General features: G+C 39.8%; 1 pseudogene and 2 gene segments (V, D, J or C); all 3 read right to left on the bottom strand.

Annotated features, from left to right (window-relative positions):
• Nucleotides 1-13,169: 13,169 nt before the first annotated feature.
• Nucleotides 13,170-13,801, bottom strand: LOC148120399 (immunoglobulin heavy variable 3-9-like). The segment is given in 2 exon segments: nucleotides 13,170-13,549; nucleotides 13,649-13,801. Coding segments are annotated over 2 exon segments (426 nt in total).
• A 13,869-nt stretch (nucleotides 13,802-27,670) lies between these two features.
• Nucleotides 27,671-28,307, bottom strand: LOC148120398 (immunoglobulin heavy variable 3-74-like). The segment is given in 2 exon segments: nucleotides 27,671-28,053; nucleotides 28,157-28,307. Coding segments are annotated over 2 exon segments (429 nt in total).
• Nucleotides 28,308-38,986: 10,679 nt separating this feature from the next.
• On the bottom strand, nucleotides 38,987-61,961 carry LOC148120397 (immunoglobulin heavy variable 3-74 pseudogene; annotated as a pseudogene). The gene is made up of 2 exons (XR_015739272.1): nucleotides 61,790-61,961; nucleotides 38,987-39,407 (listed from the first exon to the last, which is right to left on the bottom strand). The product of XR_015739272.1 is annotated as an immunoglobulin heavy variable 3-74 pseudogene (transcript).
• Between the last annotated feature and the right edge of the window lie 10,128 nt (nucleotides 61,962-72,089).

Here is a 72,089-nt window from a genome sequence, read left to right as displayed (position 1 = left end):
GAAGAGTTTTGAATCTTGTTTTTGCATCCAATCTCTTAGTCTGTGCCTTTTTATAAGTGAGTTGAGTCCATTAAAATTAAGTGATATTAATGATTAGTGGTTGTTGACTCCAGGTATTTTTTAATTTTTTTATTTTTGTGTAGTAGAGTTTGTGTGTTTCCCTTCTTTGAGTTGTGCTTGTGAAGGGTTGCTAGATGTCTGAGCAATTGTAGGCAGTGTTGGCAATGTTAGATTCCTTGGGTTGCGGTTTCCCTTCTATTACTATCTGTATGGCTGGATTTGTGACTACGAATTGTTTAAATTTGTTTTTATCCTGGAATATTTTGTTTTCTCCTTTGATAGTGAATGATAGCTTGGCTGGGTATAGTATTCTGGGCTTGCATCCATGGTCTCTTTTTTCTGCATTACCTCTATCCAGGACCTTTTGGCTTTCATGTTTTCCATAGAGAAGTCCGGTGTAAGTCTGATAATTTACGTTTATAATTTACTTGACCTTTTCCCTTTGCAGCTCTTAATATTCCTTCTTTAATCTATATGTTTTGTGTTTTGATTATTATATGGTGAGGGGATGTCTTTTTTTGATCCAGTCTATTCGGTGTTCTCTATGCTTCTTGAACCTTCATAGGAATATCGTTCTTTAGGTTGGGAAAATTTTCTTCTATAATTTTGTTGAATATATTTTCTGTGCCTTTGATCTGCAATTCTTCTCCTTCTTCTACCCCTATTATTCTTAGATTTTTTTTATTGTGTCACAGATTTCTTGAATGTTTTTTGTTGAGAATTTGTTGGATTTGCTGTTTTCTTTGATCAGAGCATTTATTTTCTCTATGGCATCTTCAGAATCTGAGATTAGTTCTTCTATCTCTTGTATTCTATTGGTTATGTTTGATTCTGTAGTCTCTGTTCATTTACCTAGATTTTCCAAATCCAGCCGGACATCGGTTTGTGTTTTCTTATTTGCTTCCATTTCAGTTTTCAATTCTTGAACTGTTTCCATTACCTGTTTGATTGTTCTTTCTTGGTTTCCCAGGGTATCATTTACAGATTTACTCATTTCTTCAAACTTTTTGTTATACTTCTCATCCATTTCTTTATTCATTTCTTCAAACTCTTAGTTATACTTCTCATCCAACTCTTTAAGGGAATTATTCATATCCTGTTTAAGGGACTCAATTGCTTTCATAATGGCACTTTTTTCCACTTCTTCTGGATTAGGGTGTTCAAGTACTTCTGGGACTGAACCGCTGGGATCTGGTGTTTTCATGCTGTTTTTCATATTGTTGGAGGAATTCTTGCCTTGGCGTCTGCCCATCTCTTCCTTCAAATGCTCTCTATGGGATCTTCTGATACCGGGTCAAGTTCCCTTGTTGGGCAGGGACCTCAGTGACAGAAGGCCTACCTTTCCACAGGCAGGCTATTGAAACACAGGAACTCTTCCTATCTTATTAAGCAACAACATACTGGTCTTGGGAGACCCTGTTGGTCCCCAATGCTCCCTGCTGGTAGTTTCTCCATATGGATGTTTTTGTGCAGGCTCACACTGGAGTTCTCTCACTGTGTGCCTAGCACAGCATACACGGCTGTGTCCTCAGTTTGCAGACTGTTCAGTTTTAAGAAAACGTGGGTCTTGGATGTATCCCTGATGATGCTGATTCGGGACTGGAGAGCTGAATTATAATTTGTGCTTCCATCATACCATATTATTCATATCCACTCCAGACCCTTTCCTGAAAGTTGGCGGACCCAGTTTATATGAGAATTGTTTAATGAGAATCCAGAGACAGTGCAGGTGAGTGACAGGGTCTGTGAAGGCTGTACTAGGCCAGGTCCTGACTCCTTCAACTGTACCTGCCCGTTTAATTTCCATATGTTTGTGAGCATTCTGCAGGTAGTGTTGCTGTTGAATTCTAATGTTAAATCATGGTGATCTGATAAGATATATGGCGTTACTCCAATTTCTGCATCTGGTGATGTTTGCATTGTTACCTAGCATGTGGCCAATTTTTGAGAAGGTTCCTTGAGGTACTGAGAAGAAGGTATATTCTTTTATGTGTGGATAGAATGTTCTATGTTGGTTAAGTCCATTTGATTCATAACATCTGTTAGTTACCTTATATCTCTATTAAGCTTTAGTCTGGTATACCTATTCAATTTTCCGAGAAGGGTGTTGAAGTCTCCCACTAAAAGTGTGTGGGGTTTAATGAGTAATTTCAGCTTTAGTGGTCTTTCTTTTACATATGAGGGTACCCTTGTATTTGTGGCATAGATGTTCAGTATTGAGCATTCCTCTTGATTGGATTTTCTTGTGAGTAATATGAAATGTTTTTCTTTGTCTTTTTTGATTGATCTTAGTTTGAAGTCTATTTTCTTAGATATTAAGATAGATACACCAGCTTGTTTCTAAGGTCCATTCTAATATTCAGCAGAAGGATGTTTTCATATCCAATCTGTTAACCTGTTTGTTTTCATAGGTGTCTTCATTACATTTATATTAAGCGATATTAATTACCAGTGATTGCTAGCTCCTGGCATTTTAGTTGTCATTGTTGATGATATTATTTTGTGTATGTTTCCCTTTGGGGTTTGCTCCTGTGAGATCATCTATTGTCTGTGTTTTTGTGGATGTAGCCTTGGGTAGGTGTTGTCCTTCTAGTACTTTGTGAAGGTCTGGGTTTATGGATAGGTTTTGGTTAAATCTGATTCAGTTGTGGAATATCTTGTTTTGTCCATCTATAGTGATTGAAAGCTTTGCTGGGCGTAGTAGTCTGGGCTGGCAACCATGGTCTCTTAATGTCTGCATAATGTTTGAATAGAACCTTCTGGCTTTCATTGTTTCCATTGATGATTCAGGTACAATTCTGATATGTCTGGTTTCATATGTTACTTGGTCTTTTTTCTTTGCAGATCTTAATATTGATTTTTCATTTAGAATGTTTAGTGTTTTCACTATTTTGTGGCAAGGGAACTTTTTTTTGATCCAGTCTATTTGGTGTTCTGAATGCTTCTTGTATCTTCATATTCATATCTTTGTTTAGGTTGGGAAAGTTTTCTTCTATGATTTTGTTGAATACACTTTCTGTGCCTTTGAGCTGAATTTCTTCTTCTTCTACACCTAATATTTTTAGGTTTGGTCTTTTCAAAGTGTCCCATATTTTCTAGATATCTTTTGTTAAGCTTTTGTTAAAAATAATGTTTCTTTGACCATGAGTCTCTTTCCTCTATTGTATCTTCTTGCTTGGGATACTCTCTTCCATCTCTTGTACCTTGCTGTTTATGCTTACATTTGTGGTCCTTATCATTTCCTTTTATCTTATGCTTCTATATTTGCCTCAGGTTGTATTTTATTTATTATCTTTACTTCAAGTTTTGAGTCTTTATTTACTTCTTTCACTTCCTTGGTTTCTTTTTCTTAAAGTGATATTTTGATTTCTTCCAATTTTTTGTTTTTCTTTTCTTCCATTTCTTTGAGAGAATTTTTCATCACCTCTTTAAGGGCCTCAAACATTCTTTAATAGTTATTTATAGGTCATTTTCTTCTGCTTCATCTATATTTGGTTGTTCAAGTTTTTCTATTGTAGGGCCACTAGTTTTTATTGTTTCTCTTTGTGGTGTTGAGTGTATTCTTACCTTGTCTACCCATCTTTTTCTCTAATTGATGTAGTTGAAGCTGTCTTGTCTCTGGTGAGCAGTCTTCCAGGTGCCATCGGATCCAAGGATCAGATAGTTGTTCCTTATAGTGCAGTCAGGGTCTCAGTTCCAGGCACCCGCGTGGTCACTCAGTATTCCTGGATTTTGCTCTGAACTCTCTGAGGTCACTCTGCAATACCAGGTATCTACCATGACTGCTCCCATGAAGATTACTTGCTTGTTGCTACTTACACTGAGGTCACTGGCATGGGCCTCCTCCTGTCGATCTCACTATCTGAGGCCTACCTGGTGAAGGTTGCTGGTTTGGGGCTTCCAGGGCAGAGGATGCTGGTTCAGGCCTGCTACCTCAGAGGTCCTGGATTCATCTTGGGTATTGCAAATGTCTTTGACATGGGCCCGTTCCCTCAGTGGTGGCTTCATTGTAACTGCTCCTGTGGAGTCTATTGCCTCAGGCCTACTTAAGCGGAAGTCACTGGCTCAAGCCTGATCCTCTGGTGGTCACTGCATTGGGCCTGCCCTGGCTGGGGTAACAGGTTCAGGCTTGCTCCCATGGAGGTCCTTGGCTCAGGCCAGTTGAAGCAGATGTTTTCAACTGGTTTGTGCCTGTTCCCTTGAAGTTGGCTGACTTGTGTCCAGTCTTGTAAATGTCTCTGGCTTGTGCTTGCTCTCTTGGCAGTTGCTCCCTTGGAAGGACTGAGGCCGCAAGCCTGCTACAGTTGAGATTGCTGGTTCAGGCCTGCCGAAGCGGTTATCACTGGCTTGTGCCTGCTATGACAGTGGTTGCTGGCTCAGGCTTGCTACATCAGAGGTTGCTGTTTCATGCCTGCTCCTACAGAGGTCTCTGGTTTGGGCCTGCTCCCTCAGTAATGGCTCCCTTGTAGCCATTTCTGCTCCTGTTGAGAATGCGACCTCAGGTCTCTTCTGGTTGTGGAGGTCACTGACTCAGGTCTGTATCTTTAGATGTCCCTAGCCTGGATCTCATTCCACAAAGTTCTCTGGCTCAGGCCCACTCACTCTGAGATCCCTGACTCACACCTGGATCCCCAGAGGCCTGCTTCCTCAGAGGGTGCTCCCTTGTACTTGCTTCTATGCTTCTATGCTTTTTTTTAAGGAGTGGTTTTATCCATTTTCTTCTCTCCCAAGCCAAGGTATATTTTTAAACACACTGGAGCCATTTAGAGGTTTATTTTTCTCTATCTGTTTTTATTATATATCTGTCTGTTTTGAAGCACATGAATATTTAATCTGCTTAGCAATAAGCCTAGGATTAAAGCTGTGACCTTGGTGGCTGTCTCCACCACAATTCTCATCTTGTGGAGAGTCTACCTTCATGGTAGGGGTACTGGCCAGGGTCACCTATATTTCCACAAATCTGCAGAGTTTCTAAGTCCATGCCACCACCAAAAAGCCTAAAATCAGTTGCTCATAGGCATCATTTAAATATTTTGTGGCAGAACCTCTTAAAAGAGCCGAGATGTTTGTGCTGCCAACACCGAGTCAGGAAGTTTCTCTTAAAGGAGCCACACCTCTGCTTGCCTCTAGCAAACATAGCCTACTGGAGTAAAAATGGTTACCCAGAAACTGCACTTGACTCTCATCTTATTTGTCTGGAATCCTTTACTTAATGCCTTCTCAGGCTTTATGTGGAATTCATGCTAAACATTTTTGGTGCCTTTTGTTGACAAAACTTTCTGTCCAACCTAGTTCTGTAGAAATTCAGTCCCAAATAAACACACAGAGGCTTATATTTATTATAAAATAGTCAGGTTATTGTTCAGACTTACAATTAACTAAGACTTATGGTGAAAGATCTCCTGTAATTCTTGTTTATATTTAGTCATATGACTTGGTACTTTTTCTCAGTTTGGCATTCTCATCTTACTTCTTCTTCATTTGGATGGTGACTGATTGACTGCCTAGTCTGATTGCCCTGCCTATACTTTCTGTTGAGCTATTTGCCAATATACATTTTATTAAACCAATATGAGGGTCAAGTCTTTTCAGTGTACAAGAGCATTATCTTACAGCAAAGCTACCTGTACCTGGGACAGGATGCCTGGAGACAGGAAGAATCAGACACCATCAGTCTCACACTGTCACAACCTCTGCGTTGGCACATATGTGGCATGGAGAGAGAACATCTAGGCCATCTTCCTTCCTCAGGGAACTCAGCCTTGTGTGAGAAAAAGCAGTGAAGTCCCACAGATCAGGAAGGGATTTAACTTAGAGCAGGATTTTGGATTAGGATGTGGGGAATCATCCCTGCCTTCATAAGGGAAGAAGTTAGATATTGACTCCTTTTTCTTGTTCCAGGGTGAAAATCAGTGATCCAGTGTTCTTGTTATCTGAGCGTGGAATAAAGAAGCATGTCGACTGGGGAGTCACTGGAAACACATCAGGGTTTGACCCTTCCTTCTCACTGCAGAGCTGCCTCGACAAGTGTGGACTTGTGCATGTAGTTACAGGTGCTGTGGGTTCATGAGTGTGGCTGCCGTGTCATGCCTGGAAAACACTGTTTCACTGACATCATCCCTTAGTTCTGCCCTCTAAAGCTCTTTTTATTTCTCTTTTATTATTGATGCCCAAATTTTGGAAAGTGAAGGAATGGTTGAAATGTCCCATTTAGACTGAGGACTTCAGTCCTATTCTCTAAATGTGTGCTAGTTAGGTCTCTGTATTAATAAACACTTTCATAAATCAGAGTTTTGAATTAGCTGAAGAAATGCAATGATATATGTTATAAATTTTAAATTCTTAAGGGGTTGTTTAATACAATGTCCATTTAACAGAACAATACTGTTAAATTATCTCCTAGGGCTTTTGATCTACCATGTCATGGGTTCTTGGACTGGTTCTTGGAACCAGATATAATTTCAAGTTTTTGGAGGTGGGCCTAAAATCCAATAAGAAGTATTTAGTCATTCCCATATCATTCACGGCACTATTGAACCAATGTGCATACATTGTCAGGCTCTTTTCTGTTGTAGGTTATGATTCTTACTTTTGACACCCAAGGCCAGTGTCAGATATTCTCTCATGTTTTCAAACTTGCTTTCTCATGTGTGACTCAAGCACATTTCCTGCTTCCTTCCCTGTTCTCAGAACTAGGATTTGTTCTTGTCTTTCTGAGCCTGTTACTGTATCACATTGTTATTCTATGTGGTCCTCACCTGCTTCTTGCCCCATCATCCCTGTGAATTGCATAAGAAACACAAGGTGAGAATCCCACCTGGACACTCAGCTCCCCTGCCATCTTACCCAAGGTCTCCACACACTATTCACGTACTGCCATGACTTACACTCTCTTAAGGGCATGCATTTGACAATGTCATGGGAGCAGATATTGACTGTGGCCAAAATATTATTGTTTTATATATTATTATTACTGTATCTAAAATATTATTTTGGGGTGAGGACAATGAATTTGTTCCTCCTCCTGAGGTCACTGCAAACCTGCGGTCCCTCTTGGATTTGCAGAGGTCTCTGTTTGTTTTTAAACATCCTTCCTTTATTCATTATTTTCTTATTATTATGACCTGGAGTAGCATATTAATAAATCCCTTTCACTAAATCGTAGTTTCCTTCTGCACCTGGGGAATCTAACTTGTACTAAAGTTCTGGAAGACAAACAAGACAAACACAGCACAGATGGATTTCATATTCACAGACCATGGTACAGTTACCGTGACTCAGAGAAGAGATGAGCACTGCCTTGGGAAGCTATTTGAAACATCAGATGTCTGACTCTGAGACCTTGGTTTGGCTGGACTGGGTGTTCCTGGGACATGGTGTGAGGGACGCAGAAGTTCACATATGAGAAGAATGGACCTAAAATGCTTCTGATGAGAGGGTGGATGTGGGGGAGGTAATAGACTGCACAACTTTAACCACAGCTACACAGTTATATTTACACATACAGTTCCACATTCTAACACACACTCATACTCACTCACAGACACACATCCAACAGAGTCACATTTACAGATGAGTTCTCATATCTTAATACACACATAAACACACATACCAAAATTCATACTTACGGGTACAGTCACAATCGCAACACGCATGTACTCACACAATCACAGGCATACATATAGTCCCACTCCCAGATAAGTAATGTCCTAGCACACACACACACACACACACACACACACACACACACACACACACACAAGGACACAAATAGTTCCAAGCACAGATGCAGTCCCACATCCCATCACAAACATACATCCATACCCCCCTTACAAATGCACACTCACAAACTGACACACAGCACCAAAGGCAGACTCAGAAACTTCCCCATTCACAACACCAGGGGTGGCTTTCTTTCAACAGGTCCAATCTGTCTGGCCTGGAATCACTGTTGACAAGGCTGCTCTTGAACTTCAAGGCATACTTTTGCCTCTGTCTTCCTAGTGTCCAGATTAAAGGTATGTGGCACTGTGCTTGGCCGTCAAACACAGATTTTTTTAAAATATAATGATTTAATATCACTAAAAGTAGTTTCTTTATCTACAGAGTGTATTCTGAACACTGTTTTCCTGCCCTCATCTCATCTGAGACTCTCCCCAGCACTCATCTTATCCAAATAATGACAGGCAGAGGTCTTACGACCATTTATAAAGTCATTTAAGTATTGAACTCATGGCATTCTATACACACACACACACACACACACACACACACACAGACACACACACACACACACAAATGGCTTAAAATCCATGATTTCCAATTCATTTTGCTCAGAAAATGAAAATAATATCAAAACTTCAATTGAATAAAAACAATATTTAAGTATGTGTAGTCACTTGAAAGTGGACTTGCTTCCAATGGGTCATCTGTTTAAACTATGTTCTCTGTCTGATGATGCCCTTTAAAAATGCTGTGGAAAGCTTGAGAGGTGGTGCCTCAGGAGGAACTATGTTACTGGGTGTGGATCTTAAATTCTTATATACCAGTTCCCTCTGTGATTTACTCTCCACTTGCAGAATGCAGGTGCAGTGGGAGAAATCCTGCATCCCATGTCTTTCTGTCATGATCGACTGTGCCCCTAACCCCTTCAGTCAACTAGACTCCTTGTTTCTGCAATTGCTTCCTGTTAGCTATATTTCTCAGAATAGGAAAACAGCCAGTGCAGCAATAAATGAAAATATTTTATCTATAAGTGGTAGTACAAGCCTACCTGGGAATGGGAGATGTGATATGTAACGGCACATGGTTTGAGCACTCAGCTACAAAAACAGGTAAGGTGTTTGGAGCACAAATCTAATAAACATAATCAATACATCAAAGACTTCAGAATTAGTCATGTTCCACCAAGTCTCAGAGAACACTGAGGAAAGGGAGGCTGGAAGAATGTAAGAGGTGGAAAACTGCCTCCGTCAGATTGGTATCAGGCAAGACTGTAGGGCATTTTCATGATTAAAAATTGGTTTTGGAAGGCTTAGGCAGATTAGAAAATGCCATTCCTGGACTGGGGTTTCTGGGTTGTATAAGAAAGCATGCTAAACAGCCATGGAGAGCAAGCTCGTAAGCATTGTTTTGTGTGATTTTTGATTCATTTCCCACTTTGTCTCATGCCTTATTATATGATTTGATTTTTCTCTATAATGATCTCTGAGAGCTATGATGCTATTATCTGTTCTCTTCCCATGATGCTTTTGGGCATGGTTTTTATCAAATAAAAATTATAGTTTAGAATAATTTAAAATTCTTTTGATGAGAAGACAGACATGACAAACCCAGTCAAACATACAATCACACTTATAAATACAGTCACATATCCCAACACAACACACAAACACATTATCGAACACACACAAACACGCACAAACACACACATGCAGACACCCATAAAATGTACATTAAAAAAACATATTCACTGGTAGAAGGGCTGACTTTCTTTCTCACATTCCTTTGACTGGCACGTTTTGGTTGGCCTGGACTCACTATGTAGACCAAGTTGATACTGAGCTATGAAAGATTTTCTAGCCACTGTCAACATATACCTGGATTAAATGGATGCATCACTATTCCTGACATTCACATGACGAGTCTTACAAAATTATTTATTTTTTGAAAATATTTACACACAATATGTTCTAATTGCTATTTCCCTCCTTCATTCCTTCCCAGGTCGTTCTTCTCTCCCACATTGCCCAGTTGCACAACTGGAAGAATTTTGGTGACATTGAAGAGAATTACTCCATGGTTTTCATTTTCATCTAGGCAATACATGTTTCAAAAATCCATAATTACCAAAATATTTATTTTTAAAAGTCATTATACATTTATTTCTTTTATAGATTACAATATTCTTATTAATGTATACAATGTATAGTGATAATATCCAGTTGTAAGGAGATGGCTAGGGAGTAAGGTGCCTGACTCCTAATATGAGTATCTCAGTTTGATTCTCAGTACTTAACTAGGAACCTGGGAATGATGGTTTTTCCTTATATTCCCATCAGTCAATAGATTGTGACAGGAGGCTCTTTGGGACATATATCTAACAATTCTATCTAAACATGTGAGCTCCAATTTCAGTGTGAGAAATTATCTCAAAAAATAATGGGCAATTGAGGAAGATTCTTCTAATCAACATGTGGCTTCCATAGTCATATGCAAACATACACATATGCAGACACTGTATCAACAATGAGCATTTTCATTCATTTAAACATTTCCTATTTCCTGGATTGAACTCATAGTTTGTAGATATTTAGAACTATCCCATGGATGCCATGTCATGGAACAATATGAAGAGCTAAAGTGTGTCAAGTGACTAAACCGCTATTGTGTGAATCTAGAACTGAACTCTTGTAATGCACTGTGAACTTGTTCCCTCTCCACCTTGTTCCATCAGCCCTTTCTACTCTAGTGACTGCCATTCCCTCTGCAGTCATGACATCACCTCTATTAATGTGGGAAATTATATCTTTCTGTCTACAATTCTGATATTTTTTTTACTTGGACTTGGCACTTGACCTTAATACTTTGCACGTTAGACAAATACCTTAAAAACAAAGGTGTATGCCTAGCTTTTTTTTAAAATTGATTTTTAAAGAATAATAAATTTTATCTACAGCAAATACATTTAGATGACAGCATTCACTCCTGCAATTCTAAAATAAACACCAGATACCCCCAAAGTCTTCTTCTCATTGCACATCACTTAAGGCAAAGGTCATCATACAATAGAAAAATAAAATGTAAAGGAACAATGTTCTGAGCATCAATATCAATAAGGCAGGAATATGGAGGTCAAATAAAACCATAACAAACCAGAAGAGAAGGAGAGAGAGAGAGAGAGAGAGAGAGAGAGAGAGAGAGAGAGAGAGAGAGAGAGAGAGAAAGGACATGGAAGGGGAAGACGGAGAGGACGGAGAGGAGGAGAAGGAAAAAAAGAGTCTGGACCACATCTGTGAAGATGGGAAATAAGACAGAGTCTGGACATGACCATTGTAGTGTCTGCCCCACACTGAAATGAGAAATGCAGAATCTACTGAGCTGTGTTTCAGTCTCTGGCATTCAGAGAGGAACTGGGAATCTGAGGCAGGAATTGGAACTGGTATGTCTGGAGAGACTTGTTCAGGGGAAGAAGGCCCAGAACCTGAATGAAAACACTCACTCCCAGTCCCACAGGACACATGACCTGGGCTCAGTTGTCCAAAGGTGCTGTGGTAACCTGTGTAATGTAATACTATGAGAAAATAAGCATCTCCTGAGTAAACACATAAGCACTCAGAAAGAAACACAGAAACAAGTCACAGATTAACCTACACAAGTATAGACATACAAGAAAAGACAGACAGATGTGTAATAACAACTTGTGTTGCTTGCAAATGTTCTGTTTCTGTCATTCATCCTATTTAAAAAGTCAATATCATGATTGTTTATAATGTTCTGTGATTATATCCATTCATCAGACTACTCTCTCTCTTTTTCCTCTCACTACTTTGACTGTTCTGTTTTCTCCCACTCTTATGTCTCTTCTCTCTTCCCTCCCCCTCTGCTCCTCTTCCTTCCTGTTTGCTTCTTTCTTCTGCTCACCAGAAGTGAGCTTCCTGGCTAACACGGTCTTACATGTGTAAATCTCTGAAGAACCACCATAGTATTTGTCAATGTCACTATAAAGCGATGTTCACATCAATATAGCACTTGAATCCCTTCCTCTATATCCCCCCCACACATTTCAATACTTTCCTTTGGCAAATGGCACTTGCACCATTGGTTACAGACAACCTATCCTTTAGGCTTTAATATCCTTGACTCTGATGATTAGAGATGTTGGCCTATGGAACGTCTTCCACCTACATGAATTTGTCAAGATGAAGGAGTGCAATCAGAGGATGGAGGACAGGACACTGTCTGCCCATGAGGACATCACCTTTCATAACTGTGTTCCCTGAGTTTGTTTTACCTTCTGGACCCATTTCTAAGACAAGCGAGAGAAATGAGTTTTTATGAGAAGAAAAATGAGACTGATATCTTGAATGAGATAAATGGTGTTCTAACCTTTAACAAGGAGGATTGATGCTACAAGAACAATATTTATTAGTCAAAAATGGCTATATTTTTGAAATATTATGATTTGAATCAAGGTTTCATACATACAACCCAAGAACTAAGCCATTGGTATAAGTTCCAGAACTGGATGAATAAAGAAATACTTTATTTTTAACTGTATATATACACTTCTGTGCGGGTAGTGTAGTTATCATGAAGACAAACAGAGGGCACATGATTCTCTGTACTCACAAATGTGCTGCCCTGCGACTTGGGTTAACACTTTCCAAGATATTTTGTTTCCTTAGAATCTGATACACTTCCCTAAACATAATCACTTCTGCCCTGCTTGATTATTTTCTTCTGGTCAGAGTGCATTCTGAATTTACAAGGTAACAGAACCATGAATATTTCTGTAGTTCAGTTTCTTGCCACAGAAGAACAACTGAATAGAATCTGTTAGCTTTGATCTCCATGACTGCAAAATGAATGGGTTTGCCAGCAAAGAAATTGTCCTATTTTATTTAAGGGATGTGTAGATAGCATTATCACTGGGACTCTTTGGGCAACCAGTCAAGCCAGTTGGCAAATTTCAGGCCCAGTTCTAGAATATATACTGTAGATTAATAGAGAAATACATCATATGTAATCATGTGCAGAGAGGGGAGAAGAGAGGAAGCGAGGGAAGGAGAGAGGGAAGGAGGGAGGGAGGGAGGGAGGGAGGGAGGGAGAGAGGGAGGGAGTGGGCAGAAAGGTGCCAGAAGGAGAAAGAGAGGGAGAGCAAAAGAAAGAAAGAGTAAAGAGGCAGAGGGCAAAAACAGTAAGATAAACAAACAGAAAAGAATGTCACAATGGAAAATAGATATTTGAATAAAACTGTGAACACTTCAAGGATTACTGTAGAGAGAATGTTAGAATGTGATATGGAGATGCAGCTCAGACACAGAGGAGTCCATCCCTTTATGCCTCTCTGAAACAGGCTCCTCTGGGGCACAGAGCTCTGTGTGCTCTCAGCGCCCCCTGCTGGTCCTGAGCACCTTGCATAGAGGTTTGTGTCTGAGTTCACAGTAGCTTTCATTCACTGTGTCACTTGCGCAGTAATACATGGCTGTGTCCTCAGACTTCAAACTGCCCATTTCCAGGTATAGGGTGTTCTTGGCATTATCTCTGGAGATGGTGAATCGGCCCTTCACAGCGTCGGCGTAGCGGATGTTATTACTATTATAAATAGATGCGACCCACTCCAGGCCCTTCCCTGGAGCCTGGCGGACCCAGCTCATCCAGTAGCCACTAAAGGTGAATCCAGAGGCCACACAGGAGAGTTTCAGGGACTTTCCAGGTTGCACCAATCCTCCTCCTGACTCCACAAGCTGAACCTCACACTGGACACCTGCAAACAGAGATTCCTCATTAGACAACTCTCACAGAATCCAATTTTCTTCTTCCTCATGTACACAAATGCACACAGCATATGGTCTCCAGAAATTACCTTTTAAAACAATGGCAAGGAAAATCCAACTGAGCCCCAAGTTCATGGTGAATGGTCTCTGACCAGTGGTGATCAGTGAATGAGAGGACCAGGGAACACAGGTCTGGGCTCCTCTGTCTGAGCTGCAGAGTCAGGGCAGTACTGGTTTTCATTGGCACAGAGACTCCGCATTTGCATGTCTTCCTGCTCTAGTGTCTCTAGAGTTGGAGCCTTGAGGGAAGGCAGTGCTCATAACAGATATAAGGCATCAAAATCAACAATGACAGTTATAGAAATTGAAATAAAATTGTAGTTTTGGATTCACAATTTCCTTATGAAGAATTCACAGCACTCCAGTTAGTTCCTTTATGTGTGTGTGCACAGAACAAGTGGATATTTCTTATCAGGTCATCTTAGTACATATATGAAATTAAATATATTATAAATTAAACAAACACAAATGTTTCTACATAGGAACTCAGTTTTTCCTACTTTTTGGCCTTTGACAATGTCACAACATTCAGATGCTGTTAGCATAACTCAGTCTCTGTTGCAAGAACACTTGGGGATTTTCTGAATTTTACTTATTTTTAAGATCATGCTGTCCCCATGCTATAGGAGAATAGAAGTGAGATATCCCTTGTCACTCTTTCTCTCCACTGCTTTGCACTTGCTAAGGAGACCTTTGTCCAGTAGCATCAAATGCACTTTTTTCCATTTTCTCTTCGATTCCTTTAAACTCCCCACTCCACTGTTATCTTCTGTCATCATTACTCCAGGCAACTCATGACTGTCTTTATTTTGTGTTAGAATAGTTTTCATTTACCTAATAATATAATTGTCAAAACAAGAATTTTGATTAAATTTTAGGAAATCCTTATTGTTATTTAAGCAGTTGTCTGGTTTCCCTCCTACTCTTCTTTCCATCATCAGTGCCAGTGTTTGCTTTAACAGCACCAACATTACCTTGTGCTTCATTCTCCTTACCCCTCACTTAAGATGTCTTCCAATCCTAGGGTTCCCATTATCCTAACTAGGTCTACAAAACAGATGCCAGAACACCTGACACAGAGAATCTAGGTGCTGAATATGACAGAAACAGGCAGTCTTCACCCTTCTCAATATTTGTTCTATTTTCTGGCATAACTGGTTCCAGTTCCAATTACATTCTTCCAAGGCTCAGAGAATACTGAGGAGAAGGAGGTGGAAAGAATGTATGAGGCTGAGCATAAAGAAGAGCACTGTGAGCTGCTGAATTCTGGATTTGACATGGCTCTCACATCATGAACTCATAATGGCAGTTGTTTTCTGTGTAAGCGTACCTAATACCAACTCAGTCAAAACCATTGTGTAGATTATTTCCAGGCCTTCCCTCTCACAGATGATCTGTTGGATATAAATCTTTCCTGAAATCTGAGAAACATTCTTTTTGAGAATGTAATCATTTGTAGGTTTTTTTTTATAGTATAGTGCCTGACTACACATGCAAGCACATGTGGGCAACATTAACTAGATTTAAAGAGGTCAATAAGTTGTGAAAAGTTTATGTTGGTAATGATTTAGGTTGGTGAAAGAAAAATAGAGTGCTACCAGAAGTTCCAATAGAGAGCATTTGAACGAAGAGATGGGTAGACGCCAAGGCAAGACCTCCTCAAACAATCTGAAAAACAACATGAAAACACCAGATCCCAATGACCCTACAACAGAAGGATTTGAACACTCTAACCCAGATGAAGTGGAAAAAAGTGCCATTATGAAAGCAATAGAGTCCCTTAAACAGGATATGAATAATGCCCTTAAGGAACTGGTTGAGAAGTATAACAAAAAGTTTGAAAAAATGAGTATAGAAATGGATGAGAAATAAAACAAAAAGTTTGAAGAAATAACTAAATCCGTGAATGAGACCCTGAGAAACCAAGAAAAAACAATCAAACAAGTAAAGGAAACAGTCCAAGAATTGAAAACTGAAATGGAGGCAATGAAGAAAACACAAAACGAGAATCGGCTGGATATGGAAAACCTAGGTAAACGAGCGGGGACTACAGAATCAAGCATAACCAATAGAATACAAGAGATAGGAGAACGAATCTCAGATTCTGAAGATACCATAGAGAAAATAAATGCTCTGGTCAAAGAAAACAGCAAATTCAACAAATTCTCTTCACAAAATATTCAGGAAATCTGGGACACAATAAAAAAACCAAATCTAAGAATAATAGGGATTGAAGAAGGAGAAGAACTGCAGATCAAAGGCCCAGAAAATATATTTAACAAAATTATAGAAGACAACTTTCCCAATCTAACGAACGATATTCCTATGAAGGTTCAAGAAGCATACAGAACGCCGAATAGACTGGATCAAAAAAAAAAACGTCCCCTCGCCATATAATAATCAAAACACAAAACATCCAGATTAAAGAAAGAATATTAAGAGCTGCAAAGGAAAAAGGTCAAGTGACTTATAAAGGTAAACCTATCAGGTTTACACCAAACTTCTCTATGGAAACCATGAAAGCCAGAAGATGCTGGATAGAGGTACTGCAGAAACTAAGAGACCATGGATGCAAACCCAGACTACTATACCCAGCCAAGCTATCGTTCACTGTCAACGGAGAAAACAAAATATTCCAGGATAAAAATAAATTTAAACAATTCATAGCCACAAATCCATCCCTACAGATAGTAACAGAAGGAAAATCGCAACCCAAGGAATCCAACATTGCCATCACTGCCTACAATAACCCAGACATCTAGCGACCCTTCACAACCACAACTCAAAGAAGAGAAACACACAAACTCTACTACACACACACACACACACACACACACAAATAATAAACGGAATCAACAACAACTGGTCATTAATCTCTCTTAATATTAATGGACTCAACTCACCTATAAAAAGGCACAGACTTAGAGACTGGATGAGAAAACAGGATCCAACATTCTGCTGTTTACAAGAAACACACCTCAACCACAGAGATAGACATCTACTCAGAGTAAAGGGTTGGGAAAAGGTTTTCCTAGCAAACGGATCTAAGAAACAAGCTGGTGCGGCCATTCTAATATCTAACAAAATTGACTTCAAACTAACATCAGTCAGAAGAGATGGTGATGGACATTCCATACTCATAACAGGAACAATTAATCAGGAGAAAGTCTCAATCCTGAATATCTACGCCCCTAATATAAAAGCACCCACTTATGTAAAAGAAAAGCTTTTAGAACACAAGGCAGTCATCAAACCACACACACTAATAGTAGGAGACTTCAACACACCTCTCTCACCAATGGACAGATCAATCAAACAGAAACTCAACAGAGAAATAAGAGAATTGCTAGAGGTAATGAATCAAATGGACTTAACAGATATCTATAGAACATTCTACTCAAAAAGGAAAGAATATACCTTTTTCTCTGCAGCTCATGGAACCTTCTCGAAAATTGACCACATACTTGGTAACAAAGCAAAACTTACACAGATACAAATGAATATTTGTAATCACCTGTGTCTTGTCGGATCACCACGGAATAAAGTTAGAACTTAATAACAATTCGAATTCCAGAAAGCCTACAAATGTGTGGAAGTTGAACAGTCAACTACTGAATCATCCTTGGGTCAAGGAAGAAATAAAGAAAGAAATTAAAGTCTTCCTTGAATTTAATGAAAATAAAGAAACAACATACTGAAACCTTTGGGACACAAAGAAAGCAGTTCTAAGAGGAAAGTTCATAGCACTAAGTGCCCAATTAAAGAAAACAGAGAAAGCACACATTAGAGACTTAACAGCACACCTAAAAGCTCTGGAAAAAAAAGAAGCAGACTCTCCCAGGAGGAGTAGAAGACTGGAAATAATCAACCTGAGGGCTGAAATCAACAAAATAGAAACACAGAAAACAATCCAAAAAATCAACAAAACAAAAAGTTGTTTCTTGGAGAAAATCAACAAGATTGACAAACCCCTAGCCAAACTAATCAAACGGCAGAGAGAGAACACTCAAATTAATAAGATCAGAAATGAAAAGGGGGACATAACAACAGACACAGGGGAAATTCAGAGAATCATTAGATCTTACTACGAGAGTTTATATGCCACAAAGTTGAAAAATGTACAAGAAATGGATTGGTTTTTAGATAAATATCATTTGCCAAAGTTAAATCAAGAGCAAGTGAACAATCTAAATAGACCTGTTAGTCGCGAAGAATTAGAAGCTGTTATCAAAAAACTCCCCACCAAAAAAAGCCCAGGTCCAGATGGTTTCAATGCAGAATTCTACCAGAACTTCAAGGAAGAGCTAATACCTATACTCCTTAATGTATTTCACAATATAGAAACAGAAGAATCATTGCCAAACTCTTTTTATGAAGCTACAATTACCCTGATACCAAAACCACACAAAGACACAACCATGAAAGAGAATTACAGACCAATTTCACTCATGAACATTGACGCCAAAATACTCAATAAAATACTGGCAAATCGAATCCAAGAATACATTAGAAAAATTATCCGTTATGATCAAGTTGGCTTCATCCCAGAGATGCAGGGCTGGTTCAACATACGCAAATCTATCAATGTAATCCATCATATAAACAAATTGAAAGAAAAAAACCATATGATCATTCCATTGGATGCTGAAAAAGCATTTGACAAAATTCAACACCCCTTTATGATAAAGGTGCTGGAGAGATTGGGTATACGAGGAACATACCTAAATATAATAAAAGCAATATATAGTAAGCCGACAGCTAATCAAATTGAATGGAGAGAAACTCAAAGCCATTCCACTAAAATCAGGAGCACGACAAGGCTGTCCACTCTCTCCATACCTCTTCAATATAGTGCTTGAAGTACTAGCAATAGCAATAAGGCAACATTAGGGGAACAAGGGGATTCAAATGGGAAAGGATGAAGTTAAACTTTCGTTATTTGCAGACGATATGATACTGTACATAAGCGACCACAAAAACTCTACCAAAGAACTCCTATAGCTGATAAACACCTTTAGTAATGTGGCAGGATACAAGATCAACTCCAAAAAATCGATTGCCCTCCTATACACAAAGGATAAAGAAGCAGAGAGGGAAATCAGAGAAACACCACCTTTCATGATAGCCACAAATAGCATAAAATATCTTGGGGTAACTCTAACCAAGGAAGTGAAAGACCTATTTGACAAGAACTTTATGTCCTTGAAGAAAGAAATTGAGGAGGATACCAGAAAATGGAAAGATCTTGGATTGGGAGAATCAACATAGTAAAAATGGCAATTCTACCAAAAGCAATCTATAGATTCAACACAATTCCCATCAAAATCCCATCAAACTTCTTCACAGACCTTGAGAGAACAATAATCAAGTTTATATGGCAAAACGAAAAACCCAGGATAGCCAAAACAATCTTATACAATAAAGGAACTTCTGGAGGCATTACCATCCCTGACTTCAAACTCTATTACAGAGCAACAGTATTGATAACAGCTTGGTATTGGCATAACAACAGAGAAGTCGACCTATGGAATCGAATAGAAGACCCGGGTATTAACCGACAAACATATGAACACCTGATGTTTGACAAGGGAGCTAAAGGCATACAACGGAAGAAGGAAAGCACCTTTAACAAATGGTGCTGGCATAACTGGATGTCAACCTGTAGAAGAATGAAAATAGATCCACATCTATCACCATGCACAAAACTCAAGTCCAAATGGATTAAAGACCTCAACATTATTCTGACCACTTTGAAACTGATAGAGGAGAAAGTGGGAAGTAGTCTACAAGACATAGGCACAGGAGACCACTTCCTAAGCAGAACCCCAGGAGTGCAGACAATAAGAGAATCAATGAATAAATGGGACCTCCTGAAACTGAGAAGCTTCTGTAAAGCAAAGGACACTGTCAGTAAGACTAAAAGGCTACCTTCCGACTGGGAGAAAATCTTCACAAATCCCTCATCAGACAAAGGTCTGATCTCCAAAATATACAAAGAACTCAAGAAACTAGACACTAAAACTCTAAATAACCCAATTAAAAAATGGGGTACTGAACTGAACAGAGAATTCACAACAGATGAACTCCGAATGGCCAAAAGGCACTTAAGGTCATGCTCAAACTCCTTGGCGATCAGGGAAATGCAAATCAAAACCACTTTGAGATACCATCTTACACCTGTCAGAATAGCTAAAGTCAAAAACACCAATGATAGCCTATGCTGGAGAGGATGTGGGGTGAGGGGAACACTCATCCATTGTTGGTGGGAATGCAAACTTGTGCAGCCACTGTGGAAATCAGTGTGGCTTTTTCTCAGGAAACTGGGAGTCAACCTCCCTCAGGACCCAGCAATTCCACTCTTGGGAATATACCCTAGAGATTCCCTAACATACTACAAAAGCACTTGTTCTACTATGTTCATAGCAGCACTATTTGTAATAGCCAGAACCTGGAAACAGCCTAGTTGCCCCTCAATAGAAGAATGGTTAAAGAAGGTGTGGAACATATACACATTAAAGTTTTACTCAGCGGTAAAAAATAATGACATCTTGAATTTTGCCTGCAAATGGATGGAAATAGAAAATGCTTTACTGAGTAGGTAAGCCAGACCCAAAAAGAGGAACACGGTATGTATTCAGTCATAAGTGGATTCTAACCATAATTAAAGGTCTTTGAGCCTATTATTCATGATCCTAGAGAAGCTAAATAAGAAGATAAACCTGATGAAGATTATTTAGCTACCCGCCAGGAGGTAGGAAATAGACAAGAGTCCCAGGTAACCTCGGGTGCGTTGGGGGGTGGGAGGGTTGTTGGAAGGGGAGAGGGTTAGAGAGAAGGGAGTAGGGGAGGAATGGGGAAAGCTCGGTGGCCTGGGAGGCGGAGAGTGAGGAAGGATGAATATGGGATCAGGGAAGAATATATTTCAAATAAGGGAGTCATTTTAGGGTTTACAGGAGACTTGATTATATATGGGATCCCAGGTCCAAGGAGAGATCCCCAGATTGTTCTCTGGACAGAGGAGAGGGTGCCTGAACCGGCCGTGGCTCATAACCATACTGATGTATATTTTGCTTATCACCATAGATCCTTCATCTGGCGAAGGATGACGATACAGATGAAGACCCACATTGGAGCACCGACTGAGCCCCCCAAGGTCCAAATGAGGAGCAAAAGGAGGAAGAACATGAAAAAGAAAATCAGGACTGCGAGGGATGCTATCACCACTGATACAAGGGAACGGATCTAATGAGAGTTTACCAAAGCCAGTTGGACTGGGACTGAATGAGGACGTGATCTAACCAGATTCTCGGAATTTGGCCGGATTCTCTGAATGTGGCTGGTCCGAAGTCTTTCTGAAAAGCCATTGACTATGATACTGGGACTTGTTTCCTCTGCATATACTGGATTTTTGGGATCCAGTCTCTTTGGATACTCACCTGCCTGGACCTGGAGGGAGGGGGAGGAGCTTGAACTTCCCACAAGGCAGGAAACCCTGACTGCCCTAAGGGACGAAGAGGGAGGAGGAGAGGGAATGGGAGGGTGTTGGGAAGAGGGGCGGAAATGGAAACTTTAATAATTTAATAAAATTTACTCTCCAAAAAAAAAAAAAGAGTGACACGTCCGACGCAAGGACTGTTTCCTATGTAAGCGATGGGTTCCTTCATATCTCGGTCTCCGCCATGTTGGCTGATGCTCGCTCTCCCAAGGGGCATTAAAGCTATTTCTGCAGGAGAATCCTGTGTCCTGTGTGGTTCTTGCGGGCGAGACGGTAGCGTGGGACATCTGGTGCCGAAACCCGGGAAGAAGAACTTTGCACCGCCGGAGACCAGGAGGATTTCAGAACTGCAGGCATGCATGCTCAGAGAGGTACGCTCTAAAGTACAGAGAGCATATCAGAAACTGAGCAGCAGTGGGAGGTTGTACACGCACCCAGATAAGTTAAAAATGACCCTTCGGTAAAGAATGGGGGAGACAGAAAATAAAATAAGTTAAAAAGGAACCCCAGTGATTCTAAGAATAAATGGGGGAGAAGGCTGATTTACAAGGTCAAAAGCTTTATGTTATGTTATGTGTGTTGTCTGGTGTGTACTGGACAGGAGAAAGATATTTAAATTTAGAAACTGCTAAGGATATGATGTTTTGGAAAAGAGGTTCTGTTTTCATCTCCACAGAAAAGGAGAGCCTAAGGGTGTACTTGGGATTTATGTGGTTTGAATCACCGAGACCTCCTGAAATGTTGTAGTGTTTACCCCTAAAATGCAGTGTCCCAATATAGCAGGAAGCAGCCAGAGAGATTAACGGCGCCCAAATTCCCTAAAAGATTAAATGAGGTCCTTTCAGTGATTGCAGAGCAGCAAGCCTGCTTCTCTGAATTCCGCTTTGCTCCGTACACCGGTTTGGGCTCGGAGTGGGTGCAGCTGAGCTTTGCTCGGTGGCTATGGTCGGGGGCACATTGTGCTGGCTCAGTTGGTGCCTGGCCTGGAGGGTGTCACAGCAGTACCGAGAATGAGAGCGGTGCCACAAGCAGCCAGGCATGCAGAAGGCTTGCAATGTACCTAAAACTGTGAGGGTCTCTGAGGCTAAAATGGCTCTGGTTCCATTTGGCTAAGCTAAACTATGCTGACTTCAGGCAGGACTGGTCGTAGTTATCATAATAAAAGCGCAATTAAGGTTTAGACACATTAAACAGGCAGTACCGTATTACATCTACATAGTGCGACTTAAGTTTTTAAGAACTGCTTAGCATTTTAAGAACTCAAGTCCTCCTGAAAGATTGCTGTATATACTCTTGGCTTGTCTGGTGTTTCGGGATCCGCAGGGAGGTGGATGCGAAGGGCCCTTGGATTTTGGGGTGATTGGGTCATTGGCTGGATCTGTGAGAGTTTACAGCCGCTTTTGCTGTGACACAGGTGTTGAGAGTTTGCTAGTAGGGAAGCGGCCCTGTTCGCTGCCTCTCCCATCGGCCCCTTGAGCCGCAGCAGCTCTGGTGCGGACCTTGAGATATTGCCGGCCTGTGCCACCTAGGTCTGGGTGTCAGCTCCCGCCACACTCCCCCACCAACACAGCTGCGGAGGACTGGGCTGGCCCCGCGGGGAGGTCGGGGGCGCCTGGGGGTGGAGCCGCCACTTCCTGGCCTGGGACACGCGGAGCCGCACAGCGAGCAGGCCCAGGACCACGCACAGCCCTTGGATGGCGGGCGGGCTCTGGAGCCCGAGGCCACCATAACCGGCAAGAAATACGGGAGCCAATAAATCTTAAATCTAATATCAACAAACAGGGCCTGGGTTTTTCCTAGGCGCCACTGGGGCAGCACGGCCTATATCATAAAAAACAAAGACCCTCAATCAGTTATCTACCACAGTGGCTACAGCCCTGGGTCAGCAGGCTACCATAGATACATCTATTAGAGGTGGAATAATGGTTCTTGATTAAAGAATTGACCTAATGCAAGAACAGGTGGATATCTTATGGCAGCTTGCCCAATTGGGCTGTGAATGAAAAACTCCAGCCTTATGTGTGACCATTGTACCATATGAGAACTTTATAAAAGTGGCTAACTTGTCCCGAGAATTGTCTTTGTATCTTGCAGGAGAATTTTGATGATTTGCTGTCCTCCTTGAGACGGTCCATCGTGACAATCAACTCCACGCGAGCGGACATAAGCTTGGCCGAAGGATTCCAGTCCTGGGTCGTGTCCTTCATCCCCTACTTCAAAGAATGGGTGGGGGTGGAAATGTTTTGAAAAGGTCCTACGCTATGGAATAGTGTTTCTCCTCTGGATGGTCTGCTGACTCAAATCCCAAAGCCATAGGGACAAAGTGGTTATCTGCACAGCGCTGGCTGCCCTGGAACAGGGAGCCTCTGCTTATGTGTGGTTATCTATGTTAAAGCAGTAAGGTTTAAGCCAACCAGCTCCTGCACCCCTAGGACTGTGGTCCATGGCACAGGGTGGAGTGCTTGGCTTAGCTAGCCCTGAAGGTTGTCGAGCTGAAAAAAGCATCGCACAGAGAATGGTCCTTTCTGAGAGATAAGTTGCCCTGCATAAGGGTTTCCTGCCGTATATTTCCCTTTCCCAGAAAAATGGCAGAGGGCAGGCCGAATAGGTTCCAGGTGTCATGAGCCTAGGGGCAGATTCCGTGTAAGCCCATTTTAATGTGTCTATTTTGGGAAGTGCGACCTCTATCTTTACCTTCTGAGGGAGTTGCCTTTCTGCAAAGAAGTAAAATTAGGGGGAGATGTAGAAGGCCACAGCCACATTCTCCATCACGAGATGGCGCTGACATCCGGCTTCACCGCCAGGTGAACGCACACGTGTTGGTAATTTTCCACTACTGTCCCCGCCTACTCCCGAGGCATTCACCTGGGATTATGGACAACTGACATATCCAAGAGTGACACGTCTGAAGCAAGGACTGTTTCCTAAATAAGGAATGGGTTCCTTCATATCTGGGTCTCCGCCATGTTGGCTGATGCTCGCTCTCCCAAGGGGCATTAAAGCTATTTCTGCGGGAGAATCCTGTGTCCCGCGTGGTTCTTGCGGGCGAGACGGTAGCGTGGGACATATGATTATATCTCTCTCTTTCTCTGTCCTCAGGTTGTAGCACATACAAACCAAGATTTTATATTTATTGCATTGGCATGGATGAGAAAGCCATCAGTTCACAACACCTCATGAAAAGAATTATCATCCAGTCAGGTTGAGGGGTATGTGGTCTGAGGTAATAAGAAGGCAGAGTGATGACAAGACATGGAAGGAGGGCATGCTTGAACAGTGGGAACTGTTTGTCTTCTGGAGAGGATAACCATAGAGGACAATGGACTGCAGGACTTTCTCCCATGCCTTGGTAATGTAAATCACCAGGGAAGTGAAATGAGGAACTGTAACCAACCTGCCCTATCAGATCCTGGAGAACATCCACCATTTCTGATGTATTGGTACCCCATATTTTATGTCCCTCATTTTGTCATGCGTAATCTGTTTACTGTGAGTAGCAGTGGTAGAGATAGAACATAACAAAGATGAAACAGTCATCCTTGAAAATACTATTGAGAAACCAATACTATGAGTGTTGTGTTCTTATTCATGATGTTCAGGAGCTAGTAGAATATGTCTCAGACATGATTACTATGTCTAATCTTGGGTTTGTCTGATATTCTCGTAGTTGTTACAAAAATCAGGGAAGGAGTATTGCAGAAATAAAGATACATGTCTGATTCTACATTTGGGAACTTGTTGTCTCTTGACTTATACAGGAATTTTTGACTTTGGTTACTGCAAAGATAGTTTGTATCTGTATTCTGTATTTTACTGCTCCCTGAGTTTCTCTTTTCTGTGAATCTGTCTACAAGGAAGTCACAAAGAATAAGTCATTGCAAAGGGAATGAGTTCATGTTAAAGTCATACATTATTTATAATTATCCTGTATTTGAAAGGTGAATCCATATTCTTAAGTGTTTCATCAGTCATATTTTTCCTATGTGTCGAACAAATGGTGATCATTTTATGGGTCATATTATCATAACAATACCAGTCTGTCCATTTGTGTTGTGGTTAGAATTTCATCAACATAAAACAAAATAGAGTCATCAGGAAACACAGAACCTCAGCTGGAAAATATGTCTCCACATTTTTGTCTGCATGCAAGATTTTGGGAGCCATTTTCTTGCTCAATGACTGATGTGGGAGGACCTCATACTGATTTTGAAGATACCATCCATGAGAAGGTGTTCCTGGTTTGTTTAAGAAAGCAGGGCTGAACAACCATAAAGAGCAAGCTAATAAAGAGAGTTCCTGGATTCTAATTCAGTTCCACCTTCACATTCCTACATTGATTTAAAGTCCTGATTTTCCTCATGGTGGGTTTTGAGAGTTAAGATGACATGTTGGTTTTGTTCATAATGTTGATCACCTTAATAGATCACAAGGTAGGACAACTGAAAATCCTTCTCATGAAAGTAGGGAAGTAAGGGACATTAAAAATGTACAACTGCAACCTCAGCAACACACAGAGTCCCGCTTCCAGATAAAACCACACATTCCAACATACACAGAGACACACAGAGATCAAATGAGATCCCCACTTCCAGTTACAGTCCCATACCCACCCTACACACCCACAGGAAGAAACACTAACATTCACAGATAGAGGGGATGAGTTTCTTCTTCTCTTGACAGGGTCATCTGGGTGGCCTGGACTTTCTATATAAACCAAGCTATGAGAGATTTTCTTGCTCGGTCTCCCTAGTCAATGGATTAACTATCTTTCACCATATCCAAACATCAAATGCAGTGTTCTTGATAATTAATGAATTTATTTTCATGAAAAACTATCAACACAATACATTCTGATAATTATTTCCTTTCCCTACTCTTTTTCAGATCCTGCCCATCTCCACAATTCCAGAATTACATAAAAAGTCAGAGTCTTAAGCATTATTTATGAAGACATAAAAGGTTTGGACTCAAGACATTCATTTTCATATAGACTGTTAGTGTTTTAAAAATCCATTATAGGCAATATATTTTCTCTTTTAAAAATTATTATACCATACACATATTTCCTTTTACATATAACAATTCTTTTATCAGTGTGTAGTGAAAATGTCCAGGGTTCAAGAGCTGTCTCAGTGGTAAGGTGTCTGCCTCCCAGTATTAGTAACTTAGCTTGATTTACAACACTTAGCTTAGAAGCTAGGTGCGATGGTTTATCCTATATTCCCAGCACTGGGGAGGTTGTGAATGGAGGTACTCTAAGACTTGTCATCCAAGATTCTATCTGAGCATGTGTGCTCCAGGTTTACTGTGAGATCTGTCTCAAAAATAAGATAGAAATCAAATGATAAACATTCTCAAACGCAACTCTAGCATCCAGACACCTTTGCAAACCACGTATTATGCACCCACACAGTCTAGTCAAATGCTATTACAACCATCCAAACATTGTCCTTATCCTGCACTGGATTCATGGTTTGTAGTTATTTACAACTGTGTCATGGATGCTGCAGACCTTGGACGAACTGCTTGCTACAGAACACAGGAGATGAATTCTTGTAGACTTGTTTCACTTCTCATTCTGGGACTTTCTTTCCTTGAGAGTAAAACATTTAAGTCTAAAACTGTGAGAAATAATATTTGTCTAAGTGCTTAATTCTTATTTTTAAGTGAACTTGACTCATAAACTTAAGACCTTTCACATAATCAGAAAGTACTCTACCACAGAGTTACAAACCTAGTTCAATCTTTTAAATCATCACTTTTATCCTAAGGAAATAATTTTGGATGACTGCATTTATACACTACTAGAATAAACACCAGGAAACACAAATTCTTCTTCCTGATGGCCAACACTTATAACTGATTCTGTAAAGGATCTACTGAGCATGAATCTCAAGAATGTTGGGGTATTGAGAATAAATCAAACCCAACAAAGAAAACAGAGGAATGAGGGCAAGGAAAAGTAGAGGGAAACTTCTACCGCAACTGGTGACTCTTATTCTAAGTCTGGACTTCATGGCATTTTCAAGATTACTGTGTAATTGAACCACAGCACGTACAAGAATCTCACTATTCATGTTCAACTCACACACCTAAATTAAAAGGTAAAAAGTAGAGCAGACTGCACATATGAGTAACAGTGTCTGCTACACATTGAAAAGAGGAAGACAGAGGCTGTTGAACATCATATGTCAGCACACACACACACACACACACACACACACACACACACACACACGGAGAATAGTTAGGGATAAAATGTGAAAGAGAGAAAGAGGGAGAGTGAGAGAGTTTGTGTGTGTGTGACATTGAGAGACATGTAGACAGAGTTAAAGGAAAACAAGGAGAAACACTGGAATAAATAAACACACACAAATCAACAGGAAAAAGAAAAAAAAATATTGGAATAAACATTTGGACATTCAAATATTACTACACTCTATACCTGTAGAGAAAATCCCTAAATGTGGTATAGAGAGGCAGTGCATAGACAGAGAAGTCCTGTCTTCCATGTTTCTCTGAGCAGGCTCTTCTGTACCCAGACCTCTAAGTGCTCTCAGCGCCCCCTGCTGGTCCCGTGTTCCCCACAGACGTGTTTTTGTCTGAACTCACAGTAGCATTCACTCACTGTGTCTCTTGCACAGTAATACATGGCTGTGTCCTCAGACTTCAGACTGCTCATTTCCAGGTACAGAGTGTTCTTGGCATTGTCTCTGGAGATTGTGAACCGGCCCTTCACAGCATTCACATAGTTGGTACTGCTACCACTAGAACTAATGACTGCAACCCACTCCAGTCCTTTCCCTGGAGCCTGCCGGACCCAGTGCATGTAATAATTACTGAAGGTGAATCCAGAGGCTGCACAGGAGAGTTTCAGGGACTTTCCAGGCTGCACTAAGCCTCCCCCAGACTCCAGCAACTGCACCTCACACTGGACACCTGTAAACACAAAGAATTCTGGTTAGAAAACCGACACAAAAGACAGTTTTTTTTCTCTTTCTCATGTTCACACAACACACAGTGTCACATCTTTATGAATTACCTTTCAAAATTAAGACAGAGAAAACCAATATGAGCCCTAAGTCCATGGTGAGTACCCTGTGTTCAGTGCTGAACCCTGACTGGGAGGATCTGGGAATCCAGGTCTGCTCTCCTCTGCCAGAGCTTCAGGGTCATGGCATGCTTAGTTTTTATGGGCACAAAGAAGCCTTATTTGCACATCTTCCTGTTATAGCAGTTTCTGTTGTTGAACCTGGGCAGAAGGCAGTACTCAGCGCAGATATAAGTCATTATACCACTTATGACAGTTATAGAAATTGAAGCATTAACATAGCTCTGAGTACTCATTTTCCTTCTTAGGGATTCACTACACTGTACTTAGTTCCCTTTTCACCATATTCACAGGAAATGCTGTGTTTCCACTGTCATCTCTCTTTAGGATCAATGTGAAATTGAAAAGCTCCACACTGCTGTGTTTCTAGATATTATCTCTGTCTATCCCTCTGTCTCTGCTGGACATGGCTTCTTCTTGAGGTGAATTTTGCATAGGGTCACACTGCTCTCTAAGTAGAACTCCTTCACTGTGACAGGAACACTTGAGACTTTTCTGAATTTTCCTCAGTTCCGAGAAACACTGTCCTATGACCCCAGGAAGTTTGCAAATGTGGTGTTCCTTGTGGTTGTCTTTCTTCTTATCAGTGATTGCTATGGAGATATATTTTTATTTGTAGCACTTAATTGTTTGCATCCTGAAATTTTCCATTAGATCACTTTCTACTCTCCACTGTGCCTTTCCTTTTTCCAACTTGATACCAGGCAACACATGGCTGTCTTTAATGTGTCTTATGTCAGCTTTTGTTTCTACATATTTATGTAGTCAGCATAAAGGGGGCACTTAATAATTTTTTTTTATAAAAAACACAGAATTTTGGCATCAGCTTGGTATTGTCAAAAGACTCTTTTTTTATTTTCCTGAATTCTCTTGCTTTCTACCCACTCATACCCTTTCTCTTACTACCCCCATCATTTCATTTCAAACCTCTGTTTTACCCTGTGTCATTTCCCTCTTGCCCCTCATTTAAGATGTCTTTTCCTTTCTTTCTTTTAATTTTTCCATTCAAAAAATTTACAGTTTCTCCCTTCCTCCCATTACCCTCTTGCTCCCCCAATCACACTCCTCCCTTCCCCTCTCTTCTTATAAGTGGACATGGAACTCTGCCCTGTGGGAAGTCTCAGCCCATCCCCACAATTCAGTCCTACGAAGCTTTGCATCCAAATAGACACATAGATTAGGGTTCCAAAAAGCCAGTACATATAGTAGGAACAAGTTCCAGTGCCTTTATCAATGGTTTTTCAGTCAATTCTCATTTTCAGCCACATTCAGAGAGTCCTGTTTGATTGCATGCTCATTCAGGCCTTGTCCAGCTGGATTTGGTGAGCTCCCATTAGAACAGGCACACTGTCTCAGTGGGTGGACCAACCCCTCACAGTCCAGACTTCCTTGCACATCTTCTCCCTCCTTCTGCTCTTCAACTGGACATTGGGGGCTCAGTCCGTTGCTCTGATGAGGGACTCTGTCTCTATCTCCATCGGTCGCCTGACGAAGACTATATAGTGACATTCGAGATAATCATCAATGTGATAGTTGAGCAAGGCCAGTTCAGGCACCCTCTGCACTGCTGCCCAAGGACCTAACTGGGGCCATCCCCGTGGACACCTGGGAACCTCTCTAGAGCCAAGTCTCTTGCCAACTCTAAAATGGCTCCCTTAATGTAGATATCTTCTTCTCTGCTCCTATATCTGTCCTTCCTCCATCTCCAACCTCCCACTCCCCCAAGCACTCTCCAGTCTTTCCCTTCTCCTTTCTGTCTCCCCCTCTCCCCTTCCCCCAACCCCACCCGAACCCTCATGCTCCCAACTTTTGCCCGACAATCTTGTTTGCTTCCAATTTCCAAAAGGATCTATATATGTTTTTCTTTGGGTTGACCTTGTTATTTGGCTTCATAAGGCTTGTGAACTATAGGCTTAATGTCCTTTTTTTACAGCTAGAGTCTCCTAATGAGTGAGTACATACCATTTTCATCTTTTTGGGTCGGGGTAACCTCACTCAGGATAGTGTTTTCTATTTCCATCCATTTACATGCAAAATTCAAAATGTCATTATTTTTTTACCGCTGAGTAGTACTCTAATGTGTATATATTCCACACTTTGTACATTCTTCCATTGAGGGGCATCTAGGTTGTTTCCAGGATCTCACTATTACAAATAATGCTGTTATGAACATAGTTGAACAAATGCCTTTGTAGTATGATTGGGTATCGCTTGTTTATATTCCCAAGATTGGTATTGCTGAATCCTGAGATAGATTTGTTCTTAAGTCTTGACTTCCATTCTAGTTTTGAGCCTATAAAACAGAAGTCAGAAGACCACATACACAGAGTCTCAAACACACAATCTGGATTTTCTATAAGGCAGAGAATGTCCTTTCCAATCTTCAATATGTTGTGCAATAGAAGATTTCCAGAATCATTCAAGTTCTTCCAAGGCTCAGAAAACACTGTGGAAGAGGAAGGGAAGAGTGTAAGGAGTGGAGCACAGGGAGGGATGCTGGAAATGCTGTCTTCTGGACATGTCAGGGATATCACAATCTTGGACTCATATGGTTGCTGTTGTCTGTATAATCCTAACTAGGATCAAGTAAGCCAAAACCCTGGTATATATAGGGCTGATAATTCCTTGGCCCTATTTCTTACAGAGGAGTGGATGGGAATCTATTTTTCTGGACAAGGGATATAGTCCCTCTTTTTTGGGGGTATGGTTACAGGTATGTTTCCAGTATTGCAGTGCATGGGTTCACACACATGACATCACTAACTGTACTTAAATATGTATAAGGTTGGTAGGGCCCCATGTTTGCCAGATTTTGGAGGAGGTGGATGAAATAATATCATATGTAGAGATCTTATAGAATAAATGAAAATAATATAAATTATAAAACTGAGGCTCAAAACAATAAACTCAGAAAGCAAATGATTAAGGAACATTGGTAAATATCAAATAACTTGGTAGGCAACTTATCTGTGACCATCTTCCCATCCAACTAAGAACTGGTGGAGTCCTTCAGATTTTTTAATTTATTAGATTTTTTCTAAAAAACTACCAAGCCAAGTTGCCATTTCCTACACTGCTCCCATTCCTTCCACACATGCTTTCACCCTACTCCCATCTAATACTCAGAGAGGATAAGGCACATTGCTTTGTGGAAGGTCCAAGGCTCTCCCTACCATATCTAGGATGAACAAAATATACATCCAAAGAGAATAGGATCCAATAAAGCCAGTAAATGCAGTAGGCATAAGTCCTGGTGCCATGATAGTGGCCCCTCAGTCTTCCCCAGCCATACAAATGTCAACCCCATTCAGAGGAACTAGTTTGGCCCTATGCTTGTTTCTTCCCAGTTCAGCTGGAGTTGGTGAACTCCCATTAGCTCAGTGGGTGAACCCTTCATGGTCTTGATCTTCTTGCTCATATTCTCATTCCTTTCACTCTTCAATCGGACTTTGGTGGCTCAAACCAGTGCTCCAATGTAGGTCTTTGCCTCTGACTCCATCAGTTGCTGAATGAAAGCTCTACGGTGATATTTAAGATAATCATCAGTCTGACTACATACAGTGCAAGTCAAGATCAGACCCTCTCTCCTCTATTGCTCAGGGTTCTGGAGGGGGGTCATTCTTTGTGATTTCTTGGAATTTCTCTAGATTCAGGTTTATGCTAACCATATATGGCTCCCTCAATCAAGTTAATCTCTTTCCTTGCTCTCATCTTTGTCCTTCTTCCATCTTGATCATTTCATTCCCTCATGTTTTTCTCTACCATCCAATTCTCCCCTCCTCTTCTCCTCCTACACTCTCCTCTTACCCCACTCCCATGCTCCCAGCACTGCCAGTCAGTCCTGTACATTTCCAATTGACAGGTGGGTCTATATATATATACTTTGTGCACACCTTATTACTTAGCTTCTCTAGGATCATGAACTATAGACTCAGTGCCCTTTTTTATAGCTAGTATCCACTTATGAGTGAGTACATACCATATTCATCTTTTTGAATCTGGCTGACCTCACTCAGTATAGTGTTTTCTAATTCCACCCATTTGCATGCAAAATTCAAAATGCTATTGATTTTTACCACTGAGTAGTATTCTAATGTGCAAACGTGCCACATTTTCTTCATCCATTCTTCAGCTGAGGGGCATTTAGGTTGTTTCCAGGTTCTGGTTATTACAAACAATGCCACTATAAACATAGTTGAACAAATGCTTTCGTAGTATGATTCATCACCTTTTGGGTATATGCCCAAGTGTGGTATTGCTGGATCCCAATAATTTGATTCCCAATTTTTTGAGAAACCACCATACTGCTTTCTCAAGTGGTTTCATAAGTTTACATTCCCACCAGCAATGGAAGAGTGTTCCCCTACTCTACATCCTCTCAAGCATAAGCTATCATTAGTGTTTTTGATCTTAGCCATTCTGGTAGGTGTAAGATGGTAGCTCAGAATTGTTTTGATTTGCATTTCCCTGATATCTAAGATAGTTGAACACTATCTTAAGTGTCTTTTGCCCATTTGAGATTCTTCTGTTGATAATTCTCTGTTTAGTTCTGTTTTTTAATTGGGTTATTTCAAATTTTAATGTCTAATTTCTTGAGTTCTTTCTTTTTTTTTGAACATCAGTCCTTTGTCTGATGTGGGGTTGGTGAAGATAGCTTCCCATTCAGTAGGCTACCTTTTTGTCTTATTGACTGTGCCCTTTGCTTTAAAGAGACTTCTCAGTTTCAGGAAATCTATTTGCAGATAATCCTATACATGATTTATAAAATCTCTTTTCACATTTGTTTAATTGTTACTTTACTCTAAGGTGACATTATCCCATCATCATTCAGAATTTGGGAAAACACATATCAATCCTGCCTACCCTTTCAGGGCTTATGCTGCAATAACAGTTATTCTGGTTTTAGATTTACATATGTGTCATCTAAGTATTTCCTTTTATTTAAAATTATCTCGAATGAGTCAGAGAACATACTTAAGAGAAGAGAATTTCAAGGGCATCACTATAAACAACTGTTACTTCTTTTCTACTCCAGATGGAAAACTTTGCCTGTGCCTATTTGTTCAATAATTTATTTACTTTAATATGGATATATGAAATCTTTTAGTTAATATTGGTAGGCTCTCCATAAAGTGTTCCTTTAATCTGCTATTCAATTCACTGTTGTTCTGCTGTCAGGATTCTAAGAATGTAGTCAATGTGGTCTCTAACGCTTCATCACACACTGTAACAGGGAGCTTGGACTTTTTTAACCCCTCATGGAAAAGTCTGCTATATACAATGGGCCAGAAGACCAAAGATCATTACCTCAATGGTACAGGGGAACTTTAGGTGACTGTACAGGCAACTAGACATCTCTAGACGATTGGAAGTTGCTTATTTCTTATTTATTTACGTAGTATTATATCCTTCTGCAGTCTTTGATGGAGTTGAAGAATAAATAGATAGTCATAGATTTTCTTGGTTGTGATTAAAGATAAAATAGATATAATATTGTAACTGTAATTCTTGCTTGATAACTGTTTTCTTATATGTAATTTTGCTATATTAACATGAAAGCCTTTCTTTTCTGTTTAAACAGAAAAGGGGGGAATGATGTAGAAGGGTCATCTGCCTATGTGTTACTTTCATTGGTTAATAAACTGCCTTGGCTTTTGATAGGACAGAAGCTTAGATAGGCAGAGTAGACAAAACAGGATGCTGGGAGAAAGAAGCAGAGTAAGGCAGAGGCAGAGATCCTCCTGCCATGAAGCTGCCAGTTCAGAAATGCTGAATCTTTCCCAGTAAGCCACGACCTCGTGGTGCTACACAGATTATTAGAAATGGGTTGAGTCAAGATGTGAGAGTTAGCCAATAAGAGGCTAGAACTAATGGGCCAGGCAGTGCTAAAAAATACAGTTTCCGTGTAATTATTTTGGGGGTAAGTTAGCCCGGATCTGGGCGGGAACACAGCCCTCAGCTCCTTTGTGCAACAGGTTAAGAGAATGGATGTGAAAGCAGGATCCAATATTCTACTTCTTACAAGAAACAAACCTCAACCACAAAGACAGACATTTACTCATAGTTAAGGGTTGAGAAAAGGTTTATCAATCAAATGGACCTAAGAAACAAGCAGGTTTGGCTATTCTAATATCTAACAAAATTGACATCTAACTTAAATCAATCAGAAGAGATGAAGAGGGACACTTTATCCTCATAAAAGGAACCACCTAGGTGTCCCTCAATGGAAGAATGGATAAATAAAGTGTGGAATATACACACATTAGAGTATTACTCAGAGGTAAAAATAATGACATCTTGAATTTTGCAGGCAAATGGATGGAAATAGAAAACACTTTACTGAGTGAGATAACCCAGACACCAAAAGAAGAAAATGGTATGTACTCACTCATTAGGAGACTCTAGTCGTAAAAAAGGACATTAAACCTATAGTTCACAAGCCTAGTGAAGCCAAATAACAAGGTCAACCCAAAGAAAAACATATGTAAATCCTCCTGGAAATTGGAAGAAAACAAGATTGCCAGGCGAAAGTTGGGAGCATGGGGGTGAGGGTAGGGTGAGGGTGAAAGAAGGGGAGAGGGGGAAAGAGAAGAGAGAAATGAAAGACTGGAGAGAGCTTGGGGGAGTGGGAGGGTGGAGATGGTGAAAGGATGGATATAAGAGCAGGGAGGAGGATAGCTACATTAAGCGAACCATTTTAGGGTTGACAAGAGACTTGGCCCTTGAAGGGATCTTAGGTGGACACAGGAATGTTCCCAGCTAGGTTTTTGGGCATCAGAGCAGAGGGTATCACAACTGGCCTTGCCCCACTATCACACTGATGATTATCGCGAATATCACCATAGAATCTTTGTCCAGCTCAGGATGGAGATAGAGACAGAGACCCTCATAACAACAGTGGACTGAGCTTCTAAGGTCCAGTTAAAGAGGAAAAGAAGGGAGAAGATGAGCTAGGAAGTCTGGACTGCGAGGGATTGGTCCACCCACTGAGACAATGTGCCTGTTCTAATGGGAGCTCACCCAATCCAGCTGGACCAGTTCTGAATGAGCATGCGATCAAACCAAACTCTCTGAATGTGACTGACAATGGGGACTGACTAAAAAGCCATTGATAAAGGCACTGATTCTTGTTTTTACTGCATATACTGTCTTTTTGGGACCCGAGTCTATATGAATGCAAAGCTTCCTATTCCTGGATGTAGGGGAGAGGGCCTTGGACTTTCCACAGGGCAAGGTTCCCTGCTGTCTATTTAGGAGGGAGTGGGATGGAGAGAAAGGGAGGAGGGAGAGTGGGGGAGTGAGAAGGGAATAGGAGGAGGGGGAGGTGTAAATTAATGAATGAAAAAAATTTAAAAAAATTTGAATTAAAATATGCACAATAAACCCAGCATGGTTATTTGATGGAGACTTTAAAGCATTACAGGTCAGTCAAGGAAGTTTTGTCTTAAGGAATTTTTTTTCCAGTTCTATATATAGTAGTCTTGCTGTTCATTTATATTGGGCCTGGAATATTGATTCATGATTTTCAACAAATGTACAAGGTCATAATTAGCTTGCTGTTTCCAGATGTGCATTACCTTCCATTATAATTTGTGTTAAGTGTCCATACACAAACCTTCCAGTTTCAGCTTCTGTCACCTTTCCTATCAAAAGCTGGTACAGAGTCTTAGGGACATTATGTGCTGTCAAATGGAGCAAATCTAACCAAAACTTCTACACATAAATTATTCTCTATCTTCCACTCTTTTCCCTGGCCCAACTTCTGTTCATGAAAAGTAAGCAAGCCCTCTGCACACTCAAATTTCCCTTTGTTTCCCTATTTAGAAATTGAAACTAGGCACAAGCCGAGCCAACATTTCCAAACCTAACCCTTTTCAATGCTACCACCTTCTCAAACATGTATCTTGATTTTTATCTACTTATATATCTGTCTATGCATTGTATTAAACCATAAGAAAAGGGAATACTGCTATTGTCAATAAAATATACTTAAATTGACTGAACCACTGACACCTTCTAATATTACAGGTAGCTATCAAATTAAAGTACTCAAATTAATGATTATCTTTTGATTAGTCAAGGTATAAAGAAATATGCATAATTCAGAATCTGTAACATGAGGGGGCCTGCTTGCTGGGGTTTTTGTCCCACCCGGTACCCCAGCTGTTTATTCCCAGAGAAAAATCAAACAGAGATCTCTATAAGTTATTAAAGTTAATTGGCCCATTAGCTCAGACTACTTATTTGCTCTTGTAGCATATATTAACCCATTATTTTGATCTATGTTAGCCATGTGGCTCAATACATTTTTCAGTGGGGCAGATCACATCCTGTTGCTTCGGTGATCTGGGTAGAAGAGGGAGGAATCTGCTTCCTTTTTCCCAGAATTCTCTTGCTCTCCTTGCATCATTTTCACATCCTGTTTGATTTTCCCACCTACACCTCCTGCTTAGCCAATCAGCGTTTATTTAAAACATGATTGACAGAATACAGACAATTCTCCTGCACCAAGAATCCCTCTATGAAATTTTAATCTTATCTTCTTTTAAACTAGTAGTATGTGGAAAGAGACGTTGTCTTCATGATGGGCAGTACAGAAAGAAAATCTCTCCTGATTTTAGGCAGGACAAGGACCATGGCTTTGAGTCAGTTGAGAATGGCCACTTGGAAAATGTGTAACATTCTGAAGGGTATTGTGGTACACAGCTTGGTGCAATGTATGTTGGGTGTATTAAATTTAATTTGACTTATACTCTCAACATAAGATGTAGTAGTTATTCAATATAAAAGAGTGTCTAGTTATGGTAAAAATTAAATATATTATCGTATATCCTCACTATCATTACTAAAAAATAGTACACCATGGGATATAGAGTATACAAGAATAAAATAAAGATTGAGGTATTGGTTCCAATCTACTGCCTCTTATTTAAAGTCCCAGGAAGATAAGTAATTACTCACATTTCTAATACCCACTGTGTCTCATTCAACTGTTTCTGGAGCTTGGTGCCACAGTCTTTTGTAGATTTGCTTAATTAGAACAAACAATCCCTGACATGTCATTCTGAGGGTCATATCCATGCATGATTAAATAAATGTGTTTCTGAAGTATGAAAAAAATCATATATTTGAAAATTTCTTTTTCCATCTGTGTTATTTATTCTACTTAGAAACAACTCACTGTGCTCATTCATAAGGTACTGTAAATTCTTTGATTTATCCCACTACCCTCTCTCCTGGTTCTAACACTTCTTTAACCCTCTGTCCTCTCCTACTCTCATGTCTCTTTTTTTCTCTCCTCCCTTCTTTCCTGATTTTTCATGCCAAATCTGCTTCTTTTTCTGCTCATCCAGACATGAGATTGCAGGATCACATAACCTTGTGTAATTCTCTGAGACACCCACAGTTTTCATAATGTCTTAGTAGAACCACTTTCCCATTTCCATAGCACAGGTATCCTTTCTCCTCCATTCCCATAACACTTGTTCTCATTCTTTTCTTGGGTAAATGATACTCATATTATCCGTTACAAACAACTAATTCTTTTTGGGTTTAAGATCCATTTCTGTGGTTGTTAAAAATGTCAGCTTTATGAAAGTTCTTCTGCCCACTTTCACTGGTCAAGTTGAAGCATCCCAATCAGAAGATGGAAGGTAGAACATGATATGTTCATGAGGACATCACCTCTCAACCCTGGGTTCCCAGAGATATCTGTTAACCTCCTGACTGAGAACTTAGAGAAGTGCGAGAAAGGAGTGTTTCTTGGAAAGAAAAGTTAAACTGTTCTCTTGGATGACAGAAATCTTGTTATGACCTTTAATGGGGAGTGCTGATGCTTCAAACTCAGTATTTTTTTAAATAAAAATGATAAATATATTTTGAAATATTACCATTTGAATCAAGGTCTCATATAAACTACACAATAACTAGACCATTGGGCCAAATCACTGCATTGAATGAGAACTTTTAAAAAATACACTGCTTTAATTAGGGATATATGTTTCTGTTTAGGTAGTGTAATACTCATGGAGATAAACAGATACCACAGGGTCCACCAGACTCACATGTGGCTCTGAGCTGCCTTCATCTTCTAGGGTTTGCAATCTTCTTTGGCTTCTTTGGGAACATATGCTGGTCACTGAACAGGATCATTTTGCTCTGTGTGATGACCTGCATTTTGTTCAGGCAAAAGCACATCCCAAATTTAAAAAGCAGCTATAATGGGTCTGTGAAAATCAAGTTTTTGCCACACAAGAACACTTCAGTGTATTCTAAACAGAGAACTCAGAATCCATAACTATATAAAGAAATGAGTGTGGAATCCAACCAGGTGTACCATAAAGGCAATGTAGAAAATGAACAATCACTGGGTCTCACAGAAAAACTAGTCATTGAGAACCAGGCCCAATGATAGAATTTATCTCAAAATAAGTGGTACAGATTGTTAGGAAAGATTCATCATATGTCAACACACCCACCCATTTACACACACGTACATGGAGAGGAGTGAGAGAGAAAGTTTGAGAGAGGGAAAGAGGGAGAGAGAGAGACTGACACATAGACAAGATAGGTAGAGAGAGATAAAGGGAAACAAGGAGAAACACTATAATAAATAAACACTCACAACACAACTGGAAACAGAAATTTGAATAATCATTTGGACATTCAAGGATTACTACACCCTATTACTGTAGAGAAAATCCCTAAGTTTGATATAGAGAGGCAGTGCAGACACGGAGAAGTCCAGTCTTCCATGCTTCTCTAAGCAGGCTCTTCTGTGACCCAGATCTCTATGTGCTCTCTGCGCCCCCTGCTGGTCCCGTGGTCCCCACAGCGGTGTTTGTGTCTGAGCTCACAATAACATTCACTCACTGTGTATCTTGTACAGTAATACATGGCTGTGTCCTCAGACCTCAGACTGCTCATTTCCAGGTACAGAGTGCTCTTGGCATCGTCTCTGGAGATTGTGAACCGGCCCTCACAGCTTCGGCGTAGGAGGTGCTACAACCACTACTACTAATATATGCGACCCACTCCAGCCCCTTCCCTGGAGCCTGGTGGACCCAGATCATCCAGTAGCCACTGAAGGTGAATCCAGAGGCTGCACAGGAGAGTTTCAGAAACTTTCCAGGCTGCACTAAGCCTCCTCCAGACTCCAGCAACTGCACCTCACACTGGACACCTGTAAACACAAAGAATTCGGGTTAGAAAACTGACACAAAAGACATTTTTTCCCTATATCATGTCCACACAACAGAGAGTATCTCATCTTTATGAATTACCTTTTAAAATAAGAACAAAGGAGACCAATATGAGCCCCAAATCCATGGTGAGTGTCCTGTGTTCAATGTTGAACTCCTCTGCCAGAGCTGCAGGGTCAAGACAAGGTTTGATTTTATGGACACAAAGAAGCCTTATTTGCATATCTTCCACTCATAACATCAGGCACTGTAGTTGTACCTGGGCAGAAGGCAGTACTCAGAGTAGATATAAGACATAATACACACCGATGACAGTTACAGAAATTGTATCATCAACGTAGCTCTGTGTACACATTTTCCTGGTTAGGAATTCACTACATTATTTAGTTCCTTTTCCACCACAGGCATAGAGAATACTGTGTTTCCACACTGTCCTGTCTCTTTAGGATCAATGTGAAAATTAAAAGCTGTGCAAACACCTGTCTTTCTAGATATTAGCTCTGTCCTAATGTTCTGCTGGACATGGCTTCTTCCTGAGGCATATCTTGCCTCTAAGTAGAATGCCTTTGCTGTGACAGGAACACTTGAAACTATTCTGAATTTTACACAATTCTGATAGGGGCTGTCATATGGCCCCAGGAATCTTGGAAACTGGATGTTCCTTGTTGCAGTCTGTCTTCCTCTCAGTGATTGCTGTGGTTACTTGTTTGTGTATTACAGTTCTCCCTTTGATCACTTTGTATTTCCCACTCTGTCTTTCCCACTTCGATACCAGGTAACACGTGGCTGTCTTCATGCTGTCTTCGGTCAGTTTTATTTCTGCTTGTTTATATTTTCATCATAATGGGGATGTTTAATAAGTTTTTATAACAAAACACAACACTTTTGCATCAATTTTTATTTTCAGAAGACTTTGTTTTTATTTTTCCAAATTCTCATGCTTTCTACTCTCTCAACACTTTTCTTTCACCACACCAAACTTTTCCTTTCAAAACCCCTGTATTGCCCTGTGATTTTCCCTCTTGTCCTTCATTTAAGATTTCTTTTCCTGTCTTGACTTCCATTCTAATTTTAAGCCTACACAATAAAAGTCAGAACACCAAACACAGAGAGTCTCAAACACACAATCTGGATTTTCAATAAGGCAGACGCTGTCCTTCCCAATCTTCTATATGTTACGTTATATAAGATTTTGGTATCATACCAATTGCTCCAAGGCTCAGAGGAGGTTGAAGAAGAGGTGGGAAGGATGTAAGAAGTGGAGCACAGCGAGGGGTGCTATAAAATTCTGTCTCCTGGACATGGCATATATATCACCATCATGGACTCATAATGCTGCTGTTGTCTGTATAATTCTAACTAGGGACAAGACAGCCAAAACCCTGGTATAAATAGGGCTGATAATTCCTTGGCCCTACTTCTTCCTGGGAAACAGTTGGAAATGTATTTTTCTGGGCAAGGTATTGAGTCACACATTTTTGTGTGTATGGTCATTGGTATGTTTCCTATATTGCAGTCCTTGAGTTCACATACATGTTGATTTGGGCAGTATTAACTGTACTTAAATAAGTATGAGCTTTGTAGAGCTCCATGTTTGGAAGATGTAGAAAAATGGGATGGAAAACATCACATAAGACAGGAGGAGATGAGCTCAGATACAGTCTGGGGTTTCAGTAAAAGAGGCAGTCTGAGGATTTGGAGGGACAGCATTCAGTCAGAGGATTTGCAGAGACTATATCTTCCCTCTTTGGTCTGAGCATTGGTTGAGGTAAAAACTCTCTAGTGTCTGAAAACTCTGCTTTTCTGATCCTTCACTTATTGCCAATGATAGCTGACTTAAGATTTTTATCATTAAGAACAATTAGAATTCATGCAACAGGAGGTTTCTCTACTGATGTTGACTTTGGATTTAAGTTCAGAATTATAATTTGTGTTTCCACCACTCCAGATTCTTCACATCAACTTCAGACACTTTTCTAAATGATGGCATATCCAGCTTATACCATAAGCTGACTTAAGATTTTTATCATTAAGAACAATTAGAATTCATGCAACAGGAGGTTTCTCTACTGATGTTGACTTTGGATTTAAGTTCAGAATTATAATTTGTGTTTCCACCACTCCAGATTCTTCACATCAACTTCAGACACTTTTCTAAATGATGGCATATCCAGCTTATACCATAGTTGGTTAATGAGAATCCACATACAGTTCAGGTGACGGACAGGGTCTGTGAGGGCTGTACTAGACCAGGTCCTTACTCCTTCAGCTGTAACTTGGACAGGTAACCTGGGAACAGGTACAGCCATCATGTTCCATTCATGCCACAGATGACATGCTGTGTTTCTTTGCTGAAACTCTGAAACACTTTCAGCTTGGAAAGCTCACGAGGCAGAGTAGCATCACAAGGACAACTATGACCTACTGGATGCTTTAGTGAGAAGGAGATTGATCCTCTTATCCAAGCCTGGAATTTAGCCTGAGGAGGAGGGTTCCTTTGCATTGTGGGAGGTTACTGAGAAGATGAAAGAAAGCGCACGGCATGGTTTACACTTTTCCTTCAGGTTTCTGAGAATACCCTTTTGTTTCTTAGAGAACCCGGTGATAAAAAATGAGTAAAATTTTTCTGACACTGTCTAAATTCCAACTTGGATACAAACAAAGAAATTGTATGATTCACACAGTGTAGACGTTGGATGCAAAACTTTAAGTGATTACACATTCATGCTGTGCAGATAACTAAAGATACCACATCCTCAGTGCATATCCTTATAAATCTCAGCAGAGTGTTTAGATGGAATTTAGTCACATGTTGTCCTTCAGGCTCTTCCTGATGTGAAATCAGGATTAAGGAACTACTTAAAATTCTTTCTGTTGTCACTGAAGATAATTTTATTCTTATCACTCACTTAGAAAATCCAAATTGTGAGGATGCAAATCACAAACATTCAGTGCATATGATTTTATTTTTTTATCTGAGAAAAGACACATGGGATTGATTTTCATACACATAAGTGGTCTCAGAGTATTCAGTGGTCTACTCAGGGATACCATACCTGGATATTTGCTAGTTCCTGTTTTTTGTTTTACTGTGTCTTTGTCATTATGTACATTTATATTTCCTTTCTTGTTTCTTTACCATTTGAATCACTTTGCAAAAGGAGGTTCCTAAATATGATTGTTGCATTGGTGAGGAGTGGAGTATCAGCTCTTTATGACACCTTGTTAAAAGCAGTAGCATGGAACCAGTCTTAAGGGTTAAAAGAAGTAGCATGTGATCTGTCTTCAGGGTTATGTTACCTGAAGCAATAAAAAGACAGAGAATCCTAAGTGTTGACAAGAAGTGGATAGGAGGATGTGCTTGAACAGTGGGAACTGTCTTGTGGTGAATATCACCATAGAGAAAGGGGATTTGGGACTTTCTCCATGCCTTAGTAATGTAAATCATCAGGGAAGGACAGAGGATAGCTCAAAACAATCTGTTCAGAAAATCCCAGAGAATATCCACCAATTCTTTCACATTGAACATCCCATATGTAGTGTCCCTTCTTCCTCTGAGCATATTCTGAATGTGAGTAGCAGTGGTGTAGACAGGTCTTAACATTGTGGAGCCTGCCACCATGTGCCAGCCCTGATGGGCTCATGCCACTCTAAGTGCTTTCCTCCCTTGTTCAGTATGCCCTGTGTGTTAGAAAAACATTTTTATACATTATAGTCAATGTGTCTCATCTTTGGTTTGTCTTATTTTTGATTATGCTTTTAGGATTTTACAAAAGATCACAAAAATAATTACATATTTTTCAGATCATATTGGAGAACTGGTTTGTGACCTACTTTTTTGCTGGTGGAAACCAAAATTTATTATATTTTCTTATTATCTACTCAATTCTACTGGACCATAAATCCTTAGAAATATAATCATACATATATATCTCTGTAGCCCATTGTCTAGAACAATAGGCAGCACAAGAAAGGTTGTGAAAAGTTTTGAAACTAATTGAATAAATACTGATTTTGAGTATTAGGTTAAAAATTCCTCTTAGTATAATGCATCCCATGCACTAAAACTTCATTTAGCATATACTTCTTGCTTTTACCCAATTATCTATAGTTTTTTCTTTATTGTTTTATTACTTTTAAAAATATCAAATCAAATTCCTATTCCATCCCCCCTCCTACTCCTTGCCCATAACCTCCCATCCTTCCCCTCTCCAATTCTAAGAGAGGATAAGGCACCCTGCCCTGTAGCAAGTTCAAGGCCTTCCTACTACATCTAGGTTGAGTAAATAGTTTGACTGTTGTATCAGGAAAAGAAGAGAAATGTGAAACTCTATTTTAAATGAAAATGTTATTTCTAGTGTTTACGCATCCAGATGTAAGATTGTTGGATAACATAATCTTTAATTTAATTCCCTGATTGTTCAACACATTATTTGACAATTTCTTAGTTGAACCACTTTCACGTTGATAGAGAATATGGAACCCTTTCTCCCATGCCCACAACACTTGTTCTCATTCTTTTACTTGGTCAATGGAAGTGTTTCCATTGGTAAAAAAGCAATTCATTATTTAGGATTTAATTTAGGTTACTTTGGTGATTGGAAATGTTGGCTTTCTGCATCCTCTTCTGCACACATGCATTGGCCAAAATGAAAGATCCTAAGATCAGAGGATGGAAGGCAGAAAGATATTCAGTCAAGAGGACATTAATTGTCTTTTCTTTCCCTGGTCTAAGTGTTATCTCATGGGTTAATCTCAGGCAAATGATAAAAATGACTTACTCTTGAGAAGAAAAATGAGATTTCTCTCTTCAGGTCTTTCAATTATTCCTATACAATACAATCGCAGGACATACAATGGTTAAGAATTTCAAGGGAATCCCCATACTATTGGTACGTACTTTCTATTTCAGAGCATTCTTGTCTGAACCGTTTATTCAATAATTCACTTATGTCAGTATGCACATATGGATAGTCTTTTGGACATAGTGTTAGATTCTCAGTACTATGTGCATTCTCTTTGTCAATAGTGAATTTCTTGAGAATTAGAAAATCTTGATGATGGTTCTAATATATCTGAAGTTTAAACAATGCCTCTAACAGTTCTGCTTGCTTATCTTGGTTCACCAATAGATATTTATATTGATGCTCAGTCTGACCCTGGGTACGATGACAGTGAATCCTTTGCATTCATCATTGTGAGGAGTTGTTCAGTTCACTAGTATGTATTCTGATCTCGGGGTCTTAATAGCATAGTCAATTTGGTCTCAAAGGTTCATCGTACCCTATTGGTGAAGCTGTAAGAGTTTACAGAGAAGTCTCACCCTCGGGTGTGCAGATTCTCTTTTCCTTTTACTTCAGGTTCATGACCTATTAACATAGAGCCCATTGCCTATACTGCTTCTCTGAATGACACTTCTCTAGCTCACACATGAGACACCAGGTCCTTCTGGTCAGCAGCAAGAGAGCATGCCCAAGGAGGAATACTGCAAGAATGTTTAGGCAGCAAGAGCACCAACAAAAGCACACACTGTGAAAGTCAAAGAACTCATTTGTCTATGGGAAGTACTGGTGAGAGATGAATACAGGAAAGCAGCTGAAATCAGCTAGAATGTGCTCACCAGTGACTGATAATTTTGTGGTCTGAGAGTACACATTATACCTACAGAAAAATCATTACATTGGACTCCAAGGGAAAGGGAATTTTTATCAAAATGCAAATATTTAAAAATAGAATTTTGCAGAAATGATAATGACTGCACAATTTTATGGAATCATATGTGATTAGAAATAAGAAACTATGGATAATATATTTTCAAATCAAATTTCAGAAAATCACATTAATTCAGAAAACTTGTGGTTTATATATCACATGTGAAAAAATAAGGTGGAAGAATTAGAGATTAGACAAATTCCCAAATTTCCTTACTGAACTTACAATGAATGTTATAATTACAGACTTCTGTCAAAATGAATGTATCTATAATGACACACACACACACATATATATATATATATATATATATATATATATATTAAAATATATAAAATTAATGTTCTATTTGTATAGAGAAATAAATAAATAAATAGCTTAGAGGGTTTGTGGGGAAAACAGAATTTAGCGTATCACTTTAAATAAGTTTAGCATAATATGACAGTGAAATGGGGTTGTTAAAAGATTTCCTTGGTTACAAGAGGAAGTTATATGTTCCTTTATTAGAACACTGGCTTGTGCAGCACATTCTATAACTGAATAGCTTCTGAAGCATTCATCAAATGTTCCTGCAATGTCCCCAATTTGTCTGCAGAGCCCTCTGCTGCTCCTGAGTTTCTGTAGGAAGGTTTCTTTGCAGGCTTATATTGGCATGGGCAGAGAAATGGGGGGCTATGTCTTCAGTTTGCATGTTGTTCAGTTTTATGACTTGGGGTGTCCCTGTTAATATTTAATCGGGCTTTGAGAGCTGAATTATAATCAGTGCTTCCACCAATCCATATTGCTTCCATCTCCTCCAGACCTATTTCCAGAGACTTGCAGAATCAGCTTACACTATAGCTGGTTTATGAGAACCCAGAGATAGTGCAGGTGAGAGACAGGGTCTATAAGGACTGCACTTGGACAGGTCCTATCTTGGTCAGATGAACCTGTGACATGGTATCTGGGGACAAGCAACATTAGTATCAATCATACATGATGTAGATGCTATGTCTAGGTGCCTCTTTGGAAACTCAGAAATAATTAAAGCTAGGATAGGTAACAAGGTAAAGTAACAGTGCCAGTCCAACAATTCTCTGCTGGAGGATCTAGTGAGGAGATAGGGCTTCTGAGCTAGGCCTGAGTTTTTAGCCTGAGTATGAGGGTTGCTTTGAATTGGGAGAGATTTCTGACAGAATAAAAGCACAGGGCTTGCAATTTTTCTTCCAAATGACTGTTTCTTGTCTTGTGCTTCTTTAATGAAATGAAATGTATCCTCAGGAACATTATCTTTGCTCAGTCTGGATTTCCATTTTTAGAAAACAAGGAAACAGTTTAGGAATATTTATCATGAGTACTCATCCAAAAAATGCACACAGAATACAGTGCCATGTCCTAAATGCAAATTTACAACCAACTTGGGACTCTTGGCGATCAGAAGTACTGCCTAAAAATCTACTAAAAAGAGCTTCTGCAGTAGGATCTTCCTTGTTCCACTGGACTCTTCCCTGCCCCCACTGTCGCCCTTTTGTCTCCTGTGTCCTTGGAATGCCAGCTGTCCCTATTTCAGTGCTGAGGAGGTCCAACCAGAGGGGTGAGCCTGGGCTATCCGGGGTGGACTGTCCAGGAAGAGAGCACGGCTCCCCCCTCAGCTTATGCTGCAGGGTCTTCTGTGTTCCACTCGACCCTACCCTGCCCTCACTGTTGCCCTTTTGTCTCCTGGGTCCTTGGAATACCAGTTGTCCCTATTTCAGTGCTGAGGAGTTCCAACCAGAACTTCGAATGGTGAAAAAATACATAAGGTTATGCTTAATCTCCTTAGAGATCAGGGAAATGCAAATCAAAACAACTTTGAGATATCATCTTACACCTGTCAGAATAGTTAAACTCAAAAACACCAATGATAGCCTATGCTGGAGAGGAAGTGGAGTGAGGGGAAAACACATCTATTGTTGGTGGGAATGCAAACTTGTGCAGCCACTGTGGAAATCAGTGTGGCAGTTTCTCAGGAAACTGGGAGTCAACCTCCCTCAGGATCAAGCAATTCCACTCTTGGGAATATTCCCAAGAGATGCCCTATCATACTACAAAAACATTTGTTCAACTATGTTCATGGCTGCACTATTTGTAATAGCCAGAACATGGAAACAACCTAGGTGCCCTTCAGTAGAAGAATGGTTAAAAAAGGTGTGGAACATATACACATTAGAGTTTTACTCAGCGGTAAAAAACAATGACATCTTGAATTTTGCATGCAAATGGATGGACATAGAAAACGCTTTACTGAGTGAGGTAACCCAGACCCCAAAAGAGGAATATGTAATGTACTCACTCATAAGTGGATTCTAGCCATAATTAAAGGTCATTGAGCCTATAATTTGTGATCCTAGAGAAGCTAAATAAGAAGGTGAACCTGAAGAAAATCATATAGTTATCCTCCTGGATATTGGAAGTAGACAAGATTGCCAGGCAAACTTGGGTGCACGGGGGGTTGGAAGTACGGGGAGATGGTTAGAGAGAAGGGAGAAGGGGAGGATTGGGGATAGCTTGGGGGAATGGGATGGTGGGGAGGGAGGAAGGATGGATATGGGAGCAGGGAAGTATATATCTCAACTAAGAGAGCCATTTTAGGATTTGCAAGAGACTTGATTCTAGAGGGGTTTCCAGGTCCAAGGAAAGATCGCAGATTGTTCCCTGGACAGCAGAGGAGATGCTGCCTGAACTGGCCTTGTCTCATAACCATACTGATGAATATTTTGCATATCACCACAGAACCTTCATCTGGCGATGGATGGAGATAGAGACAGAGACCCACATTGGAACACTGGACTTAACTCCCTAGGTCCAAATGAGAAGCAGAAGGAGGGAGAACATGAGCAAGGAAGGCAAGATCAGAGGGAACCTTCATTTGACGATGGATGGAGATAGAGACAGAGACCCACATTGGAGCACTGGACTGAGCCCCCACGGTCCAAATGAATAGAAGGAGGGAGAAAATGAACAAGAAAGTCAGGACCACGAGGGGTGAGTTCACCCACTGATACAAGGGGACTGATCTAATGAGAGTTCACCAAGGCCAGGTGGACTGGGACTGAACGAGTATGTGATCAAACCTGATTCTCTGAATGTGGCTGACATGGGGGCTGACTGAGAAGCCATTGATAATGGCACTGGGTCTTGTGTCGTCTGCATGTACTGACTTTTTGTGATCCTAGTCTGTTTGCATGCTCACCTTCCTAGACCTGGAGGGAGGGGGGAGGAACTTGAACTTTCCACAGGGCAGGAAACCCTGACTGCTCTTAGGACTGGAGAGGGAGGAGGGGGGGAGTAGGAGGGTATTGGGAGGAGGGGAGGAAGTGGAAATTTTTATAAATAAATAAATAAATAAGTAAATTTAAAAAATCTACTTAAAAAATCGTCATTTTGGTGTCAGTTGAGACATTTTATTCTCACCACTTTTGTAAAATATCCGGCTTGTGAGGAAGCATCTCACTAAAAATTAGGACATTTCAGATGTTTGTCTGAGTGGATACCCCAGGAGCTCATTTGGTTCTACCTCACTAGGTTCAGACTGTTCCTCTTAACATTACAGTCATTGTACCAGAGTACTAATCTTTGTACCTCTTGATTTCAGTCTCATTGTCTGTCTATCTCAATATACTTTATATCTCTTTGTCTCTCCCCTTAGCTGATTGCATATAACCAGATCATGGTCTTAAACATGATTATTGTGTTGATATATCAGAAGGTTCATGGACAATAACACTTCATAAACAGCTACATACCATCAGGCTTGAGGTTTATGTTTACTGAGGTAATAAAAAATACAGAACCCCAGATGATGACAAGTAGTGAAGAAGAAGACATTCTTGGACATGCAGAATCGAGTACCTTGAGCTGAGGATCACTATGGAATGTTTGTACGAGTTCATATGACTTTATTTTGATTCTTGATAAAGTAAATCACCATGGAAGGGAAGTGCAAAGCTGAACTCAACATGCCTAGTCAGAACCCAGAGACTATTCACCACCTACTCAATATTGGACAGCACATATTTTATGTTCCTTATTTCTTTGAGCATAATTTCTGTTTTTTAAGGGCCTGTGGTAGAGAAGTTTTTAACATTGGGAAGGACAGTCATTCTGTGTAAACTGTGATGGGAATATACCACTATGTATTCTGTGTTTCTCTAGTTCCTGATGCTGAGTGAAATAATAAATGTATATATCATACTCACAATGTATCTCACCTTAGGTTTGTCTGGTATTCTCATTGTTATAAAACCTTGGAAAAGATGATCACAGAAATAAATTCAGATTTCTCACACCATATTTGAGAACTTAGAATGGGACCACTTACTCAAGCATTTTTGTCTTTGATTACCATAGAGGTAGCCTGTATTAAAATTCTTTGATACATCTGCTCCATAGTTATTTCTTTTCTAGGAAAATATTCAAAAGGAAGTTACTAAGAAAAAGTCATTTTATTTTTTTTTGAAAGTAATTTTATTAAATTATAAAGAGTTTCCATTTACGCCCCTCCTCCCAATGCCCTCCCACTCCCCCCTCCCTCTTCTCCTCCCTCTTTGTCCCCAAGGGCAGTCAGGGTCTCCTGCCCTGTGGGAAGTCCAAGTTCCTCCCCCCTCCCTCCAGGTCCAGGAAGGTGAGCATCCAAACAGATTGGATCCCAAAAATCCAGTATATGCAGAGGAAACCAGTCCCAGTGTGATTGTCAATGGCTTCTCGGAAAGACTGCAGGCCAGCCACATTCAGAAAATCCGGCCACATTCAGAGAATCTGGTTGGATCACATGCTCGTTCAGTCACGGTCCATCTGGCCTTGGTAAACTCTCATTAGATCCGACCCCTTGTATCAGTGGGTGATAGTATCCCTCGCAGTCCTTCGTCATTTTCTTCCTTCCATTTGGATCTTGGGGGGCTCAGTTCCGTGCTCCAACGCGGGCCTCCATCTGTATCGTCATCCAATGCCAGATGAGGGATCTATGGTGATAAGCAAAATATTCATCAGTATGGTCATTTTAAAAGACATAAAATGTTAAGAGTAAACTCACACATTATTTAGAATTTTCTTCTATTAGAGGGGAATTTTTACTCTTTAATGTTTGTGTCTTTGTTAGGATTATTTTTGTTGTGATGAAACACTATGACCAATGTAAGTGGAGGAAGAAAAACTGTTAATTTATCTTACACTGTGACATCACAATTCATCATCAAATATGTCAAGACAGGAGCTCAGGAAGACCAGGAACCTGGATGCAGGAGCTGATGCAAAGGCCATGGAGGGATGATGCTTATTGTCTTGCTCACAGTGGCTTTCTCAGTCAGCTTTCTTAGAGGACATAGGACTGCTTTGCCAGGAGGCACAATTAAAATGGGCTTGGTGAACTCTTTTGTTTGATTAATTATGGAAATTCCCTACAGCCTTGGCTATAAATCAACCTCTATTATATGGAGGCATTTTCTCAACTGAGCCTTCTTCCTCTTTGTTGACAAATTGTGACAAGTTGACATCAAACTAGCCAGTAGTTTGTTTGACTGTTTATCTAATTATGTCGAGTAAACACATGAACATTCACATAATGGGCTATGATATAATGACAATCACATCTTGTACATTTGTAGGTGGGTAAAATTTTTATCACTAAATTGAAAGCTAGGGATACCAAGGAAGGAGGAATCTCAATTGGAAAAAAAATACTTCAGTCACACTGGGCTACAGGCAAGACTGTGATGTCATTTTCTTGATAAATGAATTATGCGGGAAGGCTGAGGCAAATGCAATATTACTGTGTTGGATAAGAAAACAGATGACACAAACCAGTAAGTAGAGTTCACGGTTTTTGATTCAGTTCCCACCTCCAGGTTGCAGCCTTGACTTCATATCCTGATATTCCTATATGATACCACTGTAAGTTGTAAGAAGAATGAAATCATTTTATTTCAATGTTCCTTTATTCATGGTGTTGGTCATATCAATAGATCACACACTGTGACAGTTTTCAAATTTTGAAGAATTTTCAACATTTAATTTTTCAAAATTCTAAATACTTAGGAATATTCCATATTGTATATTTAGGAATCAAAAGCCCCTTCCTACCTGTCCAGAAAGTTGGAACTATGCTTTTAGCTTTCTACTAACAATCTTTTAGGTCTCTCACAGTAACACATGGTCATGATTTCAAGAAGCTCAGAACTCCGCTACAGAAAGACCTGTGTTGTGGAACTGTCATTGAAATGCAGCTGTGCTTTGCAGGGATGACTTTCATTTGATGACTTGGGAAATCCAAATCCTTATGAAGTGACACCTGAACACTTAGTGAACTTGACTTCAGGAAGAAACACTACTTGTCATGATGACTTCAGTTAGTACAGGTAACAGAGACTGTCTGTGCTCTTCATTGTCTTGGACAATCCCCTGATACTATTCCCTGGAGAAGCACCTGGGGGCAATTCTCAGAATGAAGAGCTCATGGTCCTCCTCCAGATTCTGAATTCCCCTGTCACTCATTGATGTTTCTGTAATCCTTGGAGAGGATATAAATATTGTTCTTACTCTCATTACTGTTATCCCAGAACCTTGTTATCTTTGCAGATTATGCTATTCTGATTAAGGACAAACAGACAGCACTTCTTCCCAAGAGTCTCAAATGACACTTTTCTTTGTTTCTTTTTGTGGTTATAAAATTTCCTGAGAAAATCAATGAAAGGGAGAACAGATTTATTTTGTGTCACAATTCAGTAGCACAGGTCATCCTGACAGAGCAGTCAATACAGCAGGAACTTACAGGAGTTAGTTTCTCCCATCATTAATCATGAAGCAGAAAAGATGAATGCTGGTTTTGAAGAGGGTCTCAGATGTCCACAATCCCCTTCTTCAAAGTAGAAATATTTACAATAGGTAACACATAGGAATGACAGTCATATGAATCTGAGAAAAAAATCTGGTAATAAAATTGATGCAAGTGTGTGTGTGTGTGTGTGTGTGTGTGTTTGTGTGTGTATGTATGTGTATGTATGCATGTATGAATGTTTGACATAATATAACCTTATAGAAATCAAGTAATTCTGATTTTCAACCCCTTATGGACTCTACATTGAGCACAAATAGCATGATTCAAAATAGAAAATGACTTAACAATTTACCTCTATGTGCAGTAATCTAACAAAAACACGCAGAAAGAACCGAAGAGAAGGATGACTGTCATTTGATTGATGAGAAGACAAAATAGTAGGTGGTGGTCACAGGGTGTTCTAATACAGTCAGGTTTTTCTAATGTAGTGGAATGGGTATAGAAAAAGGGATTGTTGAATTGCCTTACAGAATAAGGTCTGTGTAGTGTAACAATAATGTCTTATACAGAGAAGATGGAAATTGGGTGATTTTTCAGACTACAATTCAGGTACCATCGCAGCTCCAGTCTCACTATAAAATCCTGCAGGGTTCCTGTTGAACTACTAGTTTTCACTGTATGTTGGAAGCCTGAAGAAACTGGTTCTAATATCTGTGCATTAATGCTGCAGCAAAAGATAGATGAGCTCGCCAGGAGTGAAAACAAACAAAAAAAAATAAAAAGCTAAGTTTCTTTCTTTTGTGTGTTTTTATCTAGTCTGTCATTTAACAGTGCTGCCTGTACACATTTAAATAGGACTTTTCTCAAATAATATGATCAAGAAGACATAAGGGATCATAGAAGGATTGTGGGGAAGTTGGCATTGAAGTTGGGAGAGGGAGAGATAGACGTGGTATAAATAATATTCTCTGTTTGCAGCTTACAAAAAATAATAGAAAAGAAGAAAAAGTTCCTCACCAAAAATGCCTAGTAGCTGATGTTTTACTTAATTTCAGATCTTGTCAAGTTAAAAGACCCAGATTAATCATTACAGTGTCATGCAGAATTGTCTGTGTAGTTTTACTGTACAGCCCAAGCTCAGCAGTAGTAACATAGAGAGTGTAGTAGTCCAATGTTTCTTATGTGTTTACTGACATATGGAAAAATCAGTTTGTACAGAGTAAATTTACTTCTGCTCCCATCTTATTAAGTCAATATAGACAGATGAATGTCATGTTAGTTGGTGTATAGATATATGATAGAGACATGATAAGTAGGTGGGCTGTATTACTAAATATATGTGAATGGTAGATACATAGTTAGATCATAAGTATCTATGATATGAGAAATGAGTGAATATTTGATATCTGTGTAAATCAGAACACAGGTGTATATTTGGGCATCATTTCTCTCTGGTCTTGATGTTTCTGTGGAATCATGCTCATCTTTGTTTCTACATTCTCTTAAGATGCACATATAAATTTCTTACTGAAACCTTTGCTTTAAATCAATCCTCATCCTGTAAGTAAGTTACTACATTTCAAGAGACAATGGCAAACAAGAGTGCACACTCAGATGCATCTGTATGTGCATGCATTCTGTTAAGCACATTCTGTCTTCTAGAGGATGCATATAGTCATTAGTTGCAATTAAATTCAGTGTGAACAGTTCCTAAACCATATGAGAAAAAAGAGTAGAGAAAAATCCACAGTTTTTTTTCTTCCTATCTGTTCTGAATTTGAATCCTTGGGTTTATTTTCTGCCAATTGTGCCCTGCTGGTCATGAGCTCCTCTGCATAACGCTTTGTGCCGGTCCTCACACAGAAGTTCCCTCACTGTGTATCTTTCTCAGCAATACATGGCAGTGTCCTCAGTGGTGACAGAGTACAGTTTCAGAAAGAAATGGTTCTCAGATGTTTCAATAATGATGAACCTTGAAGGACGGACTCTAACTGGTGCCACCACCACCACCACTGATTATGTAACTCCCCCACTCTAGGACCTTCCTGGTAGCTGTCAAATCCAGGTCCAGGCTGGTAATGGAATAACTAATGACAATACAGTTGAGGAAAAATGACTGTGAGAGCTTAATCAGTCCTGGTCTTGTTTCTTGACACTTCACCTGGGACAACACACTGAGTATAAGAAATAATAGCCACTATCAATTATCTGCTGTTAAATCTTCTATACTGACATATGTGGACAATGGTGACACTCACCTCGAGGTGTGTCACCAGACACAGGAGAAGACCCAATAGTTCCATCGATAGACAACAACCCTGTTTGCACTGAGGTCAGGGGTATGTGTGAGAGAGCTATGGGATCCAACAGCCTATGAGTTCGCACAGTCCAGGAAAGGATTAACAGAACTGGAAGATAAACTTTTATGCAGGAAGTCAGTCTATTCCTTATAAGTCATGGTGTGAAAAATGATATCCCAGGTTCCTTTCAAGGTGAAATAACTGTCACAACATTGTTGATGCATGAGTATACAAAAGAGCATGTAGTCTTTAGTGTTTTTAAAAAGACATATATGACTGTACCAATCTTCTTTTTGATAGACCCACCATCTTCTAGTTAGTCTGCATGTGCTCTAGGGTAGTGTCCAGGATTCTCTTGTATTACTAATTTTAAAATTACTAATTTTTCTAAACCCCATAGAATTCTTATTTTCTTCCATATTCAAATTCCTGTGACGCATTCTCATTTTCCTTACTGCTTCTTGTTATAGAAGGACCACATCCATCATGCTCCATCGTCACTGAGGGATGTTGGTGTAACTTGCTGGATCCACAGCATCCCACACCACCTCTAAATGGAAGCAATTCATTATTTATATACTGACCAACCTCACAGCCTACTCAGGGCATGTGTGCGACAATATGATGGGAGGAGATAAGTGATGGGCCAACTGCAAGAACTCGGTGAGGGGTCTGAGATCACCTACACAGACCTGTGTATTTGTAGAGCTGTTGTCCTTACCATCATCCATCCCTACTTCACTATTTGACAGTTTGACTTGGAGTCAAGTCTAAACAAAGCCCTCTCTAGTGAATTCTGGTTTCAGTTCTGCTTTTCATGGTTTCATCATAAACACCATGCTTTAGATTGTGATTGGTGGTATAAGGAACTGAGTAGCCACTTGCCATGGTCAAAAAGCATTGGAGGGTAGGGAAGAAATTCATTCTTTACATCAGGTTATGAGTAATAGTTTATTGCATATAAAACCCTTTCTTCAAACTATCACACATTACTGGTCCTGGGAACCAGTCATGGAGTAATGTATCAGGGCTCACATTAATGAACCCTCATTTTTTAAACAAATTACTATATGGTCATGTCCTGCATCTTCACAAAATTTAGTTAAGGATTAAATTGTTTCTTCCTTGAGTGTGGAGATGGAGATAAGGCTCCAGAGAGGTGGGATCTAGTCCAAGTTTCAAGTATTACTTTTATGTCATATATCAAGGCTCCCACCGCACTTCTACAAGTTTGTCTCACAGTCACTAATAGAGATGGAGCTTTATGATATGACTGATCATATTCCTTACTTTTAAATGCACTTCAAGCCCTGAGCATTATGCCCTTCTCTGTGTCAGGGATGGGAGGGCTCTTTATAAATGGTTACTCATAAGGAAAGGCCCATGGCTCCTCAAACAAAACAAGTTACTGATATTGCTTCTGGTTTACTAGCAGAAATAGATTAAAAAATCATATTGATTTAAACATCATTTCACAGTTTGAGCAATCAATCTGAAGATGCCCTAATTTACATGAAAGAACAAATGGCAGATACTCTATAATCTCAGGCTTGGGGAGGTCATAGTTCTTAGAGAAGAATCTACTACAGTCATTTTGCTACTGGACATATTGGTGAATATATTCTAAATATTTATGTTGAAACACAGTGCTGATTTCGGCCTTTATCCAACAAGCTTCCTTTGCAGTGGAGTAATGCTTAATTCTGAGACACATAACTTTTCAAGTTGCTTAGAATAAGTGAATGTGTTCTGTTCTAGTAAATATCTATGTCGCTTCCTCCATGACAAAAGAGTACCTCAGTAGAGAGTGTGAAGTACATTTAAGACCCAGAGAATGAGGAGGGGTGCTATGCTGTAGAACTTCATGACAATGTGAGCAGATCAACAACAGATCCTTATTTTTATCACATGTGAGTTGACAAATATTATCTCATTGCTTTGAATACCCACTTGGTCTTTTCTAGTGAGATCAATCAGAAGATTCCAAGAATGTGATGATGGATAGCCCACAATATACAATCCATTCCCTGAAACCTACAGGTGCCACAACCTGGGAATCTGATATTCAGGATCTGTGACTCAGATATCACTGCAGAGACCACAAAACTTATTTGCTAGTGAATTACTGTAAGTAAGAACTCTGTGGAGGAAAGAATGGAGGGAGAAATGCACCTACGTGACAAAATTAAAATCTTGTAAACTTTAAAAATGTGTTTAAATACCTCAATAAAGACAGGGTATTTTATTTTAGCCAAAAGCAAATTGATTACCTACCAGGAACCCGAGAAGACCTACAAATTACTATGTGATTTGACAGTATTTCCAGAAAGGGACTTGAGGCTCAGGGACACCTTAAGCAGTATGTTATCCAAGAACCTTCTGCAGACTCCTGAAGCTCAGGTGCTATCTCCAGCTGCATTAGCACCATGGTATAAGTACCACAGTATAACCAGGATCTAGGATGAAACTGATGTTCATGTTTCATGGAGGAAATCAAGGTTAATGGTTTATAGGTCCGACCAAGGTATTCCTCCATGATCTGCTGGCTCTTAATAAATCCTAAATTCTGCTCTAACTGGAGAATTTACTGAAGCTCTATCACAAATCTAGGGACCCTACTCCCAGTGACACCTGAGTCTCTTCCAAATTGTTCCTGTTACCCACAGCATAGCCTTGCCTGCCCTGTGTGTTGCGTTCTATCATGTTCAGATGAGATCACAAATTGTGTAGAAAAATATACATTACAGTGGAAAACAGGACTCAAAAATATCCAAATGCATTAAAAATTAGTAAAGACTAAGTTCTAGAATATTACAATGGTGAGTCCCTGTTGACCCTTAGTACTGCCTGCTGGCCCTGTGCTCTCTGTAGGAAGGTTTCATACAGGTTCACACTGGAGTTCTATAACATTGTTTCTGGGAAAGTAGTATATGGCTGTGTTATCAGTTTGCAGATTGTTCAGTTTTATGAAAACTTGGCTCATGGAGATGTTCTACTGATGGTGATCTAGGACTTGAGAAGTGAATTATAATCAGTGTTTTTATTATACCATATTATTCCCATTAACTTGAGACACTATCCTGAAGACTGATAGACCCAATGTACATGACTGTTGGTTAATGAGAACACAGAGACAATGCAGGTGAGAGACAGGGTCTTGGTCTGCTGTGATGACTGCACCAGGTCAGGTCTTGACTCTTTTACCTGGACCTGGGACAGTGCACCTGGGGAAAATGGACATCATCATCAGTCAAATATTCCATACACGATGTACCTGGTTCTCTCTCCTGAAACCCTGAAACACTCACAGGTTGGACAGGTCAAGAGGCAGAGGAGCAGCTCCAGGACAGACATGCTTTGCTGGAGCTCCAGTAAGAAGAAGATGGGGCTTCTCAGGTAGGGCTTGGCTTTCATTCTGAACCTGAGGGCTACTTTGCATTGGGGAAGTTCCTGAAAGAATAAAGGAAGCCCAGGAGGTTTCCATTTCTTTTTCAGGTGACTGACTTTTGCTTCTGCTTCCTAAGGGAGTGGATTAAGACTGTATTTCACCACGCCCAACCAGCAAATGAAGTGTCATCAATAATTAATGAATTTATTTTCTTGAGAAACTTTCAATACTACATATTCTGATAGGTAATTACTTTCTATATTCTTTTGCAGATCCTTCCCATCTCCCCAATTCCAGATTTTCATAAAAAGTCAGAGTTTTAAGGGTCAATTATGAGGACATTTAAAGCTTTGGACATGGGACATTCATGTCCATTTAGATAGTTAATGGTTCAAAAATCCATAACTGGCAATACGTTTTATCTTTTAAAAATTATTATACATTACACATATTTGGTTTTACAGATTACAATTCTTTTATTAATGTACAGTGATAATATTCAGGCCTCAAGAGTTGGCTCAGTGGTAAGACTCCTGCCTCCCAGTATTAAAATCTTATCTTGATTCACAACACTTAATTTAGGAGTTGGGTGCGATGGTTTATCTTATATTCCCAGCACTGGAGGTATTGTGACTCTAAGTACTCTAAGTCTTGCCATCCAAAAATTCTATCTGAGCATGTGTGCTCCAGGTTCATTGTGATATCCTTACTCAAAAATAAGATAGAAATTAACTGGCAAACATACTCAAACTCTACTCTAGCCTCCTGACACATGTCCAAACCATGTGCTATGCACACACAATTAGCATTTCTAGTCATTCGAACATTGTCCTTACTTGTCATTGGATCCATAGTTTGCAGTTATTCGCAACTGTGCCACGGATGCTGTAGACTTTGGATGAACTGTTTGCTGTGGAAACCAAGAGATGAACTTTTGTAGAATTGTTTCCTCTCCACAGCTGTCTAACTGTACTTATCACTGTGGGGATTTCCATTCCTTTTCCAGTCATAGAGTGGCTCATTTAAGACTATGAAAGTATGAAATTATATTTTTCTAAGTGCTCAATTCTTATTTTTAAGTGAGCTTGGTTCTTAAACTTAAGGTCTTTCACAAGGTCACAAAGCACTCTACAACAAAGCTATATGCCTAGCTCAATCTTTTAAAACATCACATTTTTTCCTACAGAAAATAATCTTTGATGACTGCATTTATGCACTACTAAAATAAACACCAGGAAACACAATTACTTCCTCATTGATACCCAACACTTATAACTGATTCTGTAAAGAATCAATTTACTGCTGGGCAGTGGTGGTGCAAACCTATAATTCCAGCACTAGGGAGGCAGAGGCAGGAGGATCTCTGTAAGTTCGAAGCCACTCTGGTGTACAAAGAGCTATTTCCAGGACAGACTCAGAGAAACCCTATCTCAAATACACAAAAACAAAACCAAACAAAAAAGATCAATTTACTGAGCATGGATCTTGTGAATGTTGAGGTATAGAAGATAAATCAAACCAAACACAGAAAACAGAAGGAAGAAGACAAGGAGAAGTAGAGGGAAATTGTACCGTCATCTGGTCACTCCTATTCTGAGTCTGGACTCCATAACCTTTTCAAGTAGTTGAACAGCAGCATGTGCTGGACTCTCACTACTCATGTTCAACTCATGCACCTGAATGAAAAGAAAAGTAAGAGCCGAGAGTCATTAGGTTATTAAGGAACGGAAATGTCTTCAGAAGCTTGCTCAGTGTAAGAGAGGCTCTGGGTCTGAAATCAAACCTTGAATCCCAGCCTCGCTGCTCACCTGATCTCAGAGCAGGTTTCTGTGGTCAGATGATGTTGTGGTAACCTCTGTAATGTAAACTATTTATAGATTATTAGAAAGTATGCATCTCTGAAGCAACCACACAGACACTCAGACATATACACAGACAGATATAGAACAATAGAAACAATCTATTCCAAAAACACACATACAAGGGCAGATGGATATATGTGTATTAACATCATATAATATTTGAAAATATTCTTTTTCCTCCTATGTTATTTATTTTACTTAAAAAATCACCATGGTCATTTACAATCTACTGTGATCATACTGATTCATCCCACTACCTTCTCTTCTCTTTCTCTCACTTCTTTAACCCTCTGTCCACTCCTACTCTCATGTCTCTTCTTTTCTATTCTCTCTCCTTTCCTGACTTTTTATACCAACTCTGCTTCTTTTTCTGCTCATCCAGATATGAGATTGCAGGGTTACACAGCCTTGTGTAATTCTCTGAGGGACCCCACAGTTTTCATAATATCTTGGTTGAACTAAATTCCCATTTCCACAACACAGGCATCTCTTCTTCTTCCATTCCTACAACACTTGGTCTCATTCTTTCCTTGGGTAAATGACACTCATATCATTGCTTACAGACAACTAATTCTTTTGGGTTTAAGATCCATTTCTGTGGTTATGAAAAACATTAGCTTTATTTAATTTCTTCTGCTCACTTTCACTGGTAAAGGTGAAGCATCCTGATTAGAAGATGGAGGGCAGAACATGGTTTGTTCATGAGGACCTCACCTCTCAACCCTGGGTTCTCAGAGCTATCTGTTAACCTCCTGACTCAGAACTTAGAGAAGTGAGAGAAAGGAGTTTTTCTTGAAAAAAAAGTTCAACTGTTCTCTTGGATAACAGAAATCTTGTTATACCTTTAATGGGGAGTACTGATGTTTCAAGCTCAGTATTTTTAATAAAAATGATAAATATATTTTGAAATATTACCATTTGAATCAAGGTCTCATATAAACCACACAAGAACTAGACCATTGGACCAAATTACAGCATTGAATGAGAACTTTTAAAAAATGCACTGTTTTAATTAGGGGTATATGTTTCTGTGTGGGTAGTGTAGTGCTCATGAAGATAAAAAGATACCACAGGGTCCACTAGACTCACATGTGTCTCTGAGCTGCCTTCATCTTCTGGGGTTTACAATCTTCTTTGGCTTCTTCGCAAACTGATACTGGTCACTAAACAGGATTATTTTGCTCTGTATGATGATATGCATTTTGTTCAGGTAAAAGTACATCCTAAATTTTAAAAGTAACTATAATGGGTCTGTGAAAATCAAGTATTTGCCACACAAGATCGCTTTAGTGATTTCTAAACACAGAACTCAGAATCCATAACTATAAAAGGAAATGAGTGTGGCAGCCAACCAGGTAGATCATATAGGGAATGTGAAGAATGAACAAACACAGGGACTCAATGGACAACCAGACTATCTGGTCATTGAGAACCAGGCCCAGTGATAGAATTTCTCTCACAATAAATGGTACTGATGGATAGAAATAGTCATCATATGTCAACACACCCACTCCTTTAGAAACTCACATACGTAGATGGAGAGGAGTGAGAATGAGAGAGAGAGAGAGAGAGAGAGAGAGAGAGAGAGAGAGAGAGAGAGATGGAGACAGAGATAGATAAAGGGAAACAAGGAAAAACTCTTTAATAAACACAACACAACTGGAAACAGATATTTGAATAATCATTTGGACATTCAAGGAGTACTACACACTATTCCTGTGGAGAAAATCTCTAAGTGTGATATGGAGAGGCAGTGCAGACACAGAGAAGTCCAGTCTTCCATGCTTCTCTAAAGAAGCTCTTCTGTGCCCCAGATCTCTAAGTGCTCTCAGCGCCCCCTGCTGGTCCTGTGTTCGCCACAGCGGTGTTTTTGTCTGAGCTCACAGTAACATTCACTCACTGTGTCTCCTGCACAGTAATACATGGCTGTGTCCTCAGACTTCAGACTGCTCATTTCCAGGTACAGAGTGTTCTTGGCATTGTCTCTGGAGATTGTGAACCGGCCCTTCACAGCGTCAGTATAGTAGGTGCTACCACCACTATTAATGGATGCGACCCACTCCAGTCCCTTCCCTGGAGACTGGCGGACCCAATTCATCCAGTAGCTACTGATGGAGAATCCAGAGGCTGCGCAGGAGAGTTTCAGGGACTTTCCAGGCTGCACTAAGCCTCCCCCAGACTCCAGCAATTGCACCTCACACTGGACACCTGTAAACCCAAAGAATTCTGGTTAGAAAACTGACACAAAAGACATTTTTTTCTCTTTCTCATGTCCACACAACACACAGAGTATCCCATCTTTATGAGTTACCTTTTAAAATAAGAACAAAGGAAACCAATATGAGCCTTAAGTCCATGGTGGGTGTCCTGTGTTCAGTGTTGAACCCTGACTGAGAAGACTTTGGAATCCAGGGCTTGTCTCCTCTGCCAGTGCTGCAAGGTCAGGGCAGGGCTGGATTTTTATGGGCACAAAGAAGCCTTATTTGCATATCTTCCTCCCATAACAGACTCTGTAGTTGGACCTGGGTAGAAGGCAGTACTCAGAGCAGATATAAGACATCATACACCCTGATGACAGCCATAGAAATTGAACAATTAACATAGGTCTGTGTACACATTTTCCTTGTTAGGGACTTACCTCGCTTAATTTAGTTCCCTTTTCATCTGATACATAGAAAATGTAGTGTTTCCACACTGTCATGTCTCTTTAGGATCAATTTGAAATTAAACATCTCCACACACAGCTGTGTTTCTAGATATTAGCTCTGTTTGTCCCTCTGTCTCTGCTGGACATGGATTCTTCCTGAGGTGAACCTTGGGTAGGGTCATACCCCTTTCTAAATAGAAATCCTTCACTGTGATAGGAACACTTGAGACTTTTCTGAGTTTTACTCAGTTCTTAGAGATGGTGTCCTACAGCCTCAGGAAGTTTTCAAATGTGATGTTTCTTGTTACTGTCTGTCTTCCTCTCAGTGGTTGACTCAATTGTTTGCATCCTGAAATTCTTCCTATGACCACTTTTTTCTCCCCACTCTTCCTTTCCGTTTCCCACCTTGATACCTGGCCACACATGGCTGTCCTCATGCTGTCTTTTGTCAGTTTTTATTTCTGCATATTTATATAGTCAGCACAATGGGGACATTTAATGCATTTTTGTAACAAAACACAAAACTTTTGCATCAATTTTGTATTTTCCGAAGACTTTGTTTTAATTTTCCCAAATTCTCATGCTTTCTATCCTTTCAACCCCTTTCTGTCACTACACCCAACTTTTCCTTTCACAACCTCTGTATTACCCTGTGCCTTTTCTGTCTTGTCCTTCACTTAAGATGTCTTTTCCTATCTTGACTTCCATTCTGATTCCAAGTCTACAAAACAGAAGTCAGACACAAAACACAAGCCAATAACAGAGAGTGCAGAGGAATAATTATGGGAGCAATAAAAGCACTGACAAAAACACAAACTGTGTAAATCACAAAACTCAGCTTCTGTGGGAAGGGCTTAAGAATTATGGACCAGGGACCACAGCTGATTTCTACAAGGATGTGCATATTTGTGGCTGACAATTTTGTGGTGTGAGTCACACAATATGCCTGTAGAAGAACCATTAGCTTGGACTTTGATTTGCAAGGTAATTTTTACCAAAGTGAAAAGGTTCAAAAATAACAGTGCAACAGCTATAACAACTCTACATTTTTATCAAGGTCCTATTAGTTTAGAAGTAGGAAACTGTGGATGGTTCATTTTTAAGCTAACTTTGAAAAGAAACATCAATTCAAGGAAGTTATGATTTCTCATTCACAAGTTTAAAAATAGAGAGTTTGAATTAAAGATTATTCAAAATTCTTACAAAACTGTCTCACAAAGTTTCACAATTTCAGACTCCTATCTATCTATCTATCTATCTATCTTCTTGGTCTGTGTCTCTGTCTCTGTCTGTTTGTCTGTCTGTCTGTCTCTCTCTCTCTCTCTCTATATATATATATATATATAGATAGATAGATATAGATATAGATATAGATATATATTTGTTTGACAAGGAGAAATTAGACATATGAGAGGAGTGTAGAAATACAGGTGTTTAATGTGTAATTAAAAACAACATTAATAGGCTATGACAAGTAAAGGGTGCTCTAGAGGATTTCCTTGTGTAAAAGAAAAAAACCCTAAAGGTTATGACATCCAACAGGTGCAAATGCAGCATATTCCAGATGAGCACTGTTTCTGTGAGTACCTGTTGATCCTCCACTTCCCCTGCTGGTCTGAGTAGAGAGGTTTCTGTCCAAGCTCACACTGGAGTTCTCTCATGCACAGTAATACATGACTGTGTCCGAAGTTTGAAGATTGTTCAGGTTTATGAAAATGTAGCCATGGAGGTGTAGTAATATTTTGTCTTTGATCTGACAAATAAAGTTTCCTGATGATCAGAGTGCAGAGCTGAGCCACTAGTTATCCATAGAAGCCAGGCAATGTTGGCACAAACTTTTAATCCCAGCACTTAAAAGATAGAATACAAACCTCGGCTACAAGAGATTAAATTTCTGCAAATTAGAAAGAGAGCTCATACAAAGGTGATCCCAGCAACTGGGATTATATAACTTTAATTTCAGCAGCAGAGAAACAGAGGCAGGAGTGACTTGAATGGGCAGAGAGAGAAATATAAGACAGAAGGAGACAAGAACTCAGATGCAGTCTGAGGATTCAGTCTGAGAGGCAGTCTGAAATTTTGGAAAGACAGCATTCATTCAGAGGATTTGTAGAGACAGAATCTTCCCCATTTGGTCTGAGCATTGGTAGAGATAATAACTCTCTACTGACTGAATACAGTTCTTTTCTGACCCTTCAGTTTTTGCCCCTGATAGCTGATTCAGGATTTTTACCACTAAGGGCAATTGGAATTTGTGCAACAGCAAGTGCCCCTGCAGATTTAGACTTGGGATTTGAGACCAAAATTATAATTTGCATGTCCACCACTCCATATTCTTCATATCCACTACAGACATTTTCCTGGAAACTGACAGACACAGCTTACACAATAAGCGGTTAATGAGAATTCACAGACAGTTCAGATGAGGGACAGAGTCTGTGAGGTCTGTACTAGACCAGAGGCTTATTCCTTCAGGACAGGGCACCTGGGAAATAGGTACTATCTTCACGATTCATACATCCAACAGATGATATATCTGGGTCTTTTCCTGAAACCCTGAGCACTTACAGGTTGGAGAGCTCACCGGGGAGAGGAGCAGCACCTACTGGAACCTCTAGTTAGCAGGAGGGGGGCTGTCAGCTAGGCCTGGGCATTTAGTCTGAGCAGGAGGCTGCTGTGCATTGAGGGAGGATCCTGAGGGATGAAGGGAAGCATTGGGCAAGACTTGCACTTTTCCCTCAGGTTTCTGACAATTGCCCTTGAGTTTCTTAGATGACCTGGAGATAAAATATGAGTAGCATTTTTCTGACACTGTCTAGATTCCCACTTGCATATAAATAGGAAATTGTATGATTCACACTGTTCAGATACTGGATACAAAACATTAAGTGACTCCACATTCATGCTGTGCAGACAGCAGAGGATACCACATCCTCAGTGCACATCCTTCTAAATTCCAACAGGGGGTTTAGAAAGATATTTAATTATAAGATTCACTTCATTGCTGAGAGAAGAGTGTTGAAATAACCTACTATTAAAGTGTGGGGTTTGGTGTGTGCTTTGAGTTATAGGAATGTTTCTTTTACATATGTGGGTACTTTTATATTAGAGGGCATAGATATTCAGGATTGAGACTTCCTCCTGATGAATTGTTCCTGTTAGGAGTATAAAGTGTCTTTTTCCATCTCTTATGATTAATTTTAGTTTGAAATCAATTTTGTTAGATATTAGTATAGCCACACTCGCTTGTTTCTTAGGTTCGCTTGATAGAAAAACTTATCCAACTCTTTACTCTGAGGTAGTGTCTGTCTTTGAGGTTGAGGTGTGTTTCTTGTAAACAGGAGAATGTTGGATTCTGGTTTGTATCCATTCTCTTAACCTGTGCCTTGTTATAGGTGAATTGAGTCCATTGATATTAAATGATATTAATGACCTGTGGTTGTTAACTCTGGTTAGTTTTTGTGGTCATAGTGTTTGTGTGTTTCCCTTCTTTGACTTTTGCTGGTGGAGTTGTCAGGTGCTGGTGTTATTATGGATGTTGTTGGCTTCCTTGGTTTGTAGTTTTCCTTCCACTACTTTTTGTAAGGCTGGGTTTGTGGCTATGTATTGTTTAAATCTGTTTTTGTCCTGGAATATCTTATTTTTTCAAAGCCATTCCACTAAAATCAGGAACAAGACAAGGCTGTCCACTCTCTCCATACCTCTTCAATATAGTGCTTGAAGTTCTAGCAATAGGAATAAAAACAACATAAGGATATCAAGGGGATTCGAACTGGAAAAGAAGAAGTCAAACTTTCATAATTTGCAGATGATATGATAGTGTATATCAGGGACCCCAAAAACTCTACCAAAGAACTCCTATAGCTGATAAACACCTTCAGTAATGTGGCAGGATATAAGATCAACTCTAAAAAATCAGTAGCCCTCCTATAGACAAAGGATAGAAAAGCAGAGAGGGAAATCAGAGAAACATCACCTTTCTTGAAAGCCACAAATAACATAAAGTAGATAGCTTAATTAAGACAGCCATGTTAGGGTTGGCAAGAGACTTGACTCTAGAGGGGTTCCCAAGTGTCCAAGGGGATTTCCCCACTTAGGTCCTTGGGCAGCAGAGGAGAGGGTGCCTGAACTGGCCTTCTCCCATAGCCACACTGATGAATATATCTGATATCACCATAAAACCTTTATCCGGCGATGGACAGAGATGGAGACCGAGACCTCATTGGAACACTGGACTGATTTCCCAAGGTCCAGATAAAGAGCATAAGGAGGAGAAGATGAGCCAGGAAGCCAAGATACAGAGGGGTGCATCCACCCATTGAGATAGTGTGACTGATCTAATGGAAGTTCCCCAAGGCTGGCTGTACTGGGACTGAACAAGTCAGTACAGTGATAAAACCAGACTCTGATTGTGACCGACAATGAGGGCTGACTGAGAAGCCAATGATAATGGCACTGGGTTTTGATCCTACTGCATTTACTGACTTTTTGGGAGCCTAGTCTGTTTGGAAGCACTCCTTCTGAGACCTGGATGGAGGAGGGGGGCTGGACTTCCCACATGGCAGGGTACCCTGGTTTCTCTTAGGACTGAAGAGGGAGGGGGAGGAAAAATAGGGGGAGTGGTAGGGAAATGGGAGGAGGGGAGGAGGTGGATATGTTTAATTAAAAAAAGAAAAAAAGATTCACTTCAGCCTTTACTTGATGTGAAATAAGGATTAAGGAACTACTTAAAATACGTTTTGTTGTCATTGAAGTTAATTTTTTTAATAACTCACCTAAAAAATCCATCTTGAGAGGGGGCAACTCACAAACACATAGTGCATGAGATTTTAATTTTTTATCTTGACAGGAGATTCAAGGGATTGATTTTCATACACATAAGTGGTCTCAGGGACACCATACCTGGATATTCTTATTTCCTATTTTGGGTTTGTCATTGTCTCTGTCACTATGTACTTTTATATTTCTATCATTGTGTCTTTACCACTTGAAGCATATTGCAAAATCAGGTTTCTAAATATGATTGTTGCATTTGTGAGGAATGAAGGGAATTTCTTCATGACACCTCCTAAGAAACAGTAGCATGGAATCAGTCTTCAGGGTTATGTTACCCGAAACAATAAAAAGACAGAGAACCCTAAGTGATGACAAGTAGTGGAGAGAAGGACATGCTTGAACAATGGGAACTGTTTGTCTTTCTCTGAAGATCACCATAGAGAAAAGAGATTTAGGGCTTTTCTCCATGCCTTGGTAATATAAATCATCAGGGAATGGCAGAGAATGGCTCAAAGCAATCTGTCAGTAAATCCCAGAGAATATCCACCAATTCTTTCACATTGAACACCCCACATGTTGTGTTCCTTTTTCCTCTGAGCATATTCTGTATGTGAGTAGCGGTGGTGGAGACAGGTCTTATCACTGGGGAGACTGCCATCCTTTGTCAGCTATGATGGACACCCACCCCTGTAAGTGCTTTGTCTTCCTTTTTCAGGATGCACTGTTTGTTAGACGAGTGTTTTTCAGACATTATGCTCAATGTGTCTCATCTTTGGTTTGTCTGATTTTTCATTGTGCTTTTTGTATCTTGTCAAAGATCACAAGAATAATTGCATATTTTAATACCATTTTGGAGTACTAGTATGTGACCTCTTAGTCAAGAATTTTTTTCCTTTGGTTACATCAGACAGAGTTTGTGTTCACATTTTGTTCTCTTATGCTTCTAGGGGTTCCCTTCTCCATGAAATACTGTCGAAGAAATCACTAAGAAAAAAATTGTTCAACAGGAATGCTTTCAGAATAAAGCTGCACATTGCTTACAATTATCTTCTATTTGAGAGGTGCATTCTTATACATGAATTTCTTCAATCATTTACATAGTCATGGCTAGTGGACTTATGGACTTTCAGTTAATGTTTTTTGTTACAATGAAGTATGATATTTTATATTAGTATGATTGTTAGAACTTTGTCAATGTAGGAAAAAGCTATGATCATCTGGTAACTGCAAATCTCAGTTGGAAGAAAATTTCCCCACTAGATTGGCCTATAGGCAAGCCCTTAGTAGCATTTTAGCAACTTTGGAATGGCTCAATTTCCTTTATATTTTTGAGGAAGGTTCTGGAAAGAAAATATTTTATTTGAAACAGAAAAAAGGAATTTGTTGTAGAAGCAAAAATTTTATAAAGGTTTAGGTAAAATAGAACTTATTCAAGCTAATCTATGAATCAGTCATTCCTACTATCCACTTTCCTCTTCTACACACTTTTGATGACCCCTTCTGGTCCCTCCTACTCTTGTGTCTCTTGCTTTCTTTTCTTCTTCTCCTCCCTCCCTGCCTCCCTGATAAACTTCTGCTTCCTCATTTCCTCTCTTCTCTTCCCTCTCACTCTCTCCCACATCTGGTCTTTGATCACTTCCTTCCATTTCATTGTTTCTAGCTATATTCAGTATGTTGTTTCAGATATATATGCATAATTGTTATGACTTCACTGTATCTAAAAGGCAGCACCCAACTCTATCACATTCCTCCTGCTGTCTCTTGCTACCTTTCTTGGGCTTCAGAACATACATAATATGTTTGTTTGGGGTTAAGTATTCAGCAGTCACTTATGTTCAGTACCAGGGCAGTCATGGTTACATGCTTTACATATCACACACATCAGAAAGAGGCTTCACTGAGGAAGACTGAGAGAAGCACTAGCTTTTTGGTACAAGTATAGGAGACATTGTCAGTATTTACTCCTTGACAAACACCAATAGTAGATTTTCTTATAGTATTGTGACCATTTTGCTCTTGGTTTTTGAACATTTCTGTTTTCTGATTTTTAAAAATATTGAAACAAGTTTTAATTTTGAGTGCTCATTATCTCAGTAAAAAATAATGAGGTTATCAGGAAGGTGTGGCATGTACAGTCCCTCTCTCCTCTACATGCTAGACCATTTAACTTGCTTGGTTTTGTACATTTATTATAAAGGACCACATAAAAGTTCATGTGTATAATACCACGTGGTGTCCAGAGGTAACCTAATCTCCCAGAAATCCTCCCCATTTTATGGAATTTTACTCTTTCAACCCACTCCTCAGTGATGTTTCTTGTGCCACGTGAGCGGAATATGGAGCAGAAGGGAAGTAGGATATGTGGGAGTTGTGATATAGACATTCTGTCTTTGGACAAGCACTCACACTCCTGTCTATTCTTAGTAGTGAACAGCCATGGACTCTCTACATTCAATGATGGCTGCTGGGGGATGGGATTCATATTACTTGCAGGTGTAGCTATTGGTTGGTTGCCTTTGTCATTAGGTGACTCCACACTCATGGACATATGGGCAATACTATTTGGATTTATAGAGTTAATAAGAGAGGATATGAATTTGGGAGTAAAAGGTGTTGGGAGGACCAAGAAGAGGTAATTGGAAGGAAAAAGTTGAGTGAGGATATGGCCAAGATACATTGGAAATATATATGAAGGTAGGACAATTGAAAATTCTTCTCATGAAAGTAGGGAAATAAGGGACATTACAGGCTGTCCAACTTCATCCTCAGTCACAGACAGAGTCCCCCTTCCATATACAGCCACACATTCCAACATCCACAGACAGAGACACACAGAGAGAATGAGAATCCTACTTCCAAATACAGTCCCATACCCATCCTCCACACCCACAATCAGAAACACTCTCCCATATACAGGTAGAGGGGATGACTTTTTCTTTTTAGACAAGGTCATCTGGGTGGCCTGGACTTTCTTTATAGAACAAGCTATAAGAGACCATTTTGTTTCTCTCTCCCTTTTTAATGAATTCAGACTGTGTTTCACCATGCCCAACCATCAAATGCAGGGTTGTCAATAACTGATGAATTTATTTTCTTGAAAAATTTCAACACCATATATTCTGGTAATTATTTCTTTTCTCTCTTCTTTTGCAGATCCTGTCCATTCCCCAATTCCAGAATTCCATAAAAAGTTAGAGTTTTAAGGGTCATTTGTGAGGACATATAAGGGTTTGAGCATTTCTATATGTACAGTTAATGCTTTAAAAACCCATAATTGACAAAATTCTCTCTATTATTAATATTAAAATTATTTGTATTAAAAATTATTAATTAAAGTATTTAAAATTATTTTACACATATTTGATTTTACAGATTACAATTCATTTGTCAAGGTATAAAATTCAGGACTCAATAGTTGTCTCAGTGGTATTGTGCCTGCCTCCCAGCATTAGTATCTTAGCTTGAGTCAAAACACTTAGCTTAGAAGCTGGTTGTGATGGTTCATTCTATATTCCCAGCACACACACACACACACACACACACACACACACACACACACACATACAAACAAACATGGAGAGTAGTTAGAGCGAAAGTGTGAGAAAGAGAGAAATAGGGAAAGTGAGAGAGAGAGTGGAACATTGAGAGAGACAGCTAGACAGAAAGAGTTAATGGAACCAAGGAGAAACACTGTAAAAAATAAACACACACAACCCAACAAGAAAAAGAAATTGTAATAAACATTTGGATATTCAAGGTGTATTACACTCAAGGTATACACTCTATACCTGTAGAGAAAATCTCTAAATGTGATATGGAGAGGCAGAGCAGACACGAAGTTCAGTCTTCAATGTTTCTCTGAATAGCCTCTTCTCTGACCCTGATCTCTAAGTGCTCTCAGTGCCCCCTGCTGATCCTGTGTTTCCCCACAGGGGTGTTTTTGTCTGAGCTCACAGTAACATTCACTCACTGTGTCTCCTGAACAGTAATACATGGCTGTGTCTTCAGACTTCAGACTGCTCATTTCCAGGTACAGAATGTTCTTGGCATTGTCTCTGGAGATTGTGAACCGGCCCTTCACAGCGTCAGTATAGTAGGTGCTACCACCATTGTAACTAATTAAAGCAACCCACTCCTGTCCCTTCCCTGGAGCCTGGCAGACCCAGTCCATTCCATAATCACCAAAGGAGAATCCAGAGGCTGCACAGGAGAGTTTCAGAGACTTCCCAGGCTGCACTAAGCCTCCATCAGACTCCAACAACTGCACTTCACACTGAATACCTGTAAACACAAAGAATTCTGGTTAGAAAATTTACACAGAAGACTATTTTTTTCTCTTTTTCATGTCCACACAACACACAGTTCATCTTTATGAATTACATTTTAAAAGAAGGACAAAGAAAACCAATATGAGCCCCAAGTCCATAGTATTTCGCCTGTGTGCAGTGATGGCCCCTGACTGTTAGGAATTGGGAATCCAGGGCTTGTCTCCTCTGCCAGAGCTGCAGGGTCAGGGCAAGGCTGATTTTTAAGGGTAGAAGAATCATTATTTGCATATTTTCCTGCAATAGCGTACTCTGAATTGGATCTGGCAGAAGACAGGACCCAGAGAAATTAGACATCATATACACAGGTGAGAGTTATAGAAAATGAAGCATTAATGTAGCTCTCTGTAAACTTTTTCCTCGTTAGGGATTCACTACATTTTATTTAGTTCCTTTTTCACCATATGCGTGGAAAATGCTATGTTTCCATATTGTCATGTATCTTTAGGACCAATGTGAAATTTAAAAGCTCAACACCCAGCCGTGTATCTATATATTAACTCTGTCTGTCCCTTTGTCTCTGATATACATGGCTTCTTTCTAAGGTGAATCCTGATAGGATCACTTAAAACTTTTCTGAATTTTAACGTGTTCTTAGAGGTGCTGTCATAAGCCCCACGAAATTTTGCAAATGGGACATCTTTATTTTGTCTGTTTTCTTCTCATTGATTTCTATGGAGACATATCTGTATTTAGAGCACTTAGGTTTTTTTTGTCCTGAAGTTCTCCCTGTGATCACTTTTTTATGCTCAATCTGTCTTTCCCACGTCAATATCAGGCAATACTCATTGTGCTACTGGAATTATATTTATGGAGTGGTATCCTGTGCCAATGTGTTCAAGTGTACTTCCTACTTTCTCTTC

The sequence above is a fragment of the Myodes glareolus genome, chromosome 11 (assembly GCF_982192425.1).
Source record: "Myodes glareolus chromosome 11, mMyoGla1.1, whole genome shotgun sequence".
Taxonomy (NCBI): Eukaryota; Metazoa; Chordata; class Mammalia; order Rodentia; family Cricetidae; genus Myodes; species Myodes glareolus.
The sequence above is the reverse complement of the archived record's forward strand: the minus strand, read 5'-3'. Positions and strand labels throughout refer to the sequence as shown.